Source organism: Gigantopelta aegis, chromosome 8 (genome assembly GCF_016097555.1).
Source record: "Gigantopelta aegis isolate Gae_Host chromosome 8, Gae_host_genome, whole genome shotgun sequence".
Classification (NCBI taxonomy): Eukaryota; Metazoa; Mollusca; class Gastropoda; order Neomphalida; family Peltospiridae; genus Gigantopelta; species Gigantopelta aegis.
In genome coordinates this window covers 35,685,052-35,748,988 of record NC_054706.1, presented here as the reverse complement: position 1 = coordinate 35,748,988, position 63,937 = coordinate 35,685,052, and the positions used below count along the sequence as shown (strand labels likewise).

The following is a 63,937-nucleotide window of genomic DNA, read 5'->3' as shown; positions in this document are numbered from 1 at the left end:
GTTTGCTGGCTGGACTTTCAGAAGGCGTTCACCGTTCATATTGGGTGGTCATCTTTGTATGTCGAATGTTTGTCACATCTGATGTAACAATAAAAAGTATTGGACAACACAACACTCGTATGAATTTGTTAAGTAGGCGTACATACTGTTGGCAGCTAAATAGGTCCGTCAGAGACAGTTAAAGTTTGTTTTGTTTAAAGACACCACTAGAGCACATTGATTAATTAATCATCGGCTAGTGGATGTCAGACATTTGGTAATTCTGACTCGTAGTCATCAGAGGAAACCAACTACATCTTCCCATTAGCAGCAAGGGATCTGGATGGATGTGACGAGAGAAAAGAAAAATTGCTGATTGAATCAGTTAAATGGATCGACCGACTGAGCTGAAACCTTCCCCCAAACGTTCCCACTTCTGTCGGATTTCCTCTGAAACCCTGCTATTAAGACCACCATGGGGCTTAAAACATATGGTCTTATTAGCGGGTGGTCTTACATGTACAAATATATATTTTTTTAAACATCGCCGCTCCCACAAAGTGGGGGGGGGGGGACATGCCCTCTTGCCCCCCTCCCTACGCCAGTGTTAAAAATATCACATATTTTGCTTGTACTGAAGATGTAAGATAGTATATGATAACCCATATATATATATATATATATATATATATATATATATATATATATATATATATATATATATATATGGTTTATCTAATATAGCAAAATAATACAGGACACAAAGTATATCAACACCGTTAAAAATATCCCGCCTACATTCGATGATTTGATGGTTTTATTTCATGTAAATTTATGACAGCAATACTTTGTCACGGTTTATTAATGTTCTCAACATGGCGACGCAAGACGGTAGTGACGATATCAGGACTTTGATACTAAAGTCTTTAGAAGAAAACTCCCATATTCGGGAATTAAAGGTGAGAGTTCCCAGGGGAGCTTACTCAGTAACTGTTGATGTTCGTTTCTTCCACGACACAAGGGTATGAATAGCCCAAGTAATCTGCCTGTAGAAAGCTAGACTGACGGTCGTCCAAATGTCCGTCTACCTCTCGAACTGCAGAGTACTCCGATTAGGGTATGAGATGGAGACGCGTTTGACTGGGTCCGGACCGGGAGTGGGGGTTCAAAATTAATCAAGCGGGCCTTTTTGTGTACGGTACATTTTCGTTGGACACCCAAGATATGAATAGCCTAATGGTTATACTGTACCAAATAAAATCCCTTAGGCGACAATGTTAAGTATGTACATTATATATTAAATATCAACCAAAGTATCACCCATAAATACAAATACTCAAACCCCTCCCCCCAAAATACTGACTGAAGAAAGTGGAACCTTTTATGGCTCTTTTTTTTTTTTTTGGTCAACGGTCATGGTATGTGCTTTCCTGTATGTGGAAATGTGCATATAAAAGATCCCTTGTAGCATTAGGAAAAATGTACCGTAGTGGGTTTCCTTTGAGGACTATGAGTCAGAATTACCAAATGTTTGACATCCAATAGCCGATGATGAATGAATCAATGTGTTCTAGTGGTGTGGTTAAACAAAATAAACAATCTTTTATTATGTCTCATTTTTGATATACCCAAAGTTTTTACAAGATCTAGTTTTACACAAAAATGTAGCACTTAAAGTACTTAGTTTTACAGGTACACCATAATACATGTTTGAAGCATAAAGGTACCGTACTTGACACAATGGTACTAGACTACTAGGTGAAATAAAAGTGCATACATTTATTGCCCAGATAATTGGGGTGTGTGTGTGTGTGGGGGGGGGGTGGGGGGGGTTGATTATGATTACCCCATCTCTGGCACCATCCCATAGACAGGATAGCACATACCATGGCCTTCGGTGTACCAGTCGTGGCAAACTGGCTGGAGCGAGAAATAGCCCACTGACGGGGATCAATCCCAAACCGACCGCACATGAAGCGAGTGTTTTACCACTGGGCTATGGCTCGATAAAGCCAGGATAAATCCAATATATTAAGGCAGTAACCAGTTATTAATCACCTACCAATCCAACCAGAGGGGAATATAGGTTTCATCTCCATCCTTCTGTCTGTCTGTCCATCCATCTGTCCTACATATAGTTTTCTGGATGTTTTTTTCCACAATGCCTTGAGATATTAAGCTGAAATTTTATGTATTGCTCATTCATGTACTGTTACAGGTATAGTTTGACTTTCATGGCAATTTATCCATTATTGATGGAGTTATGACCCTTGAACTTAGGATATATGAAAATTAGTTTTCCCAGACTTATTGTTTTTCGCAATGCCTGAACATACCGAGATGATTTTGTTTTTAATATAGCTTTATCACATACTGTCACAGATCAAGTTTAACTTTCATGGCTATTTACCCATTTTTCACAGTTCTGACCCTTGAATTTAGGAGATACGAAAATTTGTTCGGCCCGGTAGGAAGAAGTTTGTTTTGTTTAATGACACCACTAGAGCACATCGATTTATTAATCATTGGCTATTGGATGTCAAACATTTGGTAATTTTGACATTTTATCAGTGGGCTATTTCTCATTCCAGCCAGTCCACCATGACTGGTATATCAAAGACCATGGTACATGTATGTGCTATCCTGTCTGTAGGATGATGCATATAAAAGATCCCTTGCTACTATTGGAAGAATGTAGCGGGTTTCCTCTAAAAATTACCAAATGTTTGATATCCAGTAGCCGATGATTAATAAATCAATGTACTCTAGTGGTGTCATCAAACAAAACAAATTTTAACACATGTGGACATACTACTGTAAAGTTGTGAATTAAAAGAGTTCATTTCAATAAGTTTTCATTTTATGTGGATTGCAGGATAAATAAAATAACCGGTTACTGTCCTAACATATCGGCTTTATCCTCTCGGTACCGGCCTTGGTGGCGTCGTGGTTAGGCCATTGGTCTACAAGCTGGTAGGTACTGGGTTCAGATCCCAATCGAGGCATGGGATTTTTAATCCAGATACCAACTCCAAACCCTGAGTGAGTGCTCCGCAAAGCTCAATGGGTAGGTGTAAACCACTTGCACTGACCAGTGATCCATAACTGGTTCAACAAAGGCCATGGTTTGTGCTATCCTGCCTGTGGGAAGTGCAAATAAAAGATCCCTTGCTGCCTGTCGTAAAAGAGTAGCCTATGTGGCGACAGCGGGTTTCCTCTTAATAACAGTGTCAGAATGACCATATATTTGACGTCCAATACCCGATGATAAGATAAAAAGTCAATGTGCTCTAGTGGAGTCGTTAAATAAATCAAACTACTTTATCCTCTCGGCATTCGCCATTCCAACCTTCGCAGGATGGAGCCGATATTTTAAGATAGTAACCAGTTATTCTTTATGTATTTGTTATGTTAACTTGTTTCTCACAGTTTGCTAGTGACTCCAGCAATGTTGTTCTGGAGGAAATGGAAGGGGGAAACCTGAACTATGTGTGGAGGGCATTTTCGTCATCACAGCCTCACAACAGTGTGTTTGTCAAGCAAGCTCCTCCCTTTATTAAGGTATACACATGTATAGGTTCAAATTTACTCTTTACAAGTACATGTGTGTGGTGTGTGTGTATCTTAATTTTTTTTTATTATTGTTAAAATGGAATGGGTGTGTGTGGTGGTGGTACAACAAAAAAGAGAAAATAAGTCGGGTTACAACAAACTTGGATGGCCATTAATTGTTTTTATCTTTAAATAGTATGGTACACTTTAAAGGCTTCAGTATTCTCTGGCCATCTGGATAGATTTTCTGGGATACGTGGATAGGGGCACATAGAGTACCATCCCCTATCGTATCCTACTTACTTTTAACTTGCGATGCACTGCCATTCACTGCTCTACAATATGATACGATACAATACAACACAGTACAACATAACACAATACAATAACTTATCCACAGATTTATCCAGGCGTTCTGTGGGTCCAAAGACTCTGAACATTGGCCCTTTCCAAAAAGAAAGTGGCACTAAAAATTCCCAATTTCTAAACTAAAAATTTCAAATATATATATTTATTTATGTCTGTCATAGTAAATTAATTTAACAGTGGTGTACTGCATTGAAAAAATATCCCAAGTATAATTTTCTCACACTAATTTTCCCAATCCCATCAGACATGGGATCCTGGCAAAAAGTCCTATACAAATCCCTTTTACCCTGCCCTGCCCTGCCCTGCCCTTCCCTGCCCTGCCCTACCACACATCACCCCACCCCACCCACCCCAGCCCAACCCAACCCAACCCAACCCCACCCAACCCCACCCACACCCCACCCCACCCCACCCCACCCAACCCAACAAAACCCCACCCCACCCCACCCCACCCCACCCCACCCCACCCCACCCCACCCCTTCCCCTGCCCATGCCCCCATACCAACCCAACCCAACCCAACCCAACCCAACCCAACCGACCCTTCCAACCATATTCCAACCTAATAACTGATGTTTTACACACTGCAAACTAGTATGTATATATATATATTAATTATTTTGTGATATATTTTATAACAGTGCCTTGGTGAGGACTATCCACTGGACTCCAAGCGAGGACATATAGAACACGAGGCTGGACGTATGTTTATTTCTCTGGCTCCAAACAGTGTTGCACGACCCTATTACTACGACAGCAAGAGAGACCTTGGTATATTTCAAATATTTTTATAAAAACTCTGGTCTTATAGCATATAACTAAAAATGGCATTGAGATACATTTTTCAGAGAAAAAAATGCTCCTGCCAATTGTCAGATTACCGTATATACTCTTCTTTTTTTGTGCTGGCACATACTAGTATTCAGTATAAATGTTAGGATTATAAATGGATCATCAACAAGTTAAATCTTGCCAATATATTTGTTGATATCTGTCTGACATGGGATATATTGCCATGTAGGCTGTTTGAGCAACTGACATCACTGTTCCTGGTGACAACTCACTACTGAATACACTGAACAAAAGACCATGCATTATTGTGTTACACTGGTTAGAAGTTTGTTGAATTACTTAACCACTCTGGATTGGGGTAGGGGGTGGCATGAGCAAAAAACGGGAGAATGGTTTAGGATGAAACAGTGTTCGAGATTAACGGTATCCCGATATCCTGGGGATACCAGAATTTAATTTTGGATACCAGACTTCAAGAACCCAGTATCCCACCAGGATACCATATAATACTAAATTCTCAGGTAGGATACCAGATTTTGAAATGTTAGTATCCAACTGGGATACTGCCCAAAAATTTTAATCTCGAACACTGTGAAACGTGACAAAATAGGGTAGGTCATACAGTTTAAAAAAAAAAAAAAATTATTAATTTAGTTTTGAAACTTCATTCACCTAAACAGGTCATGATAAATTTTCACTAAATAATACCAGTACTAATAATACACGTTTTCCAGCCTTATATAAAGTTTGTTGTAACTGATCAGAAATTTGGGCTAATGCTTTATTTTGGTGGGCTAGTGGAATTTACAAACCCACTAGTCCTGTGGCTAGTGACTTTTAAAAACATTTGTTATACCCTGATGGATGTTGTGATTTGATTGGAGCTTTAAATTAAATAATTAAAATTGTTTTACAGCTGTCAGTTATTATATAATATAGATTTATGGGGGTAAATACCCAGCAAAAAAATGTGCAAGGTGTTGTGATGTAGACTTATATTGCAATATGACCACACATTTAATAACTGGCCCCTTCAGTTTGTCTCCTGTATTTACCGGCATCTTCCAACACCTATTTATACAAACAGCCACTAGCGATGGATAGTCCTTGTTTTGATTTTTTAGTATAGATTCATGGCTTTAGGTTGCACCAAAGCCGTGACAATAAACATACCTAAAATATGTATGCCAGGAATTTATTCAGGATATTTCACCATGTCTGATGGGATTGTTAAAATCAGTGTTAGTAAATCATACTTGCGATATGTTTTCAGGCCACTGAATGATGAAGTATACCACTGTAAAATTAATTTATTAGCAGAGACAACATTAAATATTTATATTGGGAATCTTTAGTACAGAAATTGGGAATTTTCAATACCATTTTCTTTCGAGAAGGCACTTATGTTTGGACACACAGAATGCCTCGATAAATCCCTGTATGCCCAAAATAATCATATTCAATTAAGTACAAACACACTGACCTTGAAATATTTCTTCACAAAACCACTGAAATGTTATGCTTGAATTAAGATTAACATAACCTAAAATGCATTTCTGTATATTCACAACTCTTCAGCATCTGTTAATAACATTACTGCACTAAAAAAAAAACCTCACTTTTCTTAGAACAGACCAAAACCCTGTTGCGCCCATAGAGAAATCTAAAGCTCTGAGATTGGACGACCTGTGCTCTTGTGGTATTTTTTAAACAAAACAAATTTTAACTTTAATTTCAGTGTGTATGGAGTACCTGGATGATTTCCACGTCTACAGGAATGAGCTCATGTCAGGCCTGCTGGACAAAGACATAACCAAGAAGATTGCACGAGACATAGCGATCATCCACCGAGACACACACGTGGGCAAGATAGGGGAGTCTGCCCTCAAACAGCTTGACGAGAAGTTTGAGTAGGTGCATGTCAACTGTACACTTCTTTGAAGGCAAGCTGTACAGTCACAAATAACAGTTATCAGCAAGATAGGGGAGTCAGCCCTCAAACAGCTTGACAAGAAGTTTGAGTAGGTGCATGTCAACTGTTCACTTCTTTGAAGGCAAGCTGTACAGTCACAAATAACAGTTATCAGCAAGATAGGGCAGTCAGCCCTCAAACAGCTTGACAAGAAGTTTGAGTAGGTGCATGTCAACTGTACACTTCTTTGAAGGCACGTTGTACGGTCACAAATAACAGTTATTGGCAAGATAGGGGAGTCCACCCTCAAACAGCTTGACGAGAAGTTTGAGTAGGTGCATGTCAACTGTTCACTTCTTTGAAGGCAAGCTGTACAGTCACAAATAACAGTTATTGGCAAGATAGGGAAGTCCACCCTCAAACAGCTTGACGAGAAGTTTGAGTAGGTGCATGTCAACTGTTCACTTCTCTGAAGGCAAGCTGTACAGTCACAAATAACAGTTATCAGCAAGATAGGGCAGTCAGCCCTCAAACAGCTTGACGAGAAGTTTGAGTAGGTGCATGTCAACTGTACACTTCTTTGAAGGCACGCTGTACAGTCACAAGTAACAGTTATCGGCAAGATAGGGGAGTCCACCCTCAAACAGCTTGACGAGAAGTTTGAGTAGGTGCATGTCAACTGTACACTTCTTTGAAGGCACGCTGTACAGTCACAAGTAACAGTTATTGGCAAGATAGGGGAGTCCACCCTCAAACAGCTTGACGAGAAGTTTGAGTAGGTGCATGTCAACTGTACACTTCTTTGAAGGCAAGCTGTACAGTCACAAATAACAGTTATCGGCAAGATAGGGGAGTCCACCCTCAAACAGCTTGACGAGAAGTTTGAGTAGGTGCATGTCAACTGTACACTTCTTTGAAGGCAAGCTGTACAGTCACAAATAACAGTTATCAGCAAGATAGGGGAGTCAGCCCTCAAACAGCTTGACAAGAAGTTTGAGTAGGTGCATGTCAACTGTTCACTTCTTTGAAGGCAAGCTGTACAGTCACAAATAACAGTTATCAGCAAGATAGGGCAGTCAGCCCTCAAACAGCTTGACAAGAAGTTTGAGTAGGTGCATGTCAACTGTACACTTCTTTGAAGGCAAGCTGTACAGTCACAAATAACAGTTATCAGCAAGATAGGGCAGTCCACCCTCAGCCCTCAAACAGCATGTGACGAGAAGTTTGAGCAAGGTGTCACAAATGTCAAGATGTCCACCCTCAAACACTTCTTTGAAGGGCAAGCTGTACAGTCACAAATAACAGTTATTGGCAAGATAGGGAAGTCCACCCTCAAACAGCTTGACGAGAAGTTTGAGTAGGTGCATGTCAACTGTACACTTCTTTGAAGGCACGCTGTACAGTCACAAGTAACAGTTATCGGCAAGATAGGGGAGTCCACCCTCAAACAGCTTGACGAGAAGTTTGAGTAGGTGCATGTCAACTGTACACTTCTTTGAAGGCAAGCTGTACAGTCACAAGTAACAGTTATCGGCAAGATAGGGGAGTCCACCCTCAAACAGCTTGACGAGAAGTTTGAGTAGGTGCATGTCAACTGTACACTTTTTTGAAGGCAAGCTGTACAGTCACAAGTAACAGTTATCGGCAAGATAGGGGAGTCCACCCTCAAACAGCTTGACCAGAAGTTTGAGTAGGTGCATGTCAACTGTACACTTCTTTGAAGTTTTTAGGGATTTTCCACAGAACTCCTGTTTCCATTTGTATTTGTCTCAGAAACATGGAAGAAGTGGCAGATTTATTACAAATAAATTATACATGAATGTGTTATCCTAAAATAATTCAACAAATATATCATGCAATATTTACAGGAGGTGGGTGGATATATGATTTGTAATGGTTGTTTTAAAATAGTTCTATGGGAAGATCATGTTTATATATCTACAACTTGTAACATACATTTAGACACAGAAAAAGATGAGGGTCCTATTATGGATGTGTCAAAGTTCTACAACTGACATTAAAAGAGGTATATATTAATAGAATCTATCACCATTGTGAGGTACAGATAAGGCTATTCCAACCCAAGGGACAAAAACATTTTGTCCCGAGGGTTGGAATTGCCGTAACTATACCTCACAACGGTGATTGATTCTTTTTCTTGCCCATTTAATTACAGTAACAAAACATTAATTTTGTAAGGTAAGGTCTGTTTATTGTAGAACGATTCGCATACTTTTCACCTGCAAACTCATTTAATCATACCTGGAAAAATATAGTCCACCTTATGCAATGACATAAATATGTAATGTTCAACTTACCAAGAAATATAAAGTTGAAAATATTAATTTGTTTAATTATTTTTAAAACAATGATACAACGTGAAATGACAGATTGATTTAGCACTAGGATCAGACAGATTTTTCTAGCACTGTGCAAAAGCTGGATAACCCTGTCCATTGGGCAAGAAATATATATATGTATGTATGTATGTATATATGTATATAATATAAGATTCTTGAAAATATGATAAATTTAATGGGAAGCTTTATCCATCAGAATCACTTGAGATGGCCAGTGAATTTTTATGGTTTATTAACATATTAACTTCGTTATGAAGGTAGAAAGCTGTTGTTTGATGTGATAAAATTATAATATTATTCAGAAATACAAGCCTCATATCGGTGACCAGTCAGTATATTTTCACGAAGCCATTCATCAGAGACGAGCCAACAAACAGGTACTCTGACGTGATCAGAGGCAAGCTCGGCTGGATATACGAGGACCAGGAGGTCCTGACTGCAGCGGAGAAAATGAAAGAAGTGTTCCTCAACAAGAAGGAGAGTCTGATTCACGGTGACCTTCACACTGGGTCCTTGATGGTCAAGGAGAGTGATTCAAGGGTAAGGTTAAATATGGAGATGAGTTTCAAGAACAAATGTGATTGGTCAAAGAGTGATTCACGGGTAAGGTTAAATATGGAGATGAGTTTCAGGAACAGATGTGATTGGTCAAAGAGTGATTCAAGGCTAAGTTTAAATATGGAGATGAGTTTCAGGAACAGATGTGATTGGTCAAAGAGTGATTCGAGGGTAAGGTTAAATATGGAGATGAGTTTCAGGAACAGATGTGATTGGTCAAAGAGTGATTCAAGGCTAAGTTTAAATATGGAGATGAGTTTCAGGAACAGATGTGATTGGTCAAAGAGTGATTCAAGGGTAAGGTTAAATATGGAGATGAGTTTCAGGAACAGATGTGATTGGTCAAAGAGTGATTCAAGGCTAAGTTTAAATATGGAGATGAGTTTCAGGAACAGATGTGATTGGTCAAAGAGTGATTCAAGGGTAAGGTTAAATATGTAGATGAGTTTCAGGAACAAAATGTGAATGGAGGTTCATAGTGATGATTGAAGTCACAAAGCATTTGAGATGTTTTTATGTCACAACTAAAACAGTACATTAACTTTGAAAGTAGGAGGCTGTTTGATAAAAGTAGGTGGCTATATTTACTAAATGCATAAATGTGGAACTAGTTACCAGAAATCACTGCCCGCCACCTACTAAAATGAATACACCGACATATATAGGTGTGATCCAAATGTCTGCAGTGATGCACATAACACTAAATGGTCTAAAGTTGTATGTCTTGTCATTTGGGAGAGATTCAAAACCTGCATGTCATTAGTCATTATTTAGAAATTAGTACATTTTAGAAGGAAGGAAGGAAATGTTTTATTTAACGATGCACTCAAAACATTTCATTTACAGTTATATGGCGTCGGACATATGGTTAAGGACCACACAGGTATTGAGGGAGGAAACCCGCTGTCACCACTTCATGAGCTACTCTTTTCGATTAGCAGCAAGGGATCTTTTACATGCACCATCCCATAGACAGGATAGCACATACCATGGCCTTTGATGTACCAGTCGTGGTGCACTGGCTGGAGCGATAAATAGCCCAATGGGCCACTGACAGGGATCGATCCCAAACCGACCGCGCATCAAGCGAGCGCTTTACCACTGGGCTACGTCTCGCCGCTATATTTGAGATGTTTGGTGTGTATTGCAACCAAAATGTAACCGGGTGTTTTAACCACAGACACACAGTTTGAGAGCTAATAGTGAAATTCCCACTAGCTACTGCCAGTAGAGCACTTTATACCAACACTACTTCAAAAATATTTTCTGTTTAAAATATATCAACACTTACATATATTTGGTAAATCACTATATGTTGCTCTTATTGAACATTGTAAATGCATAGACTTAAATATTTCATAGCTCATTTATGGTTTCCAGTTTTTCATCATCAATATTACAATACTGATAGATCAAATGTGTGTATGATATATGAAAATATATGATTAACAATTTTCAGATGATAGATTTGGAGTTTACGTGCGTGGGGCCGTGTGCGTTTGACCTCGGCTGTCTCATTGCTAACTACATCTTCAGCTACTACCAGCACATGATGACTCCGGAGAACAATGACGAACATCGCAAGGTTTCTTACGTGCTGGTCGACATCTGTCATCAAACTGGTAAATGTTATTTTAAATTGTTCAATATACATATAAAAAAAAATTAAGGTATTTTTTGTGTGTGTGTGTGTGTAGATGATGATAATGAGTTAAAGGTAAAAGCACCAGCCTCGTTGGTGTCTTGGTTAAGCCATCGGACATACATCTCGTAGGTACAGGGTTCGCAGCCCGGTACCGGCTCCCACCCAGAACGAGTTTTAACGACTCAATGTAAGACCACTACATCTTCTTCTCTCTCACTAACAACTAACCCACCGTCCTGGACAGATAGCCCAGATAGCCGAGGTGTGTGCCCATGACAGCGTGCTTGAACCTTAATTGGATATAAGAACAAAAATAAGTTAAATTGAATAAAAGGTAAAGCAAAGGTATGTTCAGGAGGGCAACCGATTGCAGTCCCTCTCTAGACTGTATTTTGCGCACAGTGTCTTACTGTGTTAGATGAAAGGTTTGTTTTGTTAAAGTTTGTTTTGTTTAATGACACCACTAGAGCACATTGATTAATTAATCATCGACTATTGGATGTCAAATGTTTGGTAATTCTGACATGTAGTCATCAGAGGAAACCAACTGCATTTTTCCATTAGCAGCAAGGGATCTTCTATATGCACTTTCCCACAGACAGGATAGCACATACCACGGCATTTGACCAGTTGTAATGCACTGGTTGGAATGAGAGATACCTAGTCTCTGATTGGGTTTTCCCAGCCCAACCAGTGCACCATGATTGGTATATCAAAGGGCATGGTATTTGCTGTCCTGTCTGTGGGAAAGTGTATATAAAAGATCCCTTGCTACTAATCAGACCACACTGTTAACTATTAGAGCCGTTTATGATCACTGAAATCAAACATCACTTATATTTTATTGTTTAGATTATCCATTTCCGTGGAACCGAAGTGTTTCTGGTCATCCTGTTGTTTTTAATACCACAAAATGCATTTATCATATTTTTGAAAACGCACATGCATCTGAGACTTAGTACCGGGTAGTGGTTATTGATTCGAGTTCTAGTCTATTTTTTAAGGACATTTTCCGGTCACAGACTCTTCTTTCACTCTGTTCTAACTTTATCCAAATGTGTTACAGGTTTGTAGATTAACTAAACTTAGTGTTAATTTTTATGAGTTGAAACTAGGCTCAGCGGCTTTAAATGGCTCACCATACTATAAGTTAGGGGAGCAGTTAATCACTCCCCTCGATTGTTTTGCTAATAATATTTTTTTTTAGCTGTTTTCTTCTAAGACTGTATCTGAGAATGATCAGACGTTTCACAGCCAACAGCCGATAATTAAGAAAAAAAAAAGAAATTTTTTATTTAACGACACACTCAACACATTTTATTTACTGTTATATGGCGTCAGACATATGGTTAAGGACCACACAGATTTGGAGAGGAAACCCGCTGTCGCCACATAGGCTACTCTTTTATGACAGGCAGCAAGAGATCTTTTATTTGTGCTTCCCACAGGCAGGATAGCACAAACCATGGCCTTTGTTGAACCAGTTATGGATCACTGGTCAGTGCAAGTGGTTTACACCTACCCATTGAGCCTTGCGGAGCACTCACTCAGGGTTTGGAGTCGGTATCTGGATTAAAAATCCCATGCCTCGACTGGGATCCAAACCCAGTACCTACCAGCCTGTAGACCGATGGCCTAACCACTACGCCACCGAGGCCGGTCCCATAATTAAGAAGTTAAGTGATGTTAAACAAAACAGACTTTGACTTTTCCTGCGGACTGTCTTATGGCATCAGAATAGTCATCTTCCTTGAACACCATGTGACTGGGGGCGAAATGTAGGCCAGTGATAAAGCGCTCGCTTGATGTGCAGTTGGTTTGGGATCGATCCCCATCAGTGGGCCCATTGGGCTATTTCTCATTCCAGCCAGTGCACCATCAAAGGCCGTGGTATGTGCTATCTTGTCTATGGGATGGTGCATATAAAAGATTCCTTGCAGATAATCAAAAAGAGTGGCTCATGAAGTGGAGACAGCAGGTTTCCTCCCTCAATATCTGTGTGGTCCTTAACCATATGTCCAACGCCATATAACCGTAAATAAAATGTGTTGAGTGCGATGTTAAATAAAACATTTCCTTCCTTCCATGTGACTGTGTGTGTTGTTGTTACAGTTGCTGAGTATCTGAAAACCATGACAAGTCATGTAGGTGATGAGGACACATATGTAGCAAACTTCATGACCGAGGTGGCTGGATTTGCTGGATGTGAAATTATTCGAAGGTATTTTCAGTCTTTCATTACTCTTGCCATATTCCGTTTACCATGTCATAATTTACATTATACACTGCAGATGTATTTCATAAATTCACTTGCAAGATAATAAGCAAATTGGCATAGTTAATTATTGTATATGAGACTTATTTTCAACACGGTCTATTTTTTTTGAAAAATTCACTATCTTACACCGACAACATATTAAGTATTTACGATGTATTACAGTGTTACTACTATGTGTTTTAAAACGTCACTTGGGCAGGATCCAGCTCAGTTGGTTGATGTAACCTAATTTGTGGACCCATTGGGTTTTCCAATCTCAACCAATGTCCAACAACTGGTATATCAAAGGTGGTGGTATGTGCTGTCATGTCTGTGGAAAATTTGCATATAGAATATCACTACTAATGTGAAAATCTAATAGCCAATGGTTAATAATCAGTGTGCTCTAGTGGTGGTATCATTGCAGTGTTACCTGACCAGTTTAATGCTGTAATTTTACTCATTTAAAAATAATTCCTTTGAAACTGGGCGGGACATAGCCCAGTGTTAAAGTGCTCGTCTGATGAGCGGTCGGTCTCGGATCAATCTCCATCAGTGGGCCCATTGGGCCATTTCTCATTTCAGCCAGTGCACCACAACTGGTATATCAACGGCTGTGGTATGTGCTATCTTGTCTTTGGGATGGTGAATATAAAAGATCTCTTGTTACTAATGGAAAAATGTAGCAGGTTTCCTCTCTAAGACTATATGTCAAAATTACCAAAATGTTTGACATCCAATAGCTGATGATTAATAAATCAATGTGTTCTAGTGGTGTCATTAAACAAAATAAACTTTAAATTTATCCTTATATTAAACATTTAAAAATAATTCTTTGAAACCTGGTTTTTTTTCAGAATCCTTGGTACTGCCCATGTTGCAGATTTAGAGTTGCCATCTGCTCCTGGTGCGGATGTTGAAGCCTTGGGCGCAGGCATCCGTCTGATGAAGGCGTATCACCGCATACACAACATAGGCATGCTAATGGTCATCGCTCTTATGCTGTCTTAACAGTCTGTGACCAAACTATACAAACTTTAACTGAAGGATCTGCTGCTTGCTACATGTCTGGGACACTTCTGTGCTATAAACACAGATAAAACGGGAAATCTGTAATTCTGCCAAATCTGAAACATAGTATTGTGGTTAGATAAGACACTAATCAGAATCTCACCTTATTTATTTTACTGAAGACCAAAGAATGAAGAAAACTTTTAATTCTTGCCACTTCATTAGCTGTTGAAATATTTGGATCAGTCCATTGGTAGATGAATGGGGGGAGGGGGTACACTCAGTCTTGAGAGGTCAGGTTAAGTTATGAAAGGAAATGCTATTATCATGTACACTGGATCATTCAGTTGCAGTTAATCACAACTCTTAAGTAACTCTATAGGATGTACACCACCAAATCAAATCCCATAGATGACAATAGTAACATATGTCGCTAAAACTGCTACATGCAGCATAACAATCACCATTCATATACACCACCCATATAAATACTACCACCCCTCACCCCTAAAGTCAATCAGAAAAAAATTGGGGTTAAGCTGCTCATTTCAGAGAGATTGGATAGCGTCTATGACAGCTCTAGTTCTGCACAAAACTTGTGACCTTATTTTTAGTAGGATTCCGCACATGTTTCAAGCACAACGGTAGTTGGTACATTGACACTAGTTCAAATGAAATTGCAGGAATTTAGTAGCCAGATGAACCAACATTTTATCACAACAAACACTCACATTTATCAACAATGTCAATGGCAGGACTTGTGGTATTAACTGCTCTATCAAAAGTTAAGTGCACCTCAAACTTTGACCCGGCCAGATGTTATTTGGTTTAGTACTAGCTTTATGGTTGGTAAATATGACAGGATAGTATTAAGGGTTTTGTGGTTAATTTGAAAAAATAAATTGGCATTCTGATAATAAATAAATCATCAGTTATTGGTGCTGTACAAAATGTCTGAAATTATTACTCGGGGGAAAAAAAAGAAGAAAGAAATGTTTTCTTTAACGACGCACTCAACACATTGTATTTATGGTTATATGGCGTCAGACACATGGTTAAGGACCACACAGATATTGAAGGAGGAAACCCACTGTCGCCACTTCATGGGCTACTCTTTTTCGATTAGCAGCAAGGGATCTTTTATATGCACCATCTATTACTCGGGGAATAAAACTGTTTAAAGATTGTTTCATCACTTGGAGAAAAAAAGAGAAAAAAATGTTTTATTTAACGATGCACTCAACACATTTTATTTACGGTTATATGGCGTCAGACATGGTTAAGGACCACACAGATTTTGAGAGGAAATCCGCTGTCGCCACTACATGGGCTACTCTTCCGATTAGCAGCAAGGGATCTTTTATTTGCGCTTCCCACAGGCAGGATAGCACAAACCATGGCCTTTGTTGAACCAGTTATGGATCACTGGTCGGTGCATCACTTGGAGAATAAACATGCTTGAAAACTGCATATTCTCCGAGATGCTAAACACTGGAAGTCACACTTACTATACAGTCTATTTCATTGTCTTCGTGCATATATAATTACTATAGTACAGTGTAACCTCTCAAAACAGGACCCGCTGTAAACCAGAATTCCCTCAAAACCGGATGTTTTTCATGGTCCCTTTTTAAATATCTGTTCAAAAGAGAACCTCTGTAAACCGGATACCTCTTAAAACCAGACTTTTTACTTGGTCCTGAGCATATCCGGTTTAGAGGAGTTTCACTGTATATAGAATAGTTTGAATTTATCTTTACTTACTGAGAAATACATTTCTTTAAAGAAAGTATGTGTATATACATATACTTGTAATTAGATACATTACAAGCAAGTAATTAAAATCTATTACACAAAAAGTAGATGTAAAATAGGATACATATTCCCAAATGATCTGTCCTTGGTGGTTCTCTGTTAAAACTTGTCTGTGGAAATGTGTTAACAATATTTATCCTACAACTTACCCATGATATCCATGTCATAAACCCATGTGATAATTTACTTTATTAAATAATGGTATGCAAATTTACACGGTCTCTAGGTAATGTGTTGCTGTGGATGGGTCATTTGCTTACAAGCCAACAAGACCTGTGTAACTGAGCATAATGTTTTCAAAGATTTGTTTAAAATGCGTGACGTCAAACTAATCTGTACTAATTGTGATGACATCATATTATCGATAGCGGTGACTTTAAACTGTGATTTACTAAAATATTAATTAAAATGTTATTTTAGAAGTGTTATAGGATAAATAGAATTCACTACTCATGTTTTTTAATATGTAAAATATCAACCTCGTCTAGTTAATCGGTATTTGTCTTGGCTAATACCATTTAACATAGACTTGGTTGATATTTTTCATATTAAAAAATACTCGTGACGAATCCGCTCTATATATAATTTTTATTTTGTATACAAAGTGTCTACTTTTGATTTTCCAGTTAAGATAGGACACCATTGTCATAAAAACATCTTTCCCAGTAATTCAGTATAAGATCAGACCATTCTACCTGGTTATTTCTACAGGTCCAAATGTTATACATGTAGTTCGGATTTTATGCCAGTCTGGTTTTGAGTTCTTTATAAGCCATATAGCAAAATTGCTTACCTTTTTAACATTTTAAATGTTATTGTTAATAATTTAAGTCTACAAAACCATCAATTTGTAACATGGTAATGATTTTAGTGTGAATCCATGGTGTTGAGAATGTTCTAGAAGCTTTCCCATACAAATGAGGATTAAATATTGTTTCTAGTTCACACCACCCAGCGAAGTGACTGGCATAATTTGGCTTGAGGTATGGTAGACCATTACAAATGTTATGGTGACCAGAAATATTTTAACACTTTACCATATACCTCCGTTTTGTAAAATATTTGGCTTGATGTATGGTAGACCATTACAAATGTTATGGTAACCAGAAATATTTTGACACTTTACCATATACATGTACCTCCGTTTTGTAAAATATTTGGCTTGAGGTATGGTAGACCATTACAAATGTTATGGTGACCAGAAATATTTTAACACTTTACCATATACCTCCGTTTTGTAAAATATTTGGCTTGATGTATGGTAGACCATTACAAATGTTATGGTAACCAGAAATATTTTAACACTTTACCATATACCTCCGTTTTGTAAAATATTTGGCTTGATGTATGGTAGACCATTACAAATGTTATGGTGACCAGAAATATTTTAACACTTTACCATATACCTCCATTTTGTAAAATATTTGGCTTGATGTATGGTAGACCATTACAAATGTTATGGTAACCAGAAATATTTTGACACTTTACCATATACATGTACCTCCGTTTTGTAAAATATTTGGCTTGAGGTATGGTAGACCATTACAAATGTTATGGTGACCAGAAATATTTTAACACTTTACCATATACCTCCGTTTTGTAAAATATTTGGCTTGATGTATGGTAGACCATTACAAATGTTATGGTGACCAGAAATATTTTAACACTTTACCATATACCTCCGTTTTGTAAAATATTTGGCTTGATGTATGGTAGACCATTACAAATGTTATGGTGACCAGAAATATTTTAACACTTTACCATATACCTCCGTTTTGTAAAATATTTGGCTTGATGTATGGTAGACCATTACAAATGTTATGGTGACCAGAAATATTTTAACACTTTACCATATACCTCCGTTTTGTAAAATATTTGGCTTGATGTATGGTAGACCATTACAAATGTTATGGTGACCAGAAATATTTTAACACTTTACCATATACCTCCATTTTGTAAAATATTTGGCTTGATGTATGGTAGACCATTACAAATGTTATTGTAACCGGAAATATTTTAACACTTTACCATATACCTCTGTTTTGTAAAATATTTTAACCAGTGTTTAACTGACAGAATACCTATATTTTAATGTTTTTCCTACATATATTTAACAAGTTACATTATTTAAGTTTATATTATATATTTCTTCCAACTTGTTCTCATGTGAATAAAGTTTTTAAAAAGCAAATTTATTTTAGTGCTGTTGTTTATTAGTCCCCTACTGACCCTACTGGAGGGGACTATAGGTTTTATCTCTGTCTGTCTGTCTGTCTGTCTGTCCATCTGTCCCACGTTTTCCACTTGGCTTTGAGATATTGTCAGGGCGGGATGTAGCCCAGTGGTAAAGCATTCACTTGATGCGCAGTCAGTCTAGGATCGATCCTCATTGGTGGACCCATTGGGCTATTTCTCGTTCCAGACAGTGCTCCACAACTGGTGTGGCAAAGGCCATGGTATATACTATCCTGTCTGTGGGATGGTGCATATAAAAGATCTCTTGCTGCTAATTAAAAAAAATGACATGGAGACAGTGGGTTTCCTCTCTCTCTCAGTATCTGTGTGGTCCTTAGCCATGTAACCATAAATAAAATGTGTTGAGTCTGTCAATAAATAAAACATTTCTTTCCTTACTGGAGATACTGAGCTGAAATTTTCATTCCAGCCAGTGCACCAAGACTGGTATTTCAAAGGCCGTGTATTTGCTATCCCGTCTGTGAGATGGTGCATATAAAAGATCTCTTGCTACTAATGGAAAAATATAGCGGATTTCCTCTCTAAGACTATATGTCCAAATTAGCAAATGTTTGACATCCAATAGCCGATGATTAATAAATCAAAGTACTCTAGTGGTGTTGTTAAACAAAACAAACTTTTTCATGATGATTTACCCATCAGAACTTAGCAGATGTGACAATTAGTTTTCCAGACTTTTTTTTTTTTCAGAAGACCTTTAATATTGAGCTGAAATTTTGTGTATAGGTTTATCATGTACTGTTACAGACTTTCATGGCAATTTACCCATTATTAATGGAGTTAAGGCCCTTGAACTTGGGAGATGTGAAAATTTGTTTTCCAGATTTTTGCAATGCCTGAAGATATCAAGTTGAAATTTTGCATACAGCTTTATCATTTGTATATAGCTTTACAGATCAAGTTGAAGTTTCATGGTGATTTTACCCACTTTTCAGAGTTGTGGCCTTTGAATATAGGTTTGGGCCCGGTAGGGGACATGTATTGCTTTACCAGCACTCTCAAAATACTTATTTAAATGCGTAATTATCTACCCTTACACCACAAGCAGGGTGTATACAACCAAATCACACCTGACAAAAGTGTAAGTTGCCATGAACAACCTTTCAGTCAGCATATAATACACATAGCACTGGCATATGGGGGTGGGGGCATGCCCTCCAATCATACTGGGTTTTTTTCCAACCACCTGTTACATTTGCCTGTCATCTCATACACATGTAAAAGATGGTGTGACACCTCCCCCCCCCCATTTAAAATGCTAGCTATGCCAATACATCCGAGTTGTAAATACTACACCACCACCTTAAAATAAACCACAGAAAAAGGGTTAATTCTGATATAATGGGTTGCATCTTTGATTACCATAGGTTAGCATCTTAAACATGTTTTAAGCACAAAATTACCCAGTACCCTGAATAGTTCAAATCAAAATATAGTATTTCATCAAAAGTCCTGTCGGGTATTTCATAATGCCAAATTAAAAAACACAAGACCAAATAATATTTAAAATGTTTAATAAACCTATTTCACACATTTTGCCAGTTAAAAACAATAATTTTCAACCAAACAATATATGATTAGTGAATATTTTAATTCAATTATTTTGCTATAAATAGGCCACTTATAATAATAATAATAATAATAATAATAATGCACCAAACAGCCAAAAAAAAAAAAATCAAAAAAACAGTCATGTTTTATATCTGGTTTCATTTTTTTTTTTTGGACAAAAACATCCCAGAGTTGTATCTAGAAAACAAAACAATTTTAATGTCCCCAGACACAGATTGGGGAACCTTGTATTTTGTTTGAATACATTTTACGAGATACGCATATACTGCCCAATGAAAACAAAACCCCTCTATGCTCAAGCAAACTGTTTTTCTTGATGACCCCCCCCTATAAACTTCAGTCACCACTGTTTAGATGCCCCTCCTCCCCCAGCTAAAATTTCTGCACAACTGCCTGTGCAGGTAAAATGGCAAAACCACAAAACATCAACATTACTACTTCACTCGCTCGCACACATGCACACACAAAATATACCGACAGATTATGTTCCGCATTATTTTTACTACAATATGTAAATTATAATTTTGTGTTTAATAAGAGAACATTGTGTGGTATTCTACTTGTGCTGGAATTTTATTTGAGAAAATTGCTCTCTTGTTTTATGTTCGTTTCTAATGAAATCATGTATTGCTGCTATCATTAATCGCTGAAATAGATATTAGATATTTAAATATATGATCCAATTCAAAGCACTAAAAATAAAGTAAAACAATGGCCTTTATTGTCAAAATTTTCTTCTTCTAGCAAAAAGAACACCAATTACAATAAAAATCCAGACATAAAATGGAACAAAAATGTGCCTAAAAATAAATTTAAATTCAACTGATACAATAATAGCTGCAAAATAGAGACAATGGGAATGAAAGAGCGTAACTATATATTAAATACAATTTTCAACAAATAAAATCCTAAAGACTCGACATTCTATTAGAAATAAAAATCTGCCGTAGAAATTTGTGAAGAGACAAAAACCGCAAGGTATTTCTATCTAAAACAGAAAATGTGCCCTCTACTAAAAGATACACTATGCCAGCAGATACCTACATTTTACAGCTTGAAATTCTTAATACACAACTGATCATCCATACATAGTTATGAAATATACAACAGCTTTATCGCACATTTTAAAAATGTCCATTTCATCACATGCTATAAATGATTATAATACCTTTTATTAAACACATGACAAAAACGTTCATTCAATTCATGAATGATTACCATTATGCTATCACAGTTGGATTGTGACAAAAAAGTAACAGAACATTTGCATACCGGTACATGCATTCATTTAAATAAAAAAACCTGTCCAAACACTACATATATATTTTTTTTAATTCATCTATTAACTTCTATGCTGTAATTTGTGCTCAGAGTATACTTATGTTCATAAAAAGACAAACTAAAAGTTTTTTGGCAACAATAACAAAAACTTTAATAACAATAATGAACAAAAATTCTAAATATTGGTTTTAATATATATTAAAATAATAAAACTACAGATCATAAAATCTGCCCTAAAATAGTTTGTCAACTACATTATTATACTGTTGTACAGTCATGTACTGCATAGAGATTATTATATGAGCCCATGTGTCGTACTGATTTTATTGAACAAGTGTTAGGATTCTTGTATTGCTCGAGTGATTCACACACGAGATACTGGCTCCCAACCAGAGCAAGTTAAGGACTCAATGGGTAGGTGTAAGGCCACTACACTGATTTCTGTCACTAACCCTCTGTCCTGGACAGACAGCCAGCCCAGATAGGTGAGTTGTGTGCCCAGGACAGCATGCTGGAACCATAATTGGACATAAACACAAATATAACTATAAATGAATGAATGAAGACTAACTTCTGTACTTGACAACTAGACTACCGTAGGTAACCTAGCAGTGTGTCCAGGGACCCATTCCATGAAGTGATCTTAATCCTATGATCACCGTAGTGCATAAATGCTGTATGCCAATTACAAGAATGGGGCCCAGGACAACGTGTTTGAGCCTTAACTGGATAAATTGTTAACATTAAATATGAGCTTTAACAGAGCTTGTACATTATACTGGGGTGGGGGCATGTGTCCCCCCATTCGAGGACAAAGAAAAATAATAATACATTTGCCTAATGTACAAAATGTAGTATTGCGCCTTGCTAGAGCTAAAAATGATGTCATTGCGATTTGGCAAACAGAACAACAAAAAAACATCACACTGTTTAAAGCATTTGCATTTATGCCGCTGCTTTCATTGTTGAATTTTGTAATAAAATGTTATTTTAATACAATAGATGTAAATAGGACTTTTCTTTCTGAAAATTTTATGTTAAACATCAATAAAATATAAAGTTATAGTAATCCTCAGAACAGTGTGTAAAGTGGTTTAGATTGTTTCTAAATACATGGGTAGATATTAAAAGAAAACGGCTTTGAGACCAAAAAAAACGAAGGAAAAAAAAAACCAAGTTCAGGTAATAAATAGAATAACAAACTCAGTACCAGCCATTATTAATTTAGGTCCCTCGTGAAATAATTTTAATTTGTCACTAGCTAAAGTTTGTGAATAGTAAAAATGATCACATAAATTTGATAATAACTGGTAGTTTGTTTATTATCCTATATTTTTGGCATAATGTGGGAATGGTTTCTTTCTTAAAAAATTTAACCCTTGCTGGGATTATCCCATTTACATCATTATGTGAAAGAAAATTATTTCCACTATTTATAATTTAAAAAGATTTAACACAGAAAGACTACCAGTCTTCAGCATGAGTCTGCATATAGCTTCAGTTATTTTTGTTGTTATAAAATGTGGTGTAAATATTGAGGCACACAGCGTACATGGTTTTCAAACACACAAGACCGAAGTGCTTCAACTTTTAAAACATGCAAGCACAGGTCAAATGTTTTTTCATATTCATCTAACACCACAAAGCACAATTAGATAAATACACTGTAGCTCTGAATTTTGTTTGTTGTTCTTTTTCAGAGTGGGCAAGATTGGTACATACCACCAGCACCAATACTTGCTGAGTTACCTCATTTGTACTTTTATAAATCATTTACAACAAATGCCAATAAGAATTTCAGACAAATGTTCCCACCACCCAACATTTTATAAACAATTTTCTGCAAAAAACCCACCCAAACATTTAGTAGCTATGATTTAAATCATATTCATTACATGTTACATAATGAAAATGAAAGAAAAAAGGTACAAATATTTGTGCGTATCCACAGTATAAAATAATTGTTTGCATCCACTCAAACATAATAATGGTATGTGAAATAAAAGCACTTCTGGGATATGTAGTCTCCATTACCATTGATGACATAGCTGCAGACTACGAATATTACAAAATGAACAAAACAAAAAACACAATAAAAATATGTAAAAAAGATATACACATATAACTGGCAATCTGCAGACTAAAGCATTTCTGTTTAAATACTATACTGCTTATATATTTCAAGTAATTAATTTTACATAAATTCAGCACTGCAAGTATATCTGTACATCATTTAAATAGGGGATCATGGTTTTTTTTTTTTTTTAAATAATACATACCGGTACACTTTAAACCATTCTCTCATGTCAGTTTGTGTTTCTTTTATTTGTGCTCATTATCCAGGCCTTTTAGGCACGAAGTTTACACATTATTATTCAAAGAATAACTAACAAGTTAGGAGGAGTTACAAATTATCTGTCTAAGTGAATGGATGTTGTAAACCCCGAGCCTTTGCAAGGGGTTTACAACATTCATTCATGAGGGACAGATAATTCACAACTACTTGTAGCAAGTTGGTTATTCTCTTATTACCTATTCTCACTTTTAACTGTTTTATTGTTTAAATATACAAATGATCCCTCTGCTATATAAAGCAATTCTAGCAGTTATTACGTCAATTAACTATACATGCATTACATGATGTAATACAAGTGACGTCTTTCAATCAAGGCATTCTTTTTACAGCTAAAGGTTTACAATATAAAATAATATAACTGTGATTGTATATACCATTTCATGTTTATGAAACAAATGAGTCAAAATGTTCCTGTAAATCTCTGTAGATTGTATAACATATGTGTAATGTGACTCATGAATGGAAACATTATATGAATGAAAGAGAAGTTATGACTAGCAAACAATCAAGCGAAAGTTGTCATTTTTAAGTCAGCCAATCTGTGGCTGTAGAAGCAATCTGCACACTGCACAATTATCGAAAAACATATTACTCCACATATTTTAGCCCATATGGGTAATAAAATATAATTAAATAGCATACACTACACAAAACATTATAATAAAAAGGATATCGCAGATCATTATTTAAAAAACAAAACACACAAAACTGCTATTCTAATGGGACTTCTTCTATTTAATTTGGTAGTCATGAAAATGGAAAAGACATGATAAATTCTAATAATTATTTTTAAAATGAAAGAAAAAGCATATTATCTGCTATGTTTGCAACATTTTAAAGGCATATTGTCAAACACCACTGACATATTTAATGGTCTAACAAAGTATTACCTGAACAAAAATAATTTGATCTGTCCCTAAATGTATTTCATTCAACCATCTTCATAACCACTATACTCCATTTATTAATGACATTCTGTAAAAATAATTGAATTATGGCAATGGCCCATAATTTAAAAACTAAAATTGCAGAGAGGGTTAACATGGATTTCACTCCATCATGGTTCAGTTAAGGTGATGCAATAGCTAGATTTGGTTTCCAACAATTAATGTAATTTTTAGTTATTATCCATTTTTAGAGAAATAAGGTCCTTAAATCCGTGACAGTATGCCTTTAATACCTACAAGGATTTACAAATTAAAAAAATTGTCACAAACATCACTTGGTTAAGCCTATTAATTTTTAAGGAAGACTCCATTAACAAAATGCAGATGAGATACAAATGAAACTAATATAAAAGTTGAGTTTGGCACAAATAAAAAATAATCCAGACATTTTGAATGCAGAACATTATTGAATGAGCATAAGAAGCATTTGTTTTAAATTACATAACTTTTGAAATTGTACATCATTTAATCTATACTATAATTTTCAATTAATACTATACTTTTCAATTAATTTCAAGTGATACATTTAGACATGTGCGAGGTGTATTTAGACTGTCAAATAAAAATGGCAGTGATTAAAATATAATGGCACTTCTATGTATAATATGAGCAGGTGTTCTGAGAGTACTGATAAAGCAATACATGTACCCTACCGGGACCAACAATTTTTCTTCATCTCTAAAGTTCAAGGGCCATAACTCTGTGAACAAGAGTACCAGTGAGGTACATGATACACCCCACAGGAGTTTGATGGAAAACCATAGATATTAATGAATATGTTATGGGTATGATTCAATTCTAATTATGTGAATTTTTTGCAATGGTAAACAGTCCTGACTTCTTTAGAGGCAAAACAAGATTTTCCTATGATGTTCAGAATATAGACAAATTATTTGATTTATTTGTATCAGTGATCTAGTAACTGTATGTGACACACCACCATCCCAAATTGTTCCTACATGTGAGGTTTGATGGTCCTGTATGCATCTGTATGCAAGATATGATCTGGACATGGATTTACTGTTATGTGCAGCAGACCGTGACAAGTAGATCACAGTGACCTAGTAATAGTACGTGACCTAATAATAGTACGTGACATACCGCCATCCCAAGTTGTTCCTACATGTGAGTTTTGATGGTCCTGTATGCAAGATATGATCCAAACAAGGATTTACTGTTATGTGCAGTAGACTGTAAAAAGTAGGTCACAGTGACCTAGTAATAGTATGTGACCCACCACCATCCCAAGTTGTTCCTAAATGCAAGGTCTGATGGTCCTATGCATCTGTATGCAAGATGTGGTCCGGATAAAAAAAAAAAGTATGGACGGACGGACAACCCATACCATAATACGACCCATCACAGACGGGTGTATAAAAATGGACAAATCGCCACGAAAGTCAAACTTGCTCTGTAAGAGTACATGATAAGCTATACACAAGATTTCAGCTCAATATCTTGGGGCATTGCGAAGAAAAAGTTCAAAGGCAATAACTCTGTCCGAAATGGGTAAATTGCCATGAAAGTCAAATGTGATCTGTAGCAGTAAAGCTATATGCAAAACCAAAATTGCTGCTCAATATCTGGAAATTAAAAAATATATATATACATGTATATGTGGGACAGACCAACAGACAGGCAGACAGGTGGACTGAGACAAACCCTATAATCCCCTTTAGTTTGATTAATGAATGCCATGTCACTACAATAAACTTCATATTATTAAAATTACTAATTCATGTCATGAAGATGACATTTTAAATTGTCAAGATATACCATGTATGTAAAAAATCATAATAAGGCAACATTAATATCTAATATAACCTGTATCAGCTCTTGTAAAATGAATTTATCAGTCTGACCACAGAACACAAAGTTGATCACAAAACTTGATCAATCCGCAGCTTGCACAGCAAAACTAAATCTTTATCACAACATATTATTGTAAAACTCTGTTACAAATTCAGTAATCTAACTTACTGTATTATAGCATTAAGATTTTCTGACACTTTATCATGTTGAGTAATCAGCTGCAGTTGTTTTCTATACTGCTCGATGTCATCACTTTTCACATAGGGCTTTAAACAAATAAATGATCTTTTACAGAGTAATTTCTTTTATACATATAATTAATATGTATAGATAGCAAAAACAACAACAAAACAAAACATTTTTTTTTTTTTTTAAATATAATTAAAAAATTAAACATATCTTATAGAAACTGGAATTTTAGTGATCTGGATGGTTACAACTGAAAACATTATGGTTATCAGGGATTAACATTTTTCATATAGCAATTATTGATGAAATGTGATTAAATAAAAGAGTTTGCTAATGTTTGCCGCAGTTATGTTAATGTCTGTATATGTAATGATTTTAATAACATAGAAATTCATCGATCTAGACAATTCAGTTTATAACATAGTTCTGTTCCAGTTAATAATTAATACATATCTACCTGCTGTAAGTGACCACCTGGTCTGTGAGACAACCTGTTTAATGAGAAATGTAGCCATAAAATTGGCCAAATGGTTGTTAATGTTTTATTCTATTCTTTAGATCTAAAATTAAAATATGCTCTTATGGCAAACATCACAGTCATCTGAATTTTTTGTGTGCTTTTATACAGGTTTTTTTCTTCCCTGAATTATAAATGAATTAGCATTTTATGCATCTATGGTAGTTTAAAAAATGACTATTTTGCAAAATATCCAAAATTCTGCCGTAGTTGTTCGAAAAAGATGAAAGTCAACACTGTGTGAGGTCCAAGTCTGACAAATGCTGGAACAAAACCCTGCAATAAAAAATTAAAGAAGTATTACAGCATGTTTGTTTTAATAAAATGGACATATGCTACTGGAAAACGGTACAATAAATTTTTTACATATAGGTTTAAAAAGAAAGGTGACATGGTCTACTTCTAAAAAGGTCTTGACAAACTACTGTTATTATATTTTCAAGTATAATTAATTAATTGTTTATTGGTTTCGTCAGTGATGCTTTTTGCATCTTGACAATCATTTTTCACCCCCATTAAATACAGTAGACAGTAGTGCAATTCTCTGTCGAGAGTATGCGCGTTTCAGGTCACGTGTAAATTCTGTTTCCACCATATGGATTTTTTAAGCTGAGACACTATGAAAGCAGAAATGAGACCTTGCAAGATGAATCAAAGGAGCTAACAATGTCTATAGATTATGAGTTTGTGTTAAATCTGTCATTGTATAAATGTCTGTTTTTCACTGATGGCAAGACTAGGGATGCTTTAAAGATGATTTTATATATAGATAGCTTCTCACCTTAAAGAATCCTATAGGTCCATTTTTCCCAATGTCCATGGCACAAGCCATCAAACTCTGTCAAATAAAACAAACAGAAAATAATGGGTATAATATATTTTATTTTTACACTTTCTGTTAAATGCAGTTTTAATATCAACTAGTTTCAAATTCTTATTCAAATGATGATTCAGCTGATAAACATTTTTTATGCATGCAACTACTGTAAAAATTGGTAATATTTGTGTGTATGTAATTCTTAGCTTGATCTCTCAACCATAGTGCAATCATCCACTTTTCCAAAGGACTGGTACAAAGATCATAACAGCCAATCATTGACTACAGACTTCCACAGTGCCAAGAGTGTACCATCTGCAGTCGCATGATCACATCAGTCATATTATAACTTATTGTACACTGCCAAAGTCATGGATTAACAAGCCTTCCACGGATTACTACAACTTCTACTCAACTAACTGACGACAATTTGAGACACATAATGTCATCTGTGATGACCAATCTGATGAAGACTTCCACTCTGCAGCTCTGTTGGAGCCCATAGCTGTCTCTGTGGACACACCATCATGTCAAACTGTGAAGCCTGCATCGCCAGTCCATTGATCACTCCCTGGCATCATCCACCGACTCTTGACAGTTCAGTTGAAATTCAGTGGGCCATACAACCATGGATCTACTTCAATACTGTCAAAGATGGTACAGAAGGCCCTGGGGTCCCATTGAGCCATTAAGCAGGTGGTAACAAGTGGACTTGTGCCAAATTGCTTAGTGTCAACCCAAGACTGTATAGCATTTATTTATGGTATGGTGTCACCATTACCTAGCACTGGCACTGTCCAGGAAGGGACAATCATCTTCATTATATTAGCAAGATCAGTCTGATGATTAACAATAAATGTGCATGACTTAGGAAATTCTGAAAAAACATCAACTCTCTAGGCAATGATCCTTAGATGGATGAATTCATTGCTACAGCAGCCATCTCCACTTGAAGTCAGATCCCTTACCCAAGTAAACGTGACAAGCAGAATTACTGCCAATACTATTTTACCAGACTTGACCCTGGACAAGTTTGTGGTTTTCCATTCTGAATAATGGAGGTCAACCCACTGGATTGATAAACCACCAGTGGATATTCCAACAGAATTGCATTAAAGCCGAGAGTTTAGGTTACAGTATGAAAAGGAATTGATTTACAGGATGGTGGTTTAATTTCATGACAAATTATGCTCAAGCACAGTATAGCATGCTCCAGACTGAGTTAAACTACTGACATTTTCCAGTTTAAAGAAAAAAAAGGACTAAGTTTAATTGGTTAAATTAAAAGACTGTCACTCACGGCATAGTGACCAGGTGGGGCATTCATCATTCTCGTCTTCATCACATCCAAAGGTTGTGTTAAAAATGTTGCAATAACACCCTGAAAATACATATACATGTACAGTGAAACCTCTCAAAACCAGACCCTCTGTAAATAGGAATTCCCACAAAACTGGACTTTTTTTGCAGCCCCTTTTTAAATATCTGTACAGAAGCGAACCTTCAAAACCAGATATCTCTTAAAAGCAGACATTTTACTTGGTACCTAGGGTGTCCAATTTAGAGGAGTTTCACTGTACTTTAATTCACGCTTTTAACTTGTTGAAAAACAAACTTGTATATTGATATCTTCTGTGAAAATCCAAAATGCTAGAGTATTTTTATTATTGAATCTATATCAGACTAAAAAAAAAAAAAAAATGTGATTCTTCCTATCATGTTTAAAAGGCACATTTTTTTCATTTTAAATTATACATTACTTAGATTTTCTTTTTTAAATTATCAATTTTGGCTAATCTAAGGTATTTCTGGTCGTCCTGTTGTTTGTAGTTGCTCCAAATGTATTTTATGTGAGAACTGAATGACAGACACTAGGATTTGTGACTTTAAAGAAGTGATAAATTGTCTAACATGAAATGTTAAATAAGTAGCAAACGATCACAAAATGTATAAAAAAATTATTTACCATCTCAGGGCACAATATTTCACAAGAACTGTTGTTCTGTTTGCTTGTCAGTTATGCAACTTTAAAATCACGAGAACCGTCAATCAGTTACGTGGTGAACAATTACATTATAAAATTAAAAGTACCATATATGAGTAATGAAAGTGAAAATCAGAGTATGTTTTTAAATACATTTGAACCATCAATGTAGCACAGAACCGTAGTTCAAGTGTTTTAGGATTAGGTAGGTCTAACTCATCGGTTACCCAAACTATATTCATGTAACCGAACAATCGGTTACCTAAGTAAAACTCACATGAACTGACTTCTGGTTACTTTAGATTTTGAAATATCGTCCCCTGCTGTCTATGTATGGAATGTTTCACACAGTAAAAAGATAAAAATACTGTGTTTCCTACAATGTGTAAAATGAGTGGTAACTTAGGACACCATGAGTTGTAAAATAAGCAATAAAAAGTGATACCAAGAAATTTAAAATCAAACTTACTGCCATAATACTAGCTGAAAAATGGGTGACAAGGTTATCCTCGAAGTAGCTGGTTTTTAATAACATTCCTTTTATTTCATCATAGAAAGCAAGCTGCAAAGAAAATAGATTTTCTTCACTAAAATAAAACAATTTTAAAAATGAAGTACAAAGGCAGTGAATCCACTGTTGACAGACATACACACAGACATGCACATTTTATGGAAATAAGATTTAAAACATCTTCTAATTGGTGAGAACATGCAAATTGTGTTCATCACTGTGGACTGTGAAGTGCATGCTCAATTTTCTTAGTGGAAACATACATATTACAAACACTCATCTATCTTACTCTCATAAAACGTTAATGTCGGTGTAAATACAGTAGAACTGTGACCTAAGGGGTATAGGGTTCGCTCTGCCACTTGCAGAACTGGCACAATTTGCAATTTTCTTTTAATTTGGCAAAATAATTTCATGTATTGATAATTATTAATATTTTGTTGGAAAATATGTTGGATTTCTTCCATTCTGTAGATAGTTTGGCAAATTTTTTAATTCACCCAGAGCTAACTATGGGATATAACACATCATGTATTGAGATCTGGGCCCAATCTCTAATGACATCATATGCATACAATTTGTATAGTGTTGCAATAACATTAAAGTCTGAGGCTCTATTAGATAATATTACAAAATTTCTACTTTTCGAAGAAGTTTATTTATATACATGTAGCAGCAAACAAACTTATTACCAGTGTCGAAGCCAGAACCACATGAGTAATTATCAAAGTGAATTAGCTTTTCTTGTGACACATTCACAACACCATGACCTTGCCCTTCATGGAGATGGTATGGACATTATTACAAAAAATAAAAACCATCCATTAAAGAATTCAACATTTAAAGGCATTTGGGGGAAATAAACTAAAAGTTAACCAAATTCTATATAAGCATGACCCTACTTGCTTTATGATCACATACATGTACAGGGCAGGAACTGTGTACAAGCACATAGTAAAAGGATTTAAATGTTAAAAGAAAATCAGGAAAATGGTAATCAAGTTTATATAAGATTTTAAAACTAGCAAGTAAACTTTCACCAAATGAGTAATGTTTGTTCTGTTTAACGACATCACTACAGCACATTGATTTATTGAAAATACGTTATTGGATGTCAAACACGTGGTCATTTGATATATATCCAGAGGAAATCTGCTAATCTGCTACATTTTCCCATTAGTAGCAAGGGATCTTTTATATACACTCCCAGACAGAACAGCACATTTCACGGTCTTTGATATACTAGTCATGGTACAGGAAAAAACCCATTTTGTTAAAGTTTGTTTGTTTTGTTTAACGACACCACTAGAGCACACTGATTTATTAATCATCAGCTATTGGATGTCAAATATTTGGTAATTTCGACATTAAGTCTTTGAGAGGAAACCCAATACATTTTTTCATTAGTAGCAAGGGATCTTTTACATGCACCACCCAACAGACAAGATAACACATACCACATCCTTTGATATACCAGTTGTGGCACACTGGCTGGAATGAAGAACAGCTCAATGGGCTTAGTGATCGATCTCAAACCAACCCAACAGATTGGTTAGGTGCCAGACGGTACACAATTCTTGGACACTGAGTGTTTACAATTTACTACGTGAAAATCAGTGAACGGTCTTACTTGTCCAACTGTGACTAACACTGCCCTGGAACTGGCCATGGTTGCGCCATTAAACATCTTGGTAAGGCCCTCCTCACGACCAACACGATACAAGCCATCTATGGCATGCTTGTAGCTGAAACAATTGTTCACAGATGAATAACAGCAACTTACAGGACTAGTCTGTAGTAATTATCTTGCCCACAAGTGGACAAAAGTTAAACTATTATGTAAAAAAAAAAAAAAAAAAAAAAAAGGCAGTTCATTTTAAAAACCTTTTTTAACATTGTTCCAAATTCATGCATGAGTTGACTTAAGAATTTTGTTTATTACAGATGACTTGCCGGATAACTAGGAGTAAGTCAGCTAGACAGGAGTTGTCTTATTAAAAAAAGAAGAAGTTTGTTTTGTTTAATAACACCACTGTGACTAGAACACTCTGATTAATGAATGATCATCTATTTGATGACAAACATTTGGTAAACATAGTTTTTCAGAGTAAAATCTGCTACATTTATTCATTAACAGCTAGGGATCTTTTATTTTTACTTTACCCACACAGGACAGCACATACCATGGCTTTTGATATACCAGCTATGGGTGTTGTCTTGTAAAGTCAGAAAAAGGAAATAACACAGCTGATTTATTAACCCAAGCTGAGTTTGACAGGATCTAATAAAAAAAAAATATCAACTTGCAGTCTAACCAGAACTAAGATGAGGATATATTGTCAGTGGCAACTGTTGGGGAAGCTAACAAGGTATTCAAAAGCAAACAAAAAAAGAGAAATATGATGCAAACATATTTTTGGACAAATGAATTCACCTGTAGGTGCAACTGTATTTTGTTAGGCAAGTTTTTGGCACTTATCACAGGGTTCGAACGTAACGACGACACTGATGGCAATTTCCTTCTTTGAGATATAAATTGTCATGGGCTGGGACCATCACCGACGGCACTTTTGTCCCGCTGGATAAAAATCACTGCCATCGGTTAAACTCCTCAATAACAGCAAAATGAATATACATGTACTTGGTGTACATGGGCTGGAACCATTACCGACGGCACTTTTGTCCTGCTGGATAAAAATCACTGCCATCCGTTAAACTCCTCAATGACAGCAAAATGAATATACCTGGTGTACATTATCTGTTAGTATTTAACATTTGTTAATCTAAAATGCAACAAAATAACCTTTCAATCATATTTATTTGCTGCAAAAGTCACTTTTAAAAACACTGCCATAAGCAGGCTCAAAATTGCCATCAGTGAACCGTCTGACACAAAGCAATTTTTTTTTAAATGCCGTGGATAAAAAACGTCTCAAGTTCGAGCCCTGTTATCATAACAGGTTAGGTCACCCAAATTGCACACTGTTTATGGCTAATTTACCTGTGCAAGTACATCTAATGCTTTGTAGTGGTAATTATGAACTAGAATTGCTAAATAAAATTATACCTGAAATATTTTGTACTAATTCATATACATTTTGACTAATTTTACATTAATGTTTAAACATTAAGACTGTATTTAAACACAGCTTTGTTTAAATTGATTACTGCACTGAAAAACAACAACAAAAACCCAATATTTTCATCAGACTAACACTGATCTGAAGTCGACAGAACATGTAACTTTCAAAACTTTAAGAGAGTTTGTTTCGTTTAATGACATCACTAGAGCACATTGATTTATTAATTATACGCTACTGGATGTCAAACATTTGGTGATTTTAACATATAGTCTTAGAGGCGAAACCCACTACATTTTTTGTAAGTAGCAAGGATCTTTTATATGTACCATCTCACACAGGACAGCACATACCATGGCCATTAATATATCAGTTATGGTGCACTGACTGGAACTTCAAGAGAGAGAAAAAAAAAATTGGATTCAATTATTCAGCAACTTTAACCTCTTAGTTACTAGAATTTCAACAAAGTTGATAATATAATTAATACTTTGACATCAATATTGCGTGAATTTAGAGCTCAGAACACAAGGTATTACATCTGCAACCAAGAACACTATTGTTCAGCTATTATATACCAGGGGCTATCAACAAAAATCTCTTCTCAGGGTATATAATATAACTAAACAATAGCAAACTATCACTCACTTTCTTCTTAGTTCCTTTGATAATTTGATATCGTTTTGCATTCTGAAAAATACAGTTACATATAAATGAATCAATGAGTGAGTGATTGAGTGAGTATGAATGAAACATTGCAGACACATATAATACATAACATAACATAACATAACATAACATAACATAACATAACATAACATGTACCATGCATAACACATATTGATAAAGAAAGAAATATATATTTGGTATAAAACAAATGCATGTAAGAGTACATCTGTATAATTATTAAGAAGGAATATAAATAGCTTTCAGTTTTATCTAATGGATTTCATAAAATCTTAGGCTTTTTCACACGAACATAACTTAAAACTATAAACAGATACAGAGCAAAACATAAACAAGCATTCTTAGAGATCTGCCTAAGCAATACATGTACATGCCCCCTACCGGGCACAACAATTTTCCTCATCTTCTAAACTCAAGGGCCATAAATCTGTCAAAAATGGTTAAATTGCCATGAAAGTTAAACTTGATCTTAACAGTAAATGATAAAACTATATACAAAAGTTCAATCTCAATATCTTCAGACATTGACAAAAAAATAAAGCACAGAATTGCTCTTTTCATATCGTCTAATTTCAAGGGCCATAGCTCTGAAAACAATTTATAAATTGACATAAAAGTCTAATTTAATTTGTAAGAGAACATGATAAAGCTATACACACATTTTTAGATCAATATTTTGAGGCATTTTCATATTTCCTAAGTTCAAGGGCCATAACTCTGTGAACAATGGCTAAATTGCCATGCAAGTTAAACGAAATCTGTAACAGAACACCATAAAGCTGTACACCAATTTTCAGCTGAATATCTCTAGGCATTCTTACAAAACATCCGGAAAACTCTAAGTGGAACAGATAGATGGATGGACTGACGGACAGACATGAAACCTATAGTACCCTCCAGTTGGACCTGTAGGGGACTAATAAAATATAAATGAGGTGATCCCTAACAGTAACACATGCAACTTGGGTAGCTTCGTTGAAAGTTTCAAAGATGGAAGTATCTTTTCAGTTGGAATAAATACCATACTTACCTAACGTTGACCAAATCTGCCGGGGTTCCAACAAACCCTCCTGTGGCACCAGCCACTGATGCCAGAAGAATCTTTTCGTAAAATGGCATGTTTCTTCCATCTTTTGTCAGTTCTTTTTTCACAGTCTCGTATATGGCAAATCGAGTTAGTGAATATGTAAGCTGAAAAAAAGGACAAATAACTTGAGATGCATTACCAGGAATGCAGTAAGTACTCGCCCACTCACCAGATGTGAGTAAAAATTCTGATGTACGAGTTAAAAAATGCAATTACCAGTCCAACAGTCTATCTGACTTTTTTTATTTCTTTTACCATGTAATGCTGATCTCTTACCAAGTGTTCTTAATAATGCTTTGTCAATATTATGTATATATATCACTTGAAGTAAAGACACTGTATATTATAATATTGTTAATATATTGTTGTATAGACTGGCAGACTAGTAGAAATTTTGGCGGACTAGTAAAGTTTAGTTGGTTCTGGTCCAGCGGGCTAGTTAAATATTTTCCATTTCTGTACCCCTGATTACTATAATGATTACATAAATGTAAATGCCTCCCCTTCTCCCCAAAACACATGATGGCTACAAATCAAGTCCAAATATATGTACAAGAACATAACATATATAATTAATCATAAATATATTCATAAGTACAATGTGTTCTCTCCATGTTCTAAAGGTTCCCATTTACTTTGATTATATGGACTTTCCATTCTAACCCATACACCATCAACCACATCTTATCAAAGGGGATGCTTCATATACTCACCCAAAGGAGAAACTGTGCATTAAACAAAAGCAAACAATAGGTTCAAAACCCTGAATGTACAAAAAGCTAATAGACACAGTGGCACATTGTACACAGGAACAAAAGCACACTTTCACCCTGCAGGGACGATGCACATTTTAATGTTAATTGCTTAAATTGCAGCATCAACAGATCATTGAGGACCTTTGAAAATATTTAAACGTGTCAGTGTTTTTAAGACATCTAATGCTGTGCTACATATGTCTGTAAATAAAGGTCATCAAGCATACGTGATCAGACATCAATGAAATCAAGTTCATCTCGTAAGTCTGATGGTTTAATCATCATCACAACATCAGTGACTGTCCATGAATTAGTCTCTGCACATGACATATGAATAAAATTAGTTTACACTTGAAGAATACTATTACTAACCCACCACAGCACAAAGATTCATTCTCACTGAACAACTTATTAAGTGACCTATTACATAACCAATCAGGACTAGCTCTGACATTTGCCACCAGCCTCGGTGACACAGTGGTTAAGCCATCGGACTACAGGCTGGCAGGTACCGGTACAGGGTTCGCAGCCTGGTACTGGCTCCAAGTTCTTAAGGGCTCAGTGGGTAGGTGTCAGTGGCTAACCACTAACCAACTAACAACTAACCCACTGTCCTGGACAGACAACCCAGATAGCTGAGGTGTGTGCCCAGGACAGTGTGCTTGAACCTTAATTGGATATAAGCACAAAATTAAGTTGAAACGAAAAAAATGAATGAATGTCACTCGCCAAATTTGCCAATTTGCGAATAGCACACACAATTGGTGAATTTAAATTTAATTTGGCAAAATAATTTTACGTAATGATTGCTATTTTGTTAAAAATAATGGTGGGTTTCTGCAATTTTAAAAATTCAATTTCGATAATTTTAACCCTGCCCATGCATATTGACCCACTGAAAGACAAGACTGATGGTGTCGACAACATCAACATCCAACATTTCAACTCTCAAAATTTGCGACACCAATCAGCAATGCCACCGCAAAAAAGTGTTGCAAAATTAATCCAAAACAGTATTTTTATCATTATTGGGTATGGTATTTACTTCATTACTGTTGTACAAAATTGTCTTCACAAGATGATTTGAATTTTGAAGCCTAACATTGGCGTCAAGTTAAAGATGATTTTATTCGATAACACCATTAATTAAAAAGTTAAAGTTTCTTTTGTTTAAAGACATCACTAGAGCACATTGATTTATTAATCATCAGCTATTGGATGTCAAGCATTTGGTAATTTTGACATATCGTCTTATATAGAAAGCAACTCCATTAGAGCACACTGATTTACTAATCATTAGCTACTGGATGTCAAGCATTTGGTAATTTTGACATATCGTCTTATATAGAAAGCAACTCCATTAGAGCACACTGATTTACTAATCATTAGCTACTGGATGTCAAGCATTTGGTAATTTTGACATATCGTCTTATATAGAAAGCAACTCCATTAGAGCACACTGATTTACTAATCATTAGCTATACTGGATGTCCAGCATTTGGTAATTTTATGATTTTATAATAGTCTTAGAGGAAACCTGCTACCAGTACATTTTTCCATTAGCAGCAAGGGATCTCTTATATGTGGGGGGGGGGGGGGGCACAGCAGGACGTAGCCCAGTGGTAAAGCGCTAGGATCGATCCCCGTCAGTGGGCCCATTGAGCTATTTCTTATTCCAGCCAGTGCACCACAACCGGTATATCAAAGGCTGTGGTATGTACTACCCTGTCTGTGGGATGGTGCATATAAAAGATTCCTTGCTGCTAATTGAAAAGAATAGCCCATGAAGTGGCGACAGCGGGTTTTCTCTCTCAATATCTGTGTGGTCCTTAACCATATGCCTGACGCCATATAACCGTAAATAAAATGTGTTCGGTGCGTCGTTAAATAAAACATTTCCTTCCTTCCTTCTCTTGTAAGTTATATGCACTTTCCCAGACAGGAAAGCACATACAATGACCTTTGATGTACCAGTCATTGGGCATTGGTTGGGATGGGGGAAATGTTATGGTGATGTAATAAAAAATATTTATTTCGCCACTATGGCTAATTTTTGTGTCACATGGTCTAGAAAATGTATACAAGATTCATATTCACGCACAGATTATTTTTAGGGTGAATGTGTATTTTTTAACTCTGTGCACTAGCTGGTAGATCCTACATTTAAGATCCAAACCGAACCAAAAAAACAGAAACATGATTAAATTAATTCAGTAATAGACAGTCAAAATGGTCTTTATTGTTCATAAGTTACTGATAATTTAACAAATACAAAAACTAATGGGATTCAAAATTTAAAAACATTAAAAAAAAACCTAAATTAAAATTACAACAAACAGGAATGGGACATTATCTAGTGATTGTTATCGCCTGAGGTGCAGTGGGTCGCAGGTTCGATCACCCTGCATGAACTTGGGTCTATTCCACCCCAAACATAGTCTGAAAACTGGTACATCAAAGGTGTGGTATGCAATGTTCTGTCTTTGGGAAAGTGCAAACAAAATATTCCTTAACTGTCTTTTAGAATGACTTTACTGTGTGTGGTAACAGCAGGTTTCCTCTGTACAAATAACACATACATGCTTAACATCTGCATATTAAATAACAGTAGTTTGAAATGTACTAAGGTGTTGTTAAGCAAATACGCCTGGTTTTTACAACAAACAAGATACATAAAAAGAAAGAATGCATAATGAGGTAAAAGCTCACCTGTCTTGTTATGGACGCTGAAAGTCCATTATAAAGACCAATTACACCATCATTCTTCACCACTCGCACTCCCATCTTCCATAGTCCAATGCTTTCTTTCTGCTGGGTTTGTAGATGTACCTAGCAGTAATAAAAAATTATTACAAGAGAGGTTTTTTTATTTAATGTACATAACTAGTCTATGGGTAAAAGTTTATTTCGGATGACATAATATATATATTTTTGTATATTAATTGGAGTGAAATCCATGTCAACCCTCTCAGCAATTTCAGTTTTTGAATTGTGGACCATTGCCATAATTCAATTATTTTTACATAATATCATTAATAAATGGAGCATGGTGGTTATGAAGATGTTTGAATAAAGTACATTTAGGGACAAATCAAATTATTTTTGTTCTGGTAATACTTTGTTAAACCATGAAATAGGTCAGTGGTCTGTGACAATATGTCTTTAAAAACTATTCTACATTTTATACACCATAATAAAATAAATTAAAAAAAGAGAAAAAAATTATAACCCTATTGAATATGGAATTGTTTAAAATGTATGGGGACTGTAATTTTAATAGTTCACTCATTTTACTCTTTGGATATTTGCCATATTCAGTAAACATTGTAGTCCAATTGGTCAAATATTTTTAAATTGCAACAGATTCAAAATCGTAAAGAAAAAATGTGACGCCAAAAAGCTAAGTGAAATTGTGTCTACTTTTGAAAAGGTGGTCAAAGTGTCAGACTGTCCTCAGAGTCAAATGTTTTTTCCACAAGGAAATCAATTTTCTGATTTCTTCCAACTTGCCATTTCTTTTCTATTTTGTCTGTTAGTTCATTTTCCATAGATTAAAGAAGTAGGTTTTGGCATTTTTCTACCAACAATTTTGAATCTGATGCTATTTTAACCAAATTTGACCTATGGGTATATAATTTTCACTGAGGTGGCAAATGTCCATATAGTAATGAGTGTGAAATATTAAAATTAAAGTCTCTCTACTTTTTAGACAATTCCATATTCAGAAGAGTTATCGTGTTGGCGGGCCACCTGCTATGTGCCTAGAGCTGTTAAAATATAATTAATAAAAATGTCAAAACCTCAAACATATGACTCAGGTCATTAAGTCTCTTGTTAAGGCTCCATTGCAAAGTAATATCTTCAGCAGTGAAATGGCTTAGTAACCGTATCCAACACTTATCCATAACTTTTAAAATCAAACCTTATATATAAACAGTCATATGCATCAAAAATGACACTGAAATACTTATCAGCAAAATATTTTTTAATTTAGATAATAAATACAAACATCTGTATACAAGCTAGATATTTTATAGAAAAATAAAATGGCAGGTAACAGCTGTTATTTACAAACTAATCGATCCCACACACAATATTTGCATTTAAATAACATGGGAATATTGAAATTGCAGTAAACAGTTAAAAGTTAGTTTGTTTTGTTTAACGACACGTACACTAGAGCACATTGATTTATTAAGCATCTGCAACTGGATTAGTAGCAAGGGATCTTTTTTATGCAGTATCCTATATATATACCATCCTGCTTTGTAAACAGTCACATTCAGTACAATTAATTTCCTGTCTTATCATATCGTAACAATCCTTATAAAATCAAAAAATCCACAAAAGGGAACCAATGAATTGGCACATAACTCTATAATAAATAATGTTAAATCTTATATTAAAACATTACTGAGTTTTAAACTAATACCAACTCAAAACACATTTTTAACTAAAAATGTCTGTGTAAATAAAAACGTTTCTTCACAAACTGCCATCAAATTATATGAAGAGTTCAGGTGCAAAACGCGATATATCCATTTTTCATTTTCAGTAAAAGTGATTTTTTTAATTGGCGTATATCGCGTTTTAATCAAACAAAACGGGATTTACCCAATACAATTTCAAAAGGATCAATTACGTTTTGCAGCAAATCAGCGGGCCTACGATTAGCCCTTACTGACATACAATAATGACTTTAATTAAAAACTAGAAAGAAAATGGTTTATATCGCGTTTTGCGCCTGAACTCTTCATATAGATTAATCTCATTTTCAATACAGGAGTGAAGAGAAAATGCTAGAAAAGCCTTAGCTGCATTGCTATCTAAGTAATCAATAATGCAGTGGATTGAAGGTAAGACCTTGTGTTCTCTATGTTGGCTCTTCTATCAGTTGTCTTCATACATGCCTTGCAAAATACGATTTATCCTATACAATGTGATGATAATTTGTAAAAAAAACTTAGTGATCAAACTTAAGAATTTATCTCCCACAGCAATTTTTTAAATAATTGACATGGGTAAAAATGACCCAAAGATGACTATTTTGAGCCTGCCTTTGGCAATTTTTAAAAAAAAGAAGAAGACATGTACAGCAAATAAACATGACTGAAAGGTTATTTTGCACATATGTACACATATTTCAAACGTGCAAATGTTAAATATTGGCAGATACTGGTGTACAGGTGTATACATTTTGCCATTGTTGAGGAGATTTACCAATGGCACAAAAGTGCCGTCGGTGATGCTCTCTACCTATGGCAATTAATATCTCAATGACGGCAATTGCTGTCGGTGCTGTTGTTAAATTCGAGCCCTGTAACCCCTCAACACCAGACCCTCTCTAAACCAGAATTCTGTCAAAACCATGGCCCCATGATTTACGTATCTTTTAGCACTAATGTTCACCTCTTTAAATTGAATATCAGAAAAATAATACAGTCCCAAAGTCTTGATTTAGTGTAAATTGTACCTCTGAAAACCAGACATTCACATCATTATCAATCATTATGGCACCACTAATTGCTTCCTATTTTATCACTTCACAATTTTTTGTCAAATTACTTGACTGTGAACTCAGCTAATGCAATATGCACATGCTTGAGTTAGTATTAGAAGTGTAATCAATTTTACATCTGACTAAATATGCCTGGCAATTAAAGATCCATTGGCAGCCTTAAGTAACTATTCGTACACACAGATGTATTTTTACAGGTCTCGTGGTGTTGTGGTTAAGCCATTGGACATAAGACGAGTAGGTACTGGGTTTGCCAACTGGTACTGACTCTCACCTTAACGAATCAATGAGTAGGTGGTAGACCATGACACCATCTTCTCTCTCACTAACCACTAACAACTAACCGACTGACCTGGACAGACAGCCCAGATAGCCGAGGTGTGTGCCCAGGACAGTGTGCTTGAATCTTAATTGGATATAAGCATGAAAATAAATTGAAATGAATGAAAAAACATATGTATTACTGGCCTTGGTGGTGTAGTGGTTAAGCAGAGTTCGACAAATCCGCTAGCCCGACGCCCGTGGCTAGTGGTTTTTAAGTTCGGGCTAGTGAGAAACGCAAAACAACTAGCCCGCAGGGCTAGTGGTTTCCCCCCTCCTCTCGTCATCGCTCGATTGTGTTTTTTTTCTTTTTCTTTCTTTCTTTTTCTCTCGGCTGAAATTTCGTTTAATAAATTTGATTGTGACGTTTGTCATCGAATAATATCAACAACGCACTCAGTATATAATAATAATCCACTTGAGCTAGGTCTGCAAACTGCAGTAACATGCTATCTCTACATCGTCAGTTACAGCATGCATTATTTACCTTTCCCTTTCAAGTTTCTGGCACAGGAAATAAAGTCTAATGACATGTGTGTTTTGATTGGTTAGACACGTCACGTGGTAGTTAATCTCGCACATATGTTTTAGGCTAAGAACTTGGAAATCACCAATCGCGATTTGGATAATACGTCACAGCTGCCGATACAAGATAATACCTTTTTTGTTCATCAATTAACAACGGATTAGATGTCGCCGTTATATTCTTTTGATATCGGTCTGACACGGGATAATGCCCTGTATTTGGCATCACCGTTCCTGGCGACATAAATAGTAGGCCCTAAATATATAACCAACTACCAAATACACTGAACCATCTATTACCGTGTGTCACACTGTCGTACCCTCATTTAAATTTAATTATTTTGATAGTGTGTTTAGATACCAACCAAGAGTTTGCTCAATTAATTTTCCCCGGGGGGAAGGCAAAAACGAAAACAGGACAATGACGATGGATCACACTTGACAAAAGACAAAACGTACGACACGACAAAAAACTGAAAGTTACAACATGATTTAAGTGTTTGTTTTATTTTACTGTTATACTCGTAAATATGTAATGTTACAAAAATTATATAAAAATCCAGTTATAATTGATCAGGAATTTGGGCTAGTGCTTTATCTTGGTGGGCTAGTGGTTTTCACAAACCCACTAGCCCTGTGGCTAGTGACTTTTCAAAATATTTGTCATACTCTGGGTTAAGCCATCGGACATAAGGCTGGTAGGTACTGGGTTCACATCCCCATACCGGCTTCTACCTAGAGTGAGTTTAACGATTCAATGGGAGGTGTAAAGTCACTATACACTGACTTCTCTCTTGCTAACAGCTAACCCTGTCCTGGACAAACAGTCCAGGTAGCTGAGGTGTGTGTTCAGGACAGTGTGCTTGAACATTAATTAGATATAAGAAAAGAACAAAAAAGTATTGTGTTTGTGGAGCTTTGTTGTAAATTTAGTTCAGAATGGGTTTGGGTTAGGTGCTTTTATTAAGTTACAAATATGATTAAAGGTCCTTCACAAATATGTTCCCTTACAAATATATCTCATGATTTGCATCAAAGATTGACAAAACAACAACAAATTTAATTCACTGTTTTCCTGTTGATGGAATCTGCTTTCCTTTTAAAATCATTTATTTAGAAAAACAAGCATTTTGAGAGTACTGTTAAAGTAATACACATCCCCTATCTGACCCAACAATTTTTCGTATCTCGTAAATTCAAAAGCCAAACATCTGTGAAAAGTGGGTAAATCACCATAAAAATTAAACTTTAACAGTAACAGTACATGATAAAGTTATATACAAAATTTCAATTTCAGTTCAATATCTTAAGGGCCATAACTCCGTCAAAAATGGGTAAATCACCATGAAAGTCAAACTTGATCTGTAACAGTACATGATAAAGCTATATCTCAAGGCCTTCTGCAAAAAACATCCAGAAAACATGTGGGACAAATGGATGGATGGATGGACGGACAGACAGACAGACATGAAACCTACAGTCCCATCCACTTGGACCGGTAGGGGACTAATAAAAAGGAAGCAGAAACAATGTCAGCTTTACAGTGTCAACATGATCTCAGTAGCATTTCATTGCTATAATACTATTCAACATGGAATGTCCAGTTATATCTTCATGAAACGAGACAACAGAAACAAACAACAAAGTACAAAGTACGACAAAAGCTTTTGTGTCAATGCAAGCCTCTGACAACATGACACCTATGAAAACTGGACTATTGGTCCCATGACTGTAGTTTGAACTACCGTACACATAAAACATTTTTTGTTTGTTTAAAGTATTATATGGCCCATCTTCTGCAATGACATTTTCTGTATTTTACAGAATTTAATTTAGTTTAATGCTGCTGACATCATCCAACCAGTCTTATGAATCATATAAAAACTAAATATCTGTAATTAAACTACTTAAATTGTGGTGATCTTTTAGTTGTATATTGATGCTAATATCCCTTATTTTGCCAAGAACTTGCAATTTTAAAGATGATATGTGCAGTTTGCAGTTAGCAACATTTCTACATAGCTGCCAGCTTAGTGCTTAGCTCATTCGAAGTACAGAAATAATTATTGTAAACTGACTATGAGTGTGTTTTGTATTATGATTCTTTTTCCGGGATGAAATAGACAATAATATCCGGAAAGCTAATGAGTCATTAGCAATTGGAACAGGCGAAGTTGACGATTCAAGGGTCTACAGTTAGACTGTAGCCAGGTATTCGGTCAAAAATGACATTTTCAGGATCAAATAGACAATAACACCCACAAATATAAAAACTCCATATGATTATCTCCTAAATAAAAAGGTACATGTACATGTATTCTATATATCTATGTGCATATAAAAGCTATCTGCAGCCATGTGTGCAATGGGGAGGTGCAGTTTGGGGATCAAAATCTGCCTCTGCTCAATCTATTCTGCATTTATTTTATTTTATTTTTAATATGCATTATAATATATACCTGCATTTGTGATCTGATGAATTTTACTTGCAGCATATAGGAAAATGAAATATTTTATTTAATGACACCACTAGAGCACATTGATTAATTAATCATCGTCTACTGGATGTCAAACATTTGGTAAATCATCTGAGGAAACCTGTTACATTTTTCCTAATGCAGCAAGGGATCTTTTATATGCACTTTCCCACAGACAGGAAAGCAAATACCACAATCATTGACCAGTTGTGGTGTACTGGTTGGAATGAGAAAAACCCAATCAGTTGAATGGATGCATAGAGGTGGTTTGATCCTACGATGCAACCACCTCAAGCAAGCACTCAACTAACTGAGCTAAATCCTGCCCTTTCAGGTATAAATGCACCAAACATCATAAATACAAAGTATAAACATGTAGCTGAAAGTTGCACGGTTGACCGTATCTCATGAAGCAATCAATATAAAAGGAACAATTTCAACAGTTATTTGTATTGATTTAGCAGTCATGGTTTGATGCATGGTTATGTAAAATATTTACTGCAAGATAAAGTCGGACAAACTTCTTTTGTATTTTTACAGAGCTCTGGTAATTTTTTTTAAATTTAAATAATCAGTTTTAAAAATTTCAAATAGACTAGTGACTACACATATTGCAGTAATTAGGGCTTAAAATCCCAATAATTTTGACAACAGATTTTTTGTTTGTTCTGAGTGCAGTAATGTCTTTTGAAATCTAATTAAAACGTACCATTTTGGTAGTTTTGATGTGAAATGTTATGTCATAATGAGGTCATCATGCTTGTCCTAATAATTTGGGTAGGATTATTTTAGGCACAATATTTATCACCTTTCTAAAGTCATGAGTAACAGTTATATTTTAATCTAATTGTAAAACTCAAGACTGATCCAAATCCTATTTTATATTTTTAATTTGTTTAGCCTTTATTTGCTTCCACAGAAAAACATCTGAAGCAAAACCCATTTTTACTTATGTCACTAACTAGTATACATGTATATACATACATGCACATGCAGACGACACTTTGTAATAAATTTTGGGCTTGATTGCTATATAAAAAAACCAACAAAAAAACCCTGTTTAAATGTACATACAAGTCATGTGTTTTAGCCCTATTTTGTTTGATGTGTAGAAAACTAAGTTCAACATAAAACATTTTTAAAAATTGAGGTTAATATTCTTAAAATATCTTGACAGCTCAACAGTCAACTGCACTTCTAACTGTGAGACTGGGAATGTAAACAAACAGTATGTAAAGTATTAGTTTCTTTTAAAATGGGGAAATCCCAAATGTGTTGAATCAATGATCACATCGAATCAACTGGTTGGGCATATAATTTAAAAAAAAAAAAATTAAGATTTAAAAAGTAAAAAACAAAAAATAATAATAATAATTTGTCTATAAGTATATATATTTTTTTAATTTAAGGACATCTTACATGTAGATCTATAGTATATCTACAACATGCAGTATTAAATATTTTATCTCTTATCTAACTAATAATAGTCTAAATATCTTCATTGTTTACCTTTAGCAGATCTAACGGATGGGTGCAACAAGCAGCCGCAGCGCTGGCGAACCCTCCGAAATACCATTTTCCGATGCGTTTCGTTTTGTCACCCATTTTTCTTGACGGCTCGATGCGCACAACAGCTTCACATGTCCTATTTAACCTGTCAGCTATGTGGAAGTGTTTTACCTTTATACGTGACCAACGGTGGAACCCCTATGTGATACTAGTCCTGCGAATGACAATATCACGTATCAATGCCAAATTTCCAGCGTCAGGTCATGACAAGAGTTTATTCCGATCAAGACTAAAGTCAAATCGGGCGACGTTGGGAGTAGCTTCCCTTGACCCAAAAGTGTTCGGTTTTGTTCGCGTGTATAATAAATCCCATTCGGTACACCTCGTTTGATTACGAAAAAAATTGCTGGGCCATCCACGAATCATACCTCGTACATACCAAATAACCCCAATATGTGAAAGACGTTCATAAAATTCGGTAGTGTGTAATCACCATGCAATAAATAAAAGCCAACACCCATATTTATTCAACTTATTACGTATACATGTACTAGATTTTGTCAGAAAGTGTGGATTACTTAACCGGAAGTAAATTTATTAACATGTGCCTGGGCATTTCCTAGAGTTGAATATTTAAAATAAATAATAAATATTAATTTACCAGTATAAAACAATACGCTTAATGTCTTCAGGTGATGCGTTTGCGTCAGGTGAAGCTCCCGGGAGGGAGTTTGAAATATCAAAATTAAAAGAACTAGAAGCTGATGAAGATCATGAGGTTTGTTCGCTTTTTTGTGTTGTAAACTACTCTTATTTCGAATATCACCTGTTTCCGAATACTGCTAAAAAATAAAATGTTAGTTTTTTTTGTATGTTTTTACAAAAGAGCGTTAGGAACAGTCCATTCTAAGATAACGTTTGTTTACATCTTGAGATGATAAGTCAAAATCTCGAGATAGTAAAATTAAACTTTGTTTTGTTTAACCAGAGTATGACAAATATTTTGAAAAGTCACTAGCCACAGGGCTAGTGGGTTTGTGAAAACCACTAGCCCACCAAGATAAAGTACTAGCCCAAATTCTTGATCAATTATAACTGGATTTTTATCTAATTTTTGTAAGATTACACATTTACGAGTATAACAGTAAAATGAAACAAACACTTAAATTACGTTGTAACTTTCAGTTTTGTCGTGTTGTACGTTTGGTCTTTTGTCAAGTGTGATCCATCGTTATTGTCCCATTTTCGCTTTTGCCCTCTCCCGGGGAAAAATAATTGATTAAACTCATTAAAACCACTATCAAAACAATTAAATTTAAACGAGGGTACGACAGTGTGACACACGGTAATAGATGGTTCAGTGTATTTGGTAGTGGGTTATGCTTTTAGGGCCTACCATTCATGTCGCCAGGAACGGTACTGCCAATTGCTCAAATACAGGGCATTATCCCATGTCAGACCGATATCAAAAGAATAGAACGCGACATCTAATCCGTTGTTAATTGATGAACAAAAAAGGTATTATCTTGTATCGGCAGCTGTGACATTATCCAAACGTAATAGCCCAAGCCGAGTCATTGCATGTGCAGTTACCATTAAAGTAAATTGTTTTCTTGGTTGCCGATAACCATATGTAAGCGAAATGTTAAATTAGAAAACAATAGGTAAATAAAACAAACACTGAAATTCAAAGCATGACTGGGGTTTACTTGATTGAGATTAACCTGTCGTCGCGATTGGTGATTTCCAAGTTAGCCTAAAACATAATTATGTGCGAGATTAACTACCACGTGACGTGTCCAACCAATCAAAACACGCATGTCATTAGACTTATTTCCTGTGCCAGAAACTTGAAAGGGAAAAGTAAACAATGCTGCTGTAACCGTGACGATGTAGAGATAGCATGTTACTGCAGTTTGCAGACCTAGTTCAAGTGGATTATTATTATATACAGATGATGTTGTTGATATTATTCTATGACAAATGTCACAATCAAATTTATTAAACGAAATTTCAGCCGAGAGAAAAAGAAAAAGAAAAAAAACAAAAACAAAAACACGATGGAGCGATAAGGAGAGGGGGTGGGAAACCACTAGCCCTGCGGGCTAGTGGTTTTGCGTTTCTCACTAGCCCGAACTTAAACACCACTAGCCACGGGCGTCGGGCTAGCGGATTTGTCGAACTCTGGTTTAACAACAAGACAAGGCTAGAGCACATTGACTTGGATGTCAAACATTTGGTAATTCTGACAACAATAAGAATAATTTATTTGCATAACGCCCACATAGGCCTATGAGCAGAGCAAAAATAACAATATAATATACATTTCTCTGCAGTAACAATATACCATGGATGTCCCAAACTGCGTTCACCTAACGACAAAAACACAAATACGGTACAATATTTACGGAAATACTATTCTACATTTTTGAGCTACAATATATAAAACTAAATAGGTAGCAATCAGTTACGGTAAAAAATCAACAATGTGGACGTAAAACAAATCCATTCTAGTAAATAAAAGTGAAGCACCCTCCAGTAAACAGGAAAGAGTGCAATGTTTCTAACTGTGTCCAGTGCATGAGTTTGCAAAAAGTATTGTACCGTGTATGAGCACAATTACAAACGAACACAACTACCATGATGTTGGCCATTTCTCATCGTATTATGTGACAATACCCGTGGATTTCCGATATTGACCCATTTGAAACAATTCAGCCATTTGATTCTCATAGGCATATGGGCTCCCATTTTAGCCTGAATTAAATGAAAATGCCCGAATCTGGATAAAAATATTTATTCATATTAGCATTACTACCAAATAGCTATATAGGGTTACAAACAAATCACTAAGCATTTTTACATGAATGATGGAAATCAGGGCTTCTAGATTATGGTAGCCCCACTCCCATGGCTAGTGATATTCAATGTTGGGCTAGTAAATAACTACTATTGCCATGCCCGATGGCTAGTGATTTTTTTTGGGTCAAATGTTGCAGTTTTGTTTATTTTGTAAATATGAATATCCTGCCCCAACCCCAACCCCCCCCCCCCCCCCCCCCCCCCCCCAATGTTAGTGCTTTTAAGCTCTATCTCCCTCTTTAGGTGGGGAGCGGGACGTAGCCCAGTGGTAAAGCGTTTGCTTGATGCACGGTTGGTCTGGGATCGATCCCCATAGGTGGACCAATTGGGTTATTTCTCACTCCAGCCAGTGCACCACGACTGGTATACCATATATCCTGTCTGTGGGATGGTGCATATAAAAGATCCCTTGCTGCTAATAGAAAAGAGTAGCCCATGCAGTGGCGACAGCGTGTTTTCTCTCTCAATATCTGTGTGGTCCTTTACCATATGTCTGACACCATATAACCGTAAATAAAATGTGTTGAGTGCGTCGTTAAATAAAACATTTCCTTCCTTCCTTCCCTCTTTAGGTGATATATCTGATTATTAATAAATTTGTATTAACATGAAGTAAAATAGTGAATTTTTAATTGTGGCTAGTACATTAAAATTCTAGACGCCTTGTGGAAATACATGGTAAAAAGGTCTCAGGTTAGCACATTTTGCCGAATATCTGTATAAAAGAATAAAAGAATTTAATTCAGACTTTTTTCTTGTATTTTAACACTCACAATTTGCATGGTGAAGTGATTTTATATTGTTATACACCAATTAATCACAAACAAAAAACAAGTAGAAAAACAATATTTTATACATGTACCAGAGCAAGAAAGTTTATAAATTTGTATTCAATAAGTAAATAAAAATGTTGATATTGCAATTTATTCTGCAATCACTATAAAGTATAATATTATATATATATATATCTGCCATCATATTATATATGAAAATTAGCGATTACTAATTTTGTGTAGGAATTTGTTTAGATGTATAGTATGAGAAATTAGATACGTCCAGACAATTTTTAAATAACTTTTATATCATTTATTTATTGCAATTTTATTTAGTAGCCACACAGAACAAATAAATTCAGGTGCAGTTATGTTTGATGTACGTAGGCCCTACATAATGTGGTAAGTCATAATCGGTATTCACTTGTTTATCACCAGTTTTAAAAATGAACCTTCTTGAACTTAGCTTGCTATGTGACATCAATGTTAAAAAAATAAACCAACTACAGTATAAAATTTATTTATTTATCTATCGAATTCCAATAAATATTATAGAATAGCTGACCAGATTGACAAAATAGTTACTGGTAAGTCGTCTTGATGTGCCCCTAGTTACACTATAATTAAGCTACTTAGAAACAATCAACCTACAGTAGAGAGCTCTGCTATTTAATTTTCAATTTCATCATGATAGTAAAGATCACCATAGAATATCCCTGTAGGAAGTTTAAGAATTATCCAATTAAAAATCTATGAGACATGTTTTCAGATATATATATAAAAAATCATGGCCTCTGTAGAGGAATTTTATTTGGCAGCTGTTCAGTGTTTTTATTATTTGGGATAGGGTTGTCTGACATTTTACAAATTATAAAACTATTTATATGTTATCTTATTGTACCAAGTTTCAGCACCATGAGATAAAATCTCTACAAGATAGACTTTCAAATTTTTAATGTTAAATTTGAATTTGTCTTAAATGTAAAACTTTAGTAGAAGATCTAGACTTGGAAATCTTTAAATATTGCATTTTTATTTAAATGTTTTCAATTTAATAAAACAAATTAAAATTCACAATTTCCAAAATATCTTATTAGTTTGTGAAGACTGCCCCTAAGAATCAGTATACTTAATTTCAGAACTATCAAATCAAATCTTTAGAAGAAGATAGTCTTTAACAATTTCAATGGTAAATTTCGATTTAAAATTTAAAAATTTAATTTAAAAAATCACAAATTCAAATTTCCAAATTATTGTTTTATTACTTTGTGAAGACTGCCCCAGAGATTCATAGTACCATGTTTCAGAACTATCTAATTAAAGTTGAAGTGGCAAATATATAATTTAGGCCTATTATTAAATTAATATGTTGAGGTTTTGGGATGAGATTACATATACATAAAACAGAACTACAATATTACATTGTACTTGTTTTTGTTCAAAGGGTCTGTCCTGAGTTTGCAGCCATTGTAGGATATTTTGGTCTAACAGATCCTTTTTGGTGACAAAAATTATATATCCATTACATTTTTTTTTTTTTAGAATATCAGTGTCTGTATAGCCAATGTGTTTGTGGTTATGTGCTTATGTTTATAGTGCTCAGTCACTTTTCATTTTTCTTCATAATATATACATTTTCATCCATACAAAATTATTGAAAGTTCAATAAAAAAATTCCAGGGGATGGAAAGAATCTGTCATTTAGGGGATAGTAAGAAACTGTCATTTTGGTAGGTACCCTCACCTGAAACCTGTACTATATAGTTATAAAAGCCTGTTCACATCCAATTTGACCAGTTTGCCCTAAGTTTTGGTTCACCCCATGTCCGTTCGCCTCCAAACGAATTGTCAGTTAGCCTCCAACTATTTGCAAGTTCATCCTCCCTCAATATTATGTTGGGTGATATAATGCTTTTAGTGGATGTTGTTTGTTTTATTTTTTGTTTTGTTTTGTTTTTGTTCAGTGCACTTTGTGTGTGTGTGTGTGTGTGTGTGTGTGTGTGTGTGTGTGTGTGTGTGTGTGTGTGTGTGTGTGTGTGTGTGTGCACTGAGGATCAAGAAAAGGGAACATATTAAAAAATATTTTTTTTATATTCACACCACAAATATATTTAATTCCAAAGAGATTTAACTAAATTTGTTTCAAAGGTTAGTCATGGAACTAAAACACATTAGACTGATGTTGATGTTTTTACAATCTAATTTGTATACATGTATGTTGGTTGATAAACGTGTCATACATGTAGGCCCTATATGTGTTCGAAAGCTCAGACCTATATGTACATGTTTAGTTCAAGGATAGTAATTTTTGGCTCACCTTTAAAGGGACGGACCCTAGTTTTTAAACACTGAGGCATATGTTTCACCTAGACCCTAGTTTTTAAACACTGAGGCATATGTTTCACCTAGACCCTAGTTTTTAAACACTGAGGCATATGTTTCACCTAGACCCTAGTTTTTAAACACTGAGGCATATATGTTTCACCTAGACCCTAGTTTTTAAACACTGAGGCATATATGTTTCACCTACATGTAGACCCTAGTTTTTAAACACTGAAGCATATGTTTCACCTAGACCCTAGTTTTAACCCGAAAAATAGACACTAAGTTTTTGTTAATTTACAAACCTGCAACAAATTTGGATACAACAGAGTGAAATAAGAGTCTGTGATGTTGAAATACCCTTAAAATAGACTAAAACGCTACACCATAATCATTACTTCTCAAACACACGTGCATTTTTAAAAATATGAAAAATGCATTTTGTGGTATTAGAAACACCAGGATGACTAGAAACACTTCGGTTATACGGAAATGGATTTATAATCTAAACAATAAAATGTAAGTAATGTTTGATTTCAGTGATCATAAACGGCTCTCATAATGAAAAATATGCCTTAGTGTTTAAAAACTAGGGTCTGTCCCTTTAACATAACATGATTTGTTTTTTTTAATTAGTACATGTATTACAATAGGATTAAATATCAATTTCAGTATGGTTATATCTTAACCTTTTCGTGTGTGCTGAAATGATATGGACCGAGTCTTTTTTGTGCGACGCGAAACTAATAGTGGCATGCAAACTGCTGTCAGACTTCATGACATAATTTCATTGGTGATGTGCTGTCACACTACAGAGGAACAATTCATTCCTCCCATCTTTTTTTTTTTCATAGTGAGGTCTGAATTTGTTTCCAAATTATTTAATTTAAGATAAGCCATTGAAATTATGTCATAATTATGTTGTTTTTTCAAAATTTGTAGCAAGTAAAAGAAAGAAATGTTTTATTTAACGACGCACTCAACACATTTTATTTACGGTTATATGGCGTCAGGCATATGGTTAAGGACCATACAGATTTGGAGAGGAAACCCGCTGTCGCCACATAAGCTACTCTTTTATGACAGGCAGCAAGAGATCTTTTATTTGTGCTTCCCACAGGCAGGATAGCACAAACCATGGCCTTTGTTGAACCAGTTATGGATCACTGGTCGGTGTAAGTGGTTTACACCTACCCATTGAACCTTGCGGAGCACTAACTCAGGGTTTGGAGTCGGTATCTGGATTAAAAATGCCATGCCTCGACTGGGATCCGAACCCAGTACCTACCAGCCTGTAGACCGATGGCCTACCACGACGCCACCGAGGCCGGTATTGTACCAATTAATGAATGCCCCAAAATTGTGGATATGTGGGGATCTTAAATTGACAGTGCATCAGGTGAGTGTTTTACCACTAGGCTACGGTTGAATATTTGAATCTTCACATCTTAATTAATTAATTTCTTTTCACCAGGATATTGATGAGACTTTGTCTGAGCGGCTATGGGGGTTAACGGAGATGTTCCCTGAGGGTCTACGCAACGTCTGTGGGTCAGTGAGCTCGTTTGCCGTTACTGCCAGCAAGGTGGGATACTCCCTGAGTCGCAGTGTCCTGTTCATTGCCGCCTCCACTGCCACAATCATGGTACTTCCAGTGGTGTTTGAGACTGAGCGGGCACAGCACCATGAGCAGCAGTTACAGCAACAGAGACAGGTGAGTGCTAATGTAGTAGTTTTGGTAAAGTGCTCCTGCTGGCAGTAGCTAGTGGGAATTTCCCTGTTAGCTCAGTTGATAGAGCATTGGACTTCGTAATGAGAGTCCGTGGTTTCGATTCCTCTTGATAGAGGTTGATTTTTATTATTTTTTACATTTGGAGCTGATGTAGGGACTGGGTGTGTTCTTAAACACAAGAATACAATTATTATAACCCAGTTAGAACCTGTAACAGTTCAACTGATAGTCCCTTTAATGGTTATAAGGCATCAGATGTGTGGTTAAAGACCACACAGACAATGATAGAGGAAACCTGCGGCCTAATTCACAGAGGTCTCTTAAGATCTCTTTTAGCGAAATCACACCTTCCTTTTTGCAGTGCACTGTGAGATCACAAAGTTGAGATAGTTTAATAAATTAGGCTGCCCCAATTCACGGGTTACTCTTTTTGATTTGTATCAAAGGATCTTTTGAATGCACCATCCCACAGATAGGCTAATAGTACATAACACAACCTTTTTAACACCAGTTGTGGAACACTGGCTGGAACGAGAAATAGCCCAATGGGTCCACTGACTGGGATCGATCTTAGATCTTAGATCATTTGTACATCAGGCTAGTGCTTCACATTCTAAATGCATGATGCCTTGCTTAGTGCCTTGAAATTTGATGCCACTAGTGTTTTGATTAGTTGAATGAATGCTCATAAGCATATACTATCACACTGGGTTTGGTTAGAGCTACTGACAGAGACATAAGATTAGAGAGATAGTTAAGATCCAGTTTCCAATAGAATGTCCCTTACACAATTTAAAGCGACATACCCTAGTTTTTAAAAATGCACGTTCTTTCTAAGAGGTAATGGTTAATGAGACAAGCTTTAGTTATTTTTGACAGTATTTCCCTGTTTAAACATCACAGACTTTAGCTTCTCTCTGTTATAACCATATCCAACTGTGTGTTGCAGGGACCTTTTCCACGAAGCGATTTTAGCGCTAAGATCATCTTAGTTGCATACGGTAGTTATGCACTTAAGGTGCTCTTAGGACTAAGATCGGTTCGTGGAACGGGGCCCAGGTTTGTAGATTAACTAAAACTTAGTGTCCATTTTTACGGGCTGAAACTAGGGTCTGTGCCTTTAACTGGGTTACAGTAGAAAACTCCACTTCTGTGCTGGACCATTAGAATATTATTAACGTTCCAAAAACTCTTAATTTCAGATTCTTCTTGGACCCAATGCAGCTGTGTCTGGCACACAAGGACATTTACTGCCTGGAATGATGCCTGGGGCTATTCCAACTCAAATGAGCTCTAAGTAACAAGAGAGACAGAAAGTCATTGTTCACAGTATTGATATTTTGAAGATTTGTTTTGTAGATTGGCGGCATTGAATGAGAATTCAAGGAAAAATAACATTAGGATCATTTGGAAAGTACTGTAAATCACAAAATATTAGCGATGTTAAAATTTAGCAAAATCAAATTTAATAGAAAAGTACAGTAATGTGCATTCTAACTAACCATTGTCGTTTGCTATCCGTTTGGTTTAATCAATAGTGTATAACCATTGTGGTGAGTTCAGTTAATCACAGTCTGTTGTATGTCTCTTTAAATTTAGCATCATGAAATATTAGCATCTTGTCTGACCTCGCCAATTCGCTAACATCTTATGCTCGCTAACACTTCCTGATTTACAATAGTTTTCTTGTGTTGGAAATGCACAGCAGTAAAGCAGTTATTACAGTTTTGTCCGTTAGTTATATATGTCCAGAAGAAACGGTTGATGGGTTAGTGCAGAAATTAATTCAGACAAACGTTCAAACTGTAAATGTACATCATCACGTGTGAATGTTAATTGTTTTATTGGTGTGGATGTAAAATAATAAATATATAATTATGTGTTTGGTTTCTGTTTTGTGTGTAGACTTCTCAAAGAGGGGGCGGGATTTAGCTCAGTCGGTTGACCTCTCGCCTGAGGTGCTTACGTTGCTGGATTGTTTGTACAGTGCACCACAACCGGCCAATGGCCGTGGTATGTGCTTTCCCGTCTGTGAGAAAGTTCATATAAAAGTTGCCTTGCTGCTAATAGAAAAATGTAGCAGGTTTCCTTTGATGACTACGAGTCAGAATTACCAAATGTTTGACATCCAATAGCTGATGATTAATTAATTAATCAGTGTGCTCTAGTAGTATGGTTAAACAAAGACAAACTTTTAACTGTTCTCATAGAATGACTATATGTATTGTACTTTCTTGGCAGTTGGGGCAGGACATAGCCCAGTGGTAAAGCGTTCGCTTGATGCGCGGTCGGTCCAGGATTGATTCCCCTCGGTGGACCCATTGGACTATTTCTCGTTCCAGCCAGTGCTCCACAACTGGTGTAACAAAGGTTGTGGTATGTACTACCCTGTCTGTGGGATGGTGCATTTAAAAGATCCCTTGCTGCTAATTGAAAAGTAGAAGTCCATAAAGTGGCGACAGTGGATTTCCTCTCAATATCTGTGTGGTCCTTAAAAGTCCTTAAAGGAGGGGACAATCAAGGCATTTGACCTGGTATTGTATTCAACGATATATAATGCACATTATTGCTTAATATCAACAAGTATAATCATATAGTTAATTAATAAAACGGTTAAATGTGACGGCTATTATATATAACGGGCGCAGCCATTTTGTACCATCCCAGTGAATACGCCCTCTGGTGAGCTGGTGGTTATGTAATACATAACGTGTCACGTCAGGAATTAGTCTTCGAACTGAAGAAATAAAACATACCTGATTTTTGCGGATGAATCGCAATATTCTGTAATAATAGTCATCCCAGTAAGCCAGCAACAATTATATATTATATTTAATACAAAATAAACCATCATTGTCAAAGTGTTGGAAATAACTATTATGGTTTGTACATAAATTAACCCACGTACTGAAATAATAATCGGAGTGTTTTCTTAGTTAATTGGTCGTTTCTTTCCGTGGCCTGTACCTGTGGTTCCTGATTGGCAGGTGTATATTTAGACGGTCCCCAGACACTGTCTAGACACACTAAAAAGATGTTGACTCTTTTATTAAGATCACAGGGTATTGTGTGTTAACCGCATGGACACCCCTCTAATCGTAATCGATCAGCCGTCTTGCTTTATTATTGTAAGTAATTCTGTAAAACCCTTGATTAAGTAGACTTTCCCATCTAAAATCACAAAACTGACCAATTACATAGTCCCAAAGAAAAGAAAATTATCACTTGGGTATCGTGAGTGGTCGTTTTTGCTCAAACGTAGCATAGCAATAGGCTTAATAATATGCATTTTTTTCTTTGGCTTTTTTAAAAAAGAAAAATACTGTAACTCCATTTCATTCTATAGATGCAAATTGAAATATATTCAGTTAAATAGTTTATTATACTATCAAGTCATTTATGTTGTTTTACAAGTCAGGTTGATGAAAGTAAAGTACCTTGTCGTAAATTAGAGTGTTTGTTTACACTGTGCATAGAGCAGATGGACGGAGCTGACATCACTTCGCCCCAAGCTATACCACCAGACGTCACAAAAACAAAACAAAATGGCTGCCCCCAATTAGCAGGAATGATCATGTTTTTTTATTCACTCTAAAATTACGCATTTTTCATTTGTTAAAGTGTCCGTATGTGTTGGTGGTCCGGGTATGCATCTTTCCAACACATAAATCTCTTGTTTGAGTTTACTCTACCTTTAACCATATGTTTGACACCATATAATCATAATTAAAATCACAAAGCATCATCTACTAGACTGTTTCCACACCACAGCACTGGAGACCAGTAGTAGCTCAGTGGTAGAGAACATACATGTGATGTGGTAGTTTGTTAAAGTTTGTTTTGTTTAATAACACCATTAGAGCACATTGATGTATCGATCATCAGCTATTGGATGTTAAACATTTGGTAATTCTGACATATAGTCCTGGAGAGGAAATCTGCAACATTTTTCCATTAGTAGTAAGGGATCTTTTACGTGCACCATCCCACTGACAGGATAATATATACCATGGCCTTTGATATATGAGTCGTGGTGCACTGTCTGGAACGAGTAATAGCCCAATGGGCCCCATCAACAGGGATTGATCCTAGACTGACCGCACGTTAAGCAAGTGCTTTACCACTGGGCTACATCCTGCCCCTGGTGGTTTGTTGCAATTTTTCTATTGTTATATTCAAGGCTCGAAATTAATTTTGTGGAATGGAAACAATCTCGCCTTCTCTCATTTTAATCTGGAAGCAAATGCTAGAAATTGAGGACCAGTTACAGATCATTTAATTAATAAAAACATTATTTAAATTTAATATAAAATTAAAATTTTAAAAATTAATTTTTATTATTTGTTTTAATTTATTTTTTATTACTATTATTTTTTTAAAATATGATGGGCTATTTTCACAAAAAGGGACAAATAATGGTAAAGAATTTTTAAAAATATAAAATGTTTTTTATGTCTTTAAGAGTAAAACCTAAAGCAGATATGTTCAGTGGTGCATAATTTCAAGTAACAAAACTAGATATGTGTAATTATTTTAAATGTACATTAAAAAAAATTGTGCTTCTGTTTTTACCCTTAATTGTAAGGCATAATAGTAAATTATTGTCTTTACCGTTATGTGTTTACCGTTATTTTATTAATAACAAAGAAAATCGATAATGGTAAATACTTTTATAAATGTATATATACTGAACAAAAAAAAAGAAACTTCCGATTTGTACATATAGTATTTGTTGTGTTAAAGAATTCATTGTGTAATGAAATTATATAGGTAGTATTAGCCTTGAGCTGTATTATCAGGATTCATGAATTTTATCGATTATTTTTGCACTGTTAATCGTCGACAACGTGAAATTCAATTTGCACATGCTTGCATGGTTTGACATGTCCCATGTAGTATTCGGTCAATTTTTTTTACTTGTCTTACTGACATTGTTGTCAAGTGAACGAAAACACTTCAAAATTAAAAAAAAAATTAACGTTTTTTACATTGTAGCATTTTTAGTATGCCAATAATACCCAATAATTTACGCGAACGGGCGATTGGCATGCTTGATGCTGGCATGTCGACAGAAGACGTTGCAAGGCATGTTGGGAGTTCTAGTCGAGCGATATGAAATTTTCGCGTAAGATTTCAAACGACAGGAAGCACCAACGACTTGCCACCTCGTGGACGTCCGCGTGTTACAACACGTGGTCAAGACCGCTATATCATGAACACGCATTTGCGCAATCGATTCCAAACTGCCACTGCTACTGCTGCTAACACACCTGGGCTTCAGTGGGCAAACTGTTCGTAATCGTCTACGGGAGAACAGTTTACATGCACGATGTACTTACGTCGGATGCGTTTTAACGCAACGTCATCGTCTAAATCGTCATAATTGGGCACGTGTACACACTCGTTGGATACAGCGACGCTGGAATACCGTTCTTTTTTCGGATGAATCCCGATTTTCTTTACAACGTGGTGATGGCAGGGTGCGCGTCTACTGTTGGAGAAATGAATGCTATGCTGACTGTTGTATTCTTGAACGAGATCGTTTCGGGGGTGGGGGTTCTGTCATGGTCTGGGCAGCCATTGCCCATGGTTATCGTTCACCACTAGTCGTCATTGATGGCAATTTAAATGCTCAACGTTACCGTGATGACATTCTCACTCATCACGTCATTCCTCTGTTCCATAACAATGCCAACATCTCGATTTTTCAGCATGATAATGCCACCTCTCATACAGCTAGAGACACTGTAAATTTTCTTAGGACAAATGACATTGATTTCATTGATGACTGGCCCACTAAAAGTCCTGATCTCAACCCCATCGAGCATGCCTGGGATAGTCTGGACAGACGATTGAGGCGTCGTCCCAACCCACCCGCTAACGTCAACGAACTTTGTCAAGCGCTCATTCAGGAATGGAACAATATTCCACAGGCAGAAATCAACACTTTAGTCAATTCTATGCGCCTGCGATGCACTGCAGTGGTCATTTCAAGAGGTGGTCATACCAGTTATTAAGTGGGTGTTTTTATTTTTAACCCCTACCACACTTGGTCAAAATTTCTCCCAGTTTCTGTTAACCTGTTGCCATGATTTTTGCACCAAACGATGCATCATGGAACACTCTTTAAACGCATATATAACAATTATTCCCCCGGTTTGTTTTCATCAAGTTATGTTCAAGCAAAGTTAGCGGAATTTCTTATTTTGTTCAGTATAGATATCTATCATTGTTACTATTACAGGCATGTGTAAGATATAATGCTAGACTGGATGATTGTGAAAAAGTGTTAAATCTGTCTTTTCTATTATTCAACATAGACAACGGTAAAGACAAAAAATTATAATGGTAAAAAGACATGGCATGGTATTTGTGCCATCTGCAATATACTTTTGTAATGCAATCATGCAAATGGCTTTTAAAAACAGATTTACTCAATGAAAAAATATAAATGATGGGTTTCTCATGCTTCCAGGATACTTTATTAAACTAACGGTAAAGACATAATAAGTGTGACATTGAAAAACGTTTTTTAAGAAGTAAAAATAACTTGCCTATAAAGATAACCCAGCTAGTATTCATGTACTTAACATGTCGATCTAAGCTTGACCTAGATGTGACAGTATCATCTGGTGGACAACTTTCAAACTAATAAAATTTTGGTCCTTTTTGTAGATAATTTAACAGTAAAGACAATAAAATGAAAAATAAAAGACCTGTGCAACTTAAAAGTTGTATGCAGTGTAGTTTTATTTTAATATTTTAAATTGAAATTGAAGAAACTTATGTATTTGTGAGTGGTTTACCAACATTTTGCAGTTTAAAGGCAAACACTTAGTAGCCTACTTTACAGAGTTTTGCAATTCCATAACAATAACGTGCTTTTGGGCACAATAACGGAGTGGACATTTTGGATATACATGTATAATTTTAACCACAAGCTTTTCTAATGCATCTACATGGCCAAATATCATATCCAGAGTATCAAGTGATGATGCTTTTTATGTACATTATATGCTGTTTTGTGGAAAATATTGGAGCTGCAATATCTTTAGGTACCATTCTTTGCCCCTTTTTGTGAAAATGACCCATACATGTATATGTAGTAGGAATCAGACACTGAATGTTACTTGACTGAAGTGTACTATAACATCTTGTGTTACCATGTAGCCTTGGTGATAATCTAAAATGCAGTTGTTAAATGTCATCAGGTTAAGTTTTATGACTGGCACTGTTTGCTAAACTTTGGTATCATATAGTATTTAATGGAAATTGGACCAAGGTGTTCAGTAAATATACTGCTTAAAATAATTTAGGGATCATAATTATGAGTGAAAAATTAGTTGTGGATCCAGCAAATATATCGGAAGAGGGACTGAGTTTAATACAAAAGGACACATGGATGCTTTACTACAATAAAGGACACCTCAGGAAAAGCACAGCAACTGTAACATCTAATGAAATGAGAGCATTTTGCTTTTATATCGGAGGGGTGGGACATAGCCCAGTGGTAAAGTGCTCGTTTGATGAGTGGTCGGTTTGGGATCGATCCCTGTTGATCGGCCCATTGGGCTATTTCTCGTTTCAGCCAGTGCACCACAACTGGTTTATGAAAGGTTGTGGTATGTGCCATCCTGTCTGTGGGATGGTGCATATAAAACATCCCTTGCTAATAATGGAAAAATGTAGCAGGTTTTCTTTTAGACTATATGTCAAAATGACCAAATGTTTCACCTCCAATAGCTGATGGTTAATAAATCAATGTGCTCAAGTGGTGTTGTAAACAAAACTCTTTTTTTATATATCAGAACCTTAGAACTAGTTTCCCCCTTTTTTCCATGCACTCAATTTAACCCACAATTAACTGAAATGTTACAGAGTTTAAATTACAGAAAACATTTTGATTAGTACATGTAGTTTATTGTGTTGAAGAAAATTTGCTTTGACCAACTTTTTAAAATAGTTTCCAAACATCTTTGAGGAATACTGCAGCACCAACCTTGTGATGGTTAACAGTATCATAGCAGGCGCGTGTGCAGGGGGGGGGGTTTGGGGGTCGAAACCCCCCCTGCTCATGGCGAAAAAAAATTTCATATCCCCCCCAGACCCCACGCCACTGGCTTCGCGCATGCGACACTCGTGGTATCGGGCTTCGCCAAACACCTCGACCCCCCCCCCCCCCCATTGCAAAATTTCCTCCGCACACCCCTGCATAGAGGCCATTTTACAACACTGGCAGTTGGAGGAAAATACCACAAACAGATGGAAATATTTTGACAGTGGAGCCTTTACTACTCAGTTTTGTCCATTTCCATCATACAACAATGTAATAAAAATAGTTACAATGTTCTTATTTGGTCATTGGTTTTTCCATCTCAAATGCTTTTTGACACTGGTAAGGGAATGGAAAGCTTGTGTTACTAATACAGTTTTGCAAGTTGATGAATAGGACTATTTATTACGTTTAATAAAAGCAAATCTGGTGGTAGTTTAGAACTGAATTAAGGGGCAGAATCTAGCTAGGACGGAGCACACTCCCGATTGTAAGAAGGGGCAGGATGTAGCCCAGTGGTTAAGCACTCGCCTGATGTGTGGTCGGTCTATAGGATCAATCCCCATTGGTAGGACTATTTCTCATTCCAGCCAGTGCACCACGACTGGTATATCAAAGGCTGAGGTATGTGCTGTCCTGACTGTCAGATGGTGAATATAAAAGATCCTTTGCTATTAATGAAAAAAATGTAGCAGGTTTTCTCTCTAAGACTCAAAATTACGAAATGTTTGACATCCAATATCTGGTGATTAATAAATCAATGTGCTCTAGTGGTGTCATTAAACAAAACAAACTTTTTGATAGGATTGAACTATCTACGTAGACCCATTCTCGGATAATTTTTGTTTTCTGTTCCAATCAGTGGTATATCAAAGGCCATGGTATGTGCTGTCCTGTTTGTTGGAAAGTGCTACTAATTATGAGGAAAATATATCAGGTTTCCTCTGAAGACTACTTGTCAGAATTATCAAAAGTTCGACATCTGATGATTAATCAGTGCTCTAGTGGTGTCATTAAACAAAGATAAACTTTTAACTTATTTGTAAGATTTCGTATTTAGTATCACAACAAATGCCTGTATATATGTCAGTGCTAAGCACAGTGTAGCTGGGTTTTTTACTTTGAAAGTTCATCAGGATCATTAACTGAACCTTGCGCTGCTGCATACAGATTTACTGATGTGTAGGTCAAGAGTATACAATAACATAAAGTATGTTTGTTTAACAACACAGCATATTTTAAATTACAGTTAGGCTATTTGGTGTCTAACATATTATTAATACAGCATTTGGCATATGGTAGTGAGAGAAAAACCTTTCTGCAAACACAGGGTACTCTTTTATCAAGTGGCAAGAGATTTTTTATGTGCATTTACCACAACCTTTGATATGTCAGCTCAGACCGATTGGAATGTTATCAGGAGTCTGGGAAACAATCTCTAGTGGAGGGGACACAGTCTAGTTGGGGAGGGGGGGGGGGGGGGGGGGTGTTGTTGTGGTACTAGTCAGATTTTTATATTTAGGAGAAGAAAAAAAACATGCTCATTTTCGGCCTCGAGTGGCTGGAACAGCCCCCCGCCCCCACCTCAATCCCCAGTGTCTATGGGCCTGCAATTCTGATAGACTGATTGAAATTGGGCTCAAAATCATTCTGTATTAGACATTGGATGTAAGGCTGGTAAGTACTGGGTTCATGTCTCACCTAAGATCTAAGATAAGATCTAAGTTTTGTTGTGTGTGTGTGTG

General features: G+C 35.8%; 3 protein-coding genes and 1 long non-coding RNA gene across 4 annotated transcripts; 3 read left to right on the top strand and 1 right to left on the bottom strand.

Annotated features, from left to right (window-relative positions):
- Positions 1 to 776: 776 nt before the first annotated feature.
- On the top strand, positions 777 to 15,525 carry LOC121379271 (methylthioribose kinase-like). The gene is made up of 8 exons (XM_041507804.1): positions 777 to 938; positions 3,409 to 3,540; positions 4,541 to 4,670; positions 6,430 to 6,601; positions 9,266 to 9,503; positions 10,981 to 11,143; positions 13,279 to 13,387; positions 14,281 to 15,525. Exons 1-8 carry the CDS (start codon positions 855 to 857, stop codon positions 14,432 to 14,434), a joined length of 1,182 nt encoding a protein of 393 aa, XP_041363738.1. The 5' UTR covers positions 777 to 854; the 3' UTR covers positions 14,435 to 15,525.
- Positions 15,526 to 16,738: 1,213 nt separating this feature from the next.
- LOC121378855 lies at positions 16,739 to 18,440 on the top strand. Its single transcript, XR_005958769.1, has 2 exons — positions 16,739 to 17,232; positions 17,417 to 18,440. It is a non-coding gene; the product is annotated as an uncharacterized LOC121378855 (long non-coding RNA).
- A 7,360-nt stretch (positions 18,441 to 25,800) lies between these two features.
- LOC121378715 (mitochondrial dicarboxylate carrier-like) lies at positions 25,801 to 46,738 on the bottom strand. The gene is made up of 9 exons (XM_041507002.1): positions 46,451 to 46,738; positions 38,810 to 38,929; positions 35,289 to 35,449; positions 34,220 to 34,261; positions 32,122 to 32,236; positions 30,450 to 30,542; positions 29,297 to 29,377; positions 27,961 to 28,017; positions 25,801 to 27,455 (listed from the first exon to the last, which is right to left on the bottom strand). Exons 1-9 carry the CDS (start codon positions 46,544 to 46,546, stop codon positions 27,357 to 27,359), a joined length of 864 nt encoding a protein of 287 aa, XP_041362936.1. The 5' UTR covers positions 46,547 to 46,738; the 3' UTR covers positions 25,801 to 27,356.
- Positions 46,739 to 47,028: 290 nt separating this feature from the next.
- Positions 47,029 to 56,019, top strand: LOC121378716 (mitochondrial import receptor subunit TOM22 homolog). Its single transcript, XM_041507003.1, has 3 exons — positions 47,029 to 47,228; positions 53,882 to 54,121; positions 55,342 to 56,019. Exons 1-3 carry the CDS (start codon positions 47,133 to 47,135, stop codon positions 55,438 to 55,440), a joined length of 435 nt encoding a protein of 144 aa, XP_041362937.1. The 5' UTR covers positions 47,029 to 47,132; the 3' UTR covers positions 55,441 to 56,019.
- Positions 56,020 to 63,937: the final 7,918 nt, after the last annotated feature.

Bases quoted from the DNA above. Each gene is read 5' to 3' on its own strand.
- LOC121378716 (XM_041507003.1), top strand. From the start codon at position 47,133: ATGTCTTCAGGTGATGCGTTTGCGTCAGGTGAAGCTCCCGGGAGGGAG. The intron at 47,229-53,881 runs GTTTGTTCGCTT...TCTTTTCACCAG, and splicing joins AAGCTGATGAAGATCATGAG to GATATTGATGAGACTTTGTC. The intron at 54,122-55,341 runs GTGAGTGCTAAT...TCTTAATTTCAG, and splicing joins AGTTACAGCAACAGAGACAG to ATTCTTCTTGGACCCAATGC.
- LOC121379271 (XM_041507804.1), top strand. From the start codon at position 855: ATGGCGACGCAAGACGGTAGTGACGATATCAGGACTTTGATACTAAAG. The intron at 3,541-4,540 runs GTATACACATGT...ATTTTATAACAG, and splicing joins AAGCTCCTCCCTTTATTAAG to TGCCTTGGTGAGGACTATCC. The intron at 9,504-10,980 runs GTAAGGTTAAAT...AACAATTTTCAG, and splicing joins TCAAGGAGAGTGATTCAAGG to ATGATAGATTTGGAGTTTAC.
- LOC121378715 (XM_041507002.1), bottom strand. From the start codon at position 46,546: ATGGGTGACAAAACGAAACGCATCGGAAAATGGTATTTCGGAGGGTTC. The intron at 35,450-38,809 runs GTGAGCTTTTAC...CCTTTTTTTCAG, and splicing joins CAGCGTCCATAACAAGACAG to CTTACATATTCACTAACTCG. The intron at 32,237-34,219 runs GTGAGTGATAGT...CAATTGTTTCAG, and splicing joins TCAAAGGAACTAAGAAGAAA to CTACAAGCATGCCATAGATG.